This window comes from Triticum aestivum, chromosome 4D (assembly GCF_018294505.1).
Source record: "Triticum aestivum cultivar Chinese Spring chromosome 4D, IWGSC CS RefSeq v2.1, whole genome shotgun sequence".
NCBI lineage: Eukaryota > Viridiplantae > Streptophyta > Magnoliopsida > Poales > Poaceae > Triticum > Triticum aestivum.
In genome coordinates, this window is record NC_057805.1 from 249,128,285 (window position 1) to 249,200,373 (window position 72,089).

Consider the following 72,089-nt stretch of genomic DNA (forward strand, 5'->3'; position numbering starts at 1 on the left):
TAAGATCTGAATTTATCACAAGCAAACACAACTGCTAAAAATTCTTTCTCAGTAGTAGCATAATTTCTTTCGGCACTGTATAGAGTTTTACTAGCATAATGGATAACATTTTATTTCTTATCAGCTCATTGTCCTATAAAAGCACCAAGAACATAATCACTAGCATCACACATAATTTCAAAAGGCAAGTTCCAATCAGGTGGTTGAACAATAGGTGCAGAAGTTAAGGCTTTCCTAAGTGTTTCAAAGGCTTCTACACAATCATCATCAAAAACAAATGGAACATCCTTTTGTACAAGATTAGTAAGAGGCCTAGAAATTTTAGAGAAGTCTTTAATAAACCTCCTATAGAAACCAGCATGACCAAGGAAACTACGAACACCTTTAATGTCTTTAGGACATGGCATTTTCTCAATTGCATCAACTTTAGCTTTATCCACCTCAATACCTTGTTCAGAAATTTTATGCCCCAAGACAATGCCTTCATTCACCATAAAGTGGCACTTCTCCCAATTCAAGACAAGATTAGTTTGTTCACATCTCTTCAAAACTCGATCAAGGTTGCTTAAGTAGTCATCAAAATAAGTTGCGTAAAAGGATAAATCATCCATGAAAACCTCAGCAATCTTTTCACAAAAGTCAGAGAATATAGCAGTCATACATCTTTGAAAGGTAGCAGGTGCATTGCATAAACCAAAAGGCATACATCTATAAGCATAAGTTACAAAAGGGCAAGTAAAGGTGGTTTTCTCTTGATCAGGTTGTGAAATAGGTATTTGAGAGAAACTAGAATATCCATCAAGAAAACAAAAGTATGTGTGCTGTGACAATCTTTCTAACATTTGATCATTGAAAGGCAGAGGGTAATGATCTTTTCTAGTAGCTTTATTTAATTTTCTGAAATCAATTACCATTCTATAGCCAGTCACTATTCTTTGTGGGATAAGTTCATTTTTATCATTAGGAACAACAGTAACACCTCCTCTCTTAGGGACACAATGAACAAGACTTACCCATCTACTATCAGCTATGTGATAGATTATACTTGCTTCCAGAAGTTTTAGTATTTCATTTCTTACCACTTCCTTCATCTTAGGATCTAATCATCGTTGATGATCAACAAAGGGTTTAGCATTAGGTTCCATATTAATGTTGTGTTGACAAAGAGTGGGAGTAATGCCCTTTAGATCATCGAGAGTATATCCAATAGCAACACGGTCCTTCCTCGGAATTTTTAATAATCTCCCTTCTTCGTGTTCTGAAAGGGTAGCACTAATAATAATAGGATATATCTTTTTCTCATCAAGATAAGCATATTTCAGAGTGTCAGTCAATTGCTTTAATTCGAACACAGGATCACCATTAGGTGGAGGAGGACCTCCTAAAGTTTCAATAGGCAAATTGTGTTTAAGGAGAGTTTGTTGTTCAAAGAATATTTTGTCTATTTCATTTCTTTCATGAAAGTCCATATCATTTTCAGGGTCTAGCAAATATTGTTCTAGTGGATCAGTAGGAGGTACGACAATAGAAGCAAGTCCAATTATTTCATCCTTACTAGGTAATTCTTTATCATGAGATTGTCTATGAAACTTAGATAAATTAAACTCATGAGACACATCACCAAAATTGACACTGACTGTTTCTTTATGGCAATCTATCTTAGCATTGACAGTGTTCAAGAAAGGTCTACCAAAAATTATGGGACAAAAATCATCTTGTGGGGAACCAAGAACTAGAAAATCAGTAGGGTATTTTATTTTCCCACACAAGACTTCAACATCTCTAACAATCCCAAGTGGTGTGATGGTATCTCTATTGGCAGGTTTAATAGTGACATCTATGTCTTCTATTTCAGCGGGTGCTATGTCATTCATAATTTCTTGGTATAACATAAAAGGAATAGCACTCACACTAGCACCCAAATCACATAAACCATGATAGCAATGATCTCCTATTTTAACTGAGACAACAGGCATGCCAACAACATGCTTGTTCTTATCTTTAGTGTCGGGTTTGGCAATTCTAGCTGCTTCATCACAGAAGTAAATAACATGCCCATCAATATTTTCAACCAAGAGATCTTTAACCATAGCAACACTATGTTCTACTTTAATTTGTTCTGAGGGTTTAGGTGCTTTAATATTACTTTTGCGAAGCACTGATGACACCTTAGCATGTTCCTTTATCCTAACAAGGAAAGGTGGTTTTTCAATATAAGTAGTGGGTACTGCCGGATCAACATTGTAAATGATAGTTTTATCATTAACTATAATTGGTTCTTTAATTTCTTCTTTAATAGGGGGTGATATTTCAACCACTTCTCTTTAGGGAGATCAACATGAGTAGCAAATGATTCACAAAAAGAGGCTACTATCTTAGAGTCAAGTCCATATTTACCCCGCAAAAAAAAGAGTCAAGTCCATATTTAGTGCTAAACTTGTGAAAAGCTTCGGTATTCATAAAAGAGTTAACACAATCAAACTCAAGCTTAATACCTGACTCTTTACCTTCATCGAGTTCCCAATCTTCAGAGTTGCGTATAATTCTTTCTAAAAGATCCCACCTGAATTCAATAGATTTGTTCATAAAAGAACCAGCACAAGAAGTATCGAGCATGGATTAATCATTACGAGAAAGTCGAGCATAAAAATTATGAATAATAATTTCTCTCGAGAGCTCATGAAAGTCAAGCTTAACTCAATGTTATATTCATGCCCCAAGCTAGAGCGATACTTTATCCTTCACGAGGCCAAAAATTATATATATAATTCCGATCACGATGAACTAGATGCATAGGATAAAACTTTGGGTGGAATTCTAATTTCAGTCAATTCCAATTCCAAGATCTAATATCATTGCATAGCCTATACCATGTTAATCCCCCCCCCCCAAAGATAAAGGGAAAACCATCTTCTTAACTTCATCTCTGGGTAAACCTACAAGCTTAAACAATCCACAAATTTCATCCACATGTATCAAATGCATATCGGGATGCTTTGTTCTGTCTCCTGCATAAGGATTAGCTAGCAGTTGCTCTATCATACCCGAAGGAATTTCATAACTAATATTTTTAGTAGGTGTAGTAGGTTGAGGGCAACTATTTGTGTTTCTGGTCGAGGTGAAGATACCCTGAACAAACCCCTCAAAGGATTGTTTTCCATAGTAACAAGTGACAGTAAATGTAAGCATGTAGTATAAGTTTTTCCTTACCAATTCCCACTTATCAAGAGCACTTCACTCCCCGGAAATGGCGCCAGAAAAGAGTCTTGATTACCCACAAGTATAGGGGATCAATCGTAGTCCTTTCAATAAATAAGAGTGTCGAACCCAAAGAGGAGCAGAAGGAAATGACAAGTGGTTTTCAGCAAGGTAATTTCTGCAAGCACTGAAATTGTCGGTAACAAGTTGTTTGATAGCAAGATAATTTGTAACAAGTAACAATAGTAACAATAAGTGCAGCAAGGTAGCCCAATCATTTTTGTAGCAAAGGACAGGCCCGAACGGTCTCAGATAATAAGTAAAACGTTCTTGAGGACACACGGGAATTTCATCTAGTCACTTTCATCATGTTGGTTTGATTCGCGTTCGCTACTTTGATAATTTGATATGTGGGTGGACCGGTGCTTGGGTGCTGTTCTTACTTGAACAAGCTTCCCACTTATGATTAACCCCCTCGCAAGCATTCGCAACTATGAAAGAAGTATTAAGATAAAATCTAACCATAGCATTAAACATATGGATCCAAATGAGCCCCTTACGGAATAGCGCATAAACTAGGGTTTAAGCTTCTGTCACTCTAGCAACCCATCATCTAATAACTACTCCATAATGCATTCCCTTGGGCCCAAAGATGGTGAAGTGTCATCTAGTCAACGTTCACATGACACCACTAAGGGAATCACAACATACATACCATCAAAATATCGAACGAATACCAAATTCACATGATTACTTGCAACATGACTTCTCCTGTGGCCTCAAGAACAAGGGCAACTACTCACAAATAATATTCATGCTCAAGATCAGAGGAGTAATAAATATCATAATGGATCTGAACATATAATCTTTCACCAAATAAACCATCTAGCATCAACTACAAGATGTAATCAACACTACTAGTCACCCACAGGTACCAATCTGAGGTTTTGATACAAAGATTGAACACAAGAGATAAACTAGGGTTTGAGATGAGATGGTGTTGTTGATGATGTTGATGAAGATTGGCCTCTAAAAGATGAGAGGGTTGTTGGTGATGACGATGGCTTCAATTTCCCCCTCCCAGAGGGAATTTCCCCTGGCAGAATCGCTCCGCCGAAGGGCAAAGGTGCTCCTGCCCAAGTTCTACCTCGAGACGGTGGCGCTCCATTCCGAAAGTCCTCCCTCTATTTTTTTTCTAGGTCAAAATACCTTATGTACCAGAAGATGGGCACCAGAGGTGGGCCAGGGGCCCCACAAGCTACCAAGGCGCACCTAGAGGGGGTGGCACGCCCTGGTGCCTTGTGGGCTCCTAGGTACCCCCCCCCCCTCCGGTAGCTCTTTTCTCCAATATTTATTATATATTCCAAAATAATTCTCCGTGATATTTCACCTCATTTGGAGATGTGCAGAATAGGTATCTCTGACATAGCTTTTTCAGATCCAGAATTCCAACTATTGTATTCTCCCTCTTTGTATAAACTTTGCATATTATGAGAGAAAAGGCATTAGACTTACTCCACAGTGTGTTATAATACTTAAAACACTATAAATAACAGTAGGAAAACATGATGCAAAATGGATGTATCACGCACCATGGGTCTATGCTCTTCCAAGTGGAAGGATCCTGTCCATGACAAGTGAGGCAATATCCTATCAGCAAATCTTTTTTTTCTAGCTAGCCAACCTGTACCCTTTTTTATAGTAGCCTTTGCCATGCGGTGTTTTAACTGTGCCATGTTTAATTATTTCAGTTATGCAAAAATGTAATGTTCAATAGGGTTATGTGATGTTTAAGTAGGAATTGTCCACTTCAGTTTCATGAATGGCTATATTTGATTGTTTTTAGTGAGTAGATGCCTTGTTTATCTACATTTGGTTGTTAGGTTGGTTGAAGTGAGTATTTGTCCAGTTACCAATCAGATGCCTTATTTATCTGTATTTGGTTGTTAGGTTGGTTGCCGTGAGCATTTGTCCAGTTTTCAAGCAGATGCCTCGTGTTATCTATATTTGCCTGTTAGGTTGGTTGCAGTGAGCATTTGTCCAGTTTTCAAGCATATGCCTTGTTTATCTGTATTTGCTTGTTTGGTTTGTTGAAGTGTGCCTCTGTCGAATTTTCAATGGCTATATTTGGTTGTTATAGTGATCATATATGCCTTGTTTATTTCAGTTATTCACAATGTGATGTTCATTATGTGCAAGTCAAAACTATGCAGTTCGATTTCATCAATACCAGTTTGAACGGCTATATTTGGTTCCTATTATGCCTGGTGTAGTTAACACATGCCCTTTATTTTAGTTTTACACATTTATCTAGTGTGATGTTTAAGCATGAGCTACATTATATTCATTTTCAACAATACCAGTTTGAATTACAATATTTGGTGGTTCTTAAGCCTGTTGTAGTTAACATTCCCTTCCATTTTTTTCTCTATTTTAATAGCATGCTGAAACCAACACATTCAAGCTATCATTTGGAGATGATGTTGTTTACCATGGCTATATTTGTTTGATGTTGAGCTTGTTTTTACTTATCATGCCTTTCCATGTACTTATGCAAGACAACAACGGGAGTGGCCAGCATTTTCCGCCAAGGTTAGTTTCATCCCTCGGCTTGTACTCCCCCTGTAGTTCCATAATGTGGTGCATATAGATCCACACATGAACACTTTTTAGCTCCTAGTATTGACTTATTGCTTGTAGGTACGTATGTCCTAGGCAAAGATCCACGCATCGAACCTTTTTGCGTATGGGCAATGAGATATTCATGAACTAGCATCAAGCGAGGAAACTGATAAGGATTATTAGAAAAAGATACGAATGGTGGCAATTAAATTATTTGTCTACGCTCTATCCAACACAAAAGTAAGTTGTAGGATGGTAATTACAAACTCTATAGCCTTCTCTTTTTACTGCCCATAATGAGTTGTCATACAATAATGTCTGAATCTTTTTCGCTTCCAATGGTTCCCAAAGCAGTTTACTCAAGATTACCTCGCAAAGTACATGATTAGTGGACATGCAATGAAGGTTAAAGTATTTCATTGAGAAGTCCTAATGGAAACAATGAAGGATGGGCGGCCGACCATCACAAGGGGTTGGCCTAGAGTGGTGCGCGCATTACGCATGGAGGAGGGCACAATATGGGCATTCCGCTTCACCTTCTCCAGCAACCAGAATGTCTTTTGCCTCTCTCTTTACAGTCTTTAGTACAACTGTGTTTCATCATTCTTTACTTGGTGCTTCTGTAGTTCTTCGGTATATGTACCTGTGCATCTAATTATGCATTCGTCCTTGAACCTATATTTGTAATAAACATGGTTCAATATGAATAAGTGATTGCCTACTTTCAAATTCAAAATCTGTGAATTTTAAATGCACGGATTAAATTAGGGATAAATTATGCTATGTAGGCCAATACATTGCACACGGTTTGCGAAAGCAAAACATCTGTGATAAACGTCAAGATCTGACATGTTTTTCAGATCCACTACGTGTGCGATTAACAACAGCAGCACGCGCAATTCCTTCTTATTAAATGTTTGTGAAAGTCACCTCATCACACACGCTTGGCAATTATGGACTGTTTATTATGTTGTGTGCATCGTAAACGTTTGCTCATAGAAGAACACACGCGATAGGCCATCATCCGACGTGGGTACGACAGATGATTCATGTGGGATATATTCAAGCTTCGCATACAGTTTTATAGGGACAATTGTATCCACTCTTACATCAAATTGCATACAGTCAAGGAAAAGCAAATGCGTGTGATTGTCTGCTTATCATACATGTTCTATAATCGTGAACTATTTGTGATGGGGCGTGCATCAACGTAGCACCACAGAATACCGACTGCGATGGTAAAGTGAGCACAAACGAGTAGCAAGGATGGAGCATTTGGGATATTTGACATATCACAGACAGTTGCCTGAAGACTCGCATTTGCGATAGATGTCGGCATCTCATACGCTTAGTTATGCAAAATGTATGCATTGCTACTCCCTACCCTCGAGGGTTTCTGGGTTGTGTGGGAAGGATCCCCCTATCGCACACACAGGCAAAGCGACAGTTTAAAATGCGGTCGCGGAAAGGAGTTAAAAACCGTTTGCATAGCAGCTCGTTGTACTAGTGTCTTGCCTTAAGTTTGCTTGCCATATAGGTTGTGTTCACCTAGTTGATTTTCCAGTGAACCCTATTTATCTGCTTAACCTAAAAGTTGGTAACTATTCCTAAAAATTGTAGTCTCCTATCCACCCCCTCTAGTCGACCGTATCGATCCTTTCGGTATATATGTTTAACTGCAAATATGCCACTATAGGGATAGTAGGGCCTAGTGACTGCCCCGTAACACCAACACCATCCATAAGAACCCACCCTAGATCTTGTTGCATGCAAAACATTGCCTGCACAACCCTAGCATCATTGTGAGGCACCTCATTGAGGTCGGGAGGCAGCTCATTGAGATCGTGAGGCATCTCATTGAGATCAATCATGTTTCCTTCTGAAGACTTTTTTTGTTTTTTATTGCCAACCAAACCTGCATTTTGCAAGAGAGGAAGGGGGAACAAACACATCAACCACCATTTTTTGGTATTTTATTGAAACTAATTTCAAGAAAATAACCGCATAGATGCAAGAGAGGAAGAGTGAAAACAACCATTGGTTGTGAGACTAAAAAAACTAGCCAACTTTTTTTCCTATTGCAATATTTTTCCAGAAAATTGCTATATTTGTTTTTCATCTTTTTTAGTTGCACACAGGTCAATCCTCATTTGCACACATGAGTTCTTTAAGTTGCACGCATAATCATAAAATTTGCATAGCACCACCCAGTTAGGTGCAAATTTTGTTCATTTAGGTGATTATATACAATTGCACATAACAATCACACAACTTGGAACCCTCAAACAACTAACCACCTCAGCTATTTTGTTGTTGTTTGTAGTTGCATAGAGAAGTGCTGCCAGTTGCACAAATCGTAGTATGTAAGTTGCACAAATGTAGTATATAAGTTTCACGGATACAACACAGGAATAGGTGCATTTTTTCTGAAGGATTTTTTCTTGCACCATCTGCAGGTTTTATGGGTGGAGGAGCCGCTGTAGAGAAGAATGCACCTCCAAATACCATGTCAGATCTACTTATCTTGGAAAGAGCAAAGCGAAATTAGTTGACAACAATTTGTCTAGTTATTAGTTATATTCCATAATTCCTATAGCAGATTATCTCTTTCTTTTTTCTACTCTGGATATATCTACTAGAGTGTGTGAACAAAAATATTTAATATATGATTGTTTCTAATCTATGCACACGATTTCTTTTTTGTTGCACAGAGTGTGCCAAAAGTTGGTTGATGCATTTGGAGGAGTTGCATGAAAACAACAAAAATTTGCACATATTTTTAGAACCTTTTTCTCCCACAATGTCATGTGTTTCTTGCCTTTTTTCCATTTTAGCATAGGAAACAATGCTTTTTTTTAAGATTGACAAAGCCATGGGTGAACAAGTTCTGAAGGGAGGTGAAGCGAAAGTGAAAGAGGAGGAAATTCAATGGAACCTCACCTTTTTCCTACTCCTGGCGCTTCCTGGTACGTATTCCTACTCTTTTGTCTCTTCTTATTGGAAACAAAACAAGGAAAAACCACTTGAGTTCCAGTTTGCTTCAATTGCCATGGCAGGCATGGCGATGGGAAATCGTCCAGGGGGAGGGAGTTCTTTCGTGGGAAATAAGAAGATGTAGTGGGGTAGTTGGGGTGGAGCAAAGGGAGGGGCATGGGCCAGTTGTAGGGAGGAAGGCATTGGGAGGGGGAGGCACGTGATCCCCACGGCCCTCTGATCGTGCTGGGGGGTGTACAGGTGCTTGGCAGAGAGCGCGTGTCTCGTGGGGCTAGGCGGGGTGTACTTACCTTTTTGGTATGAGGGGGACCATGTGGTTGCCTTTATGGTCGGTCGCCCGAGAGCACTAGCGGGCCAATGTGTGCTCGCTGGACGCATCCATTAATAAAAGCCCAGCTAATATTCAATGCCCGGGAGAAGAGGCCGAGTCACTGAGACCGTGATAAATTGTGCATGCGAGCATATGTTCCCCAGCTTGTGCATGCTGGCATGTGTTGCATATGGCTCTATTCCTATCCAAAACCACTCGTTACTTCATTCTTCTCCCTCCTCTCCTGTTATTTCCCCAGTCTGAAACCACCAGTTAATGACGATTTTCTATTACCTTTTGCATGTGATTTCCAACCGTTTTATACAAATGCAAATTAAATGAAGATGACTTTGATGGATTCCCAACTATTCCCTTGTTAATTTACAATGATTAGTAGAAATACTTTTGTTTGCGCAAATTCCTTTGGAAGGTGGATACGCCAGGAGTACTATTTCATTTGATTTTCTCACTGCCCTACGATTTCGTTCATCGTTTGGTCTAGTCCCATGGGTCGATTCCTTGTTTAATGATCATGCTGAGGTGATTCTAGTAACTGAAAAAGATTTTGAAGTTAATTTGTTGTTGGTTAGATACAAGTCGAACATTTCATTGATAAATAGATTTCAGGAGCTTCAAGTGCTTAAAAGTATATTTCGGTTTCTACTTGACTAAACAAAATTGCAATATTTTTTCTATATTTATACCGACTATTGCAATAAAAAAAGATAGTTGTTTATGTGAAAAAAATGAAGGCTCCTCTTTGTGGTCTCACGCAAGGCCCTTAACATGACAGGCTAGCCCTGCTCGACTTGTTTGTAGCCCTAATTGGCAATGGTCACAGACAATGGTTTCAGGAAAGAAAATGCAATCCTCCCATGGCAATGAACATGAAGACAACAACATTGCCTAAAAATGACAATAACAACAAGAACATGGTCAAGCACAAGAGCATCAATGGAGGCGCACTACAAGAAATATGCTAAAGTATGACCTTCTACAATGACCCTGAAAGAAATGGTCATGAATCTATGACCATTTTGAGCCAACTGGTCGTAAGCTGTATGAGAGGGTTCAAACCCTGAACCATAACGACCATCTTTGTCAAAAAGTTCATAATTGCGTTAGACGAAATGGTCATAAAGCACCGAGGAGTGGTTGACAGCCTTATTTCTAGCTGATTACGACCAATCTAGATGGTCATGATGTAGTAAATGTGGATGAAATTATATGAGTGGACGTCCACATCATCATTCTTGCCTACGTGTCATGTCATTTTAGCATATGTGTCAATTGTACCTGTTGGATTGACAGGCGGGACGAACTAGCATAGTTCATGACATGTGGGACCCATCCCACAAACATGTCATGTGGGACATCTGACCTGTGGCCTATGCTGACAAGCAAGCCACACACTCAGATGGGCGAATTAACCAGCAAAAAAGGGCTCCTCGGAGTCGAACTCACGACCCCTAGCTATCGCCTACAGGACCAAACCATCAGCCCACAACGAAGCAGCTGACGCAAGTGTGCCTAGCCAGTATTTGAAATGGAGCGCCTAGCGGGCTTGGGCCTCCGTGGGACGAGGCCACCTCTTTTTCGTGCGCCGACTCGGCCAACTCCTGGGCCGCGACCTTGTTTTTTTCTGTTTTTGTTCTTACTTTCTTTTTTTACCTTTATGCTTCCAAATATTCTAAATAAATATATTTTAAAAAAAATCGCATAAACATTTGAAAAAAAGTTAACCAAGCATTTGGAAATGTTACATGTGTATAAAGAAAATGTTTATCATGTCAACAAAAAATATACAATGGGTGTGAAAAAAGTTGATCATGTATTTAATATTTTTAATCAAGCATTTGAAAAAAATGTCAAACAAGTATCTAAATAATGTTAAATAAGCATTTGAAAATCTTAAAATGTCTATAGAAAAAATGTAACCATGTATTAAAAATATTAATCCTGTTTTTGAAAAATGTTAATCAAACATTTGAAAAATATTTAAATTTTGTATATAAAAATGTTGACTATGTATTCAAAAAGTGTTAACCAATAGCTTGAAAATGTTCAGTGTGTATAAAGAAATGTTTCTCATGTATATGAAAAATGTATACAAATAATATACAATGTGTGTGAATAAAATTGATCATGTATTAAAAATGTTAATCAAGCATTTAAAAAATGTTAAACAAGTATTTGGAAAATGTTAAACGTGTATTAAAAATGTGCTTGACATATATGAAACATGTAAAATGAAAACGAAAAGAAAGAAAGAAAAATGTTCTCGACTTAAGCGGAAAATTTAGAATGAAAACTAGGTCACATATAATGACACAATGTGAAGGTTTCCCATTTAAAATATCTTATGCCAATTTCAAAATGTGGTCAAAATGACGTGCATGACCATTCATAGCTAGGGGTTGAATCTTGCCAAAATCAGCAGAATTTTGTCAATTTGACGAGAGGTGGATGAAAATCTTTTGACATGCAACCATTTGTCACTTTTTACATAAAATATGGCCTATTATTATTTTTAAATGGAGTGGAAAATATTTGGTAGGTTCTTCAAAAAAACTCGTTTTTGGCACTCCGAAAATAGAGAATATTTTTTGTGCAAATAAAAACAGAACTCCCTTTGACAACATTATTTGCCATTCCAAGATTCACCCTTGTGCACAATATGAGATTATTTGAACAAACTATGTCATGAATGTAGCCATAACATTGGTCGTTCGACTTGAAACCCATGAATCTTCATACATGATAGATCATTTATGAGAACACTTTTTTAAAATACTTATTGTAGTCCAAGTTTCTTAATTTTTTTCCGGAAGCTAGGTAACATGTAATGACACAATGCGAAGGTTTTAAAAAATATTCGAATTTCTTATGCCGATTTCAAAATGTTGTCAAAATGGCAAGCATGATCGTTCGTAGCTAGGGTTGGAATATTGACAAACTTTTGTTGTATCTCTGATGAAATGACTACTTATTTACCTAAAAATGATTTTGGGAAAAAATCAAGAGAAAACTATGAGACAACCACTGGTGCATGTCGGTCCTAAACAAACAGGTTTTAACCCCTTTCCGCGACGGCATCTGGAACCATCGGCAAGTGAGTGTAGGCGATAGGGGGTCCTTCCCACACGACCCAGAAACCGTCGGGGATATGCCCTCCTGGCACACACGTTTGGCAAAATGAGGTCGTGTGCGACCGGCGAGCGCGCAAATACGGAAATACGTACAGTATAGCTAAAAATACAATTATACGGCGAAATTGTTTCCGGTCGCAAGTACATCCCACACGGTCAGTCCCCGCTAAACGTTTCCGTTCGTATGTACATTCCACACGGTCGCTCCAAGGAAAACGTTTGCGCAAGGTGGCGCAACGCAAACAGTTTTTAAGAGAATGTCGTGTGTGATTGTTCATTGATCCAACACGGTTTATTCCTAGAAACTGTGTGCGTTGCCTGAGGTCATCGCCCACGGTGGTTTCTCATTAACCATTTGCAATAGGAAAACCCAATTAGCAACCTAATTGCCCTATTATTAATAATCCATTTACTAATCTAATTGACATTCATATTAAGCACATAATATATTCCATTTCCATATTAAGGAAGCGGGATTTCATAATTGAAATACATCAGAGTACAACATGATATAGCTTCAGCACTCAGCTACCCCATTACACAACTGCACCAGCAGCAAGTTTCACATGCAACATTTAGAACCTTTCGAAATTAGCATCTTAGACGGTACATAGAGAGATGCATCTCATCTGGAAAACTGCTGAAGCGGAAGGCGAATATTGAGCCTTCATTCATGTTGAAGGTCTTTGCAACTTTAGGCCAGTGCCTGTGGATGATTGACCGTCCATCCTTCGACCTCTTCAGGAACACTTCAATATTGAACCGTGGGTGTTGTATGAAAACTTTCCTCGCCTCCTGACCACAGATGTGGTTTGAGAGGTAATCATCAGTGAAGCCTGAAAACAAGGATGTGCATAAATATCTTCTCTATATTGGAAATGGGGCAAAGGAATACAAAAAGGCAAGGTCTAATAGTTAGTACCATCTTGTAAACCTCAGTGCTTCCCATTGTTTACCTGCAACACATATAAGGTAGTTAGTCATCAGGTTAAGTAAGGGTTCGCATGCTATCAGTAAAATATGTTGATGATAAATAAGCACATTGCAGATTCATCAGATTAATTCAAGCCACATGGAAAACCCATTTATCCAAACCAAGCATGATTAAGAACTAGGAAATATTAGCACTTGTATATGTTTCTCATGTATTAAGTGCAGCCAAATTCGATTTATTCCTCACATGGTATAAAATAACAGAATGCAGCCACAGCAATTGAACATCGCATTGCAGAATTGAACCAAGCAGTTAACTAAACACCACAACAAATGAACCAAACGTTAACTGAGCACCATATTGAACAATAAAACATACTCCTAATAGAAGATCGTACAGTTAACCAAACCAAGCATGCTTAACAACTTGGAAATATAGCAATTGTATTTGTTTCTCATGTATTTAGTACAGCCAAATTCGATTTATTCCTCACATGGTATACAATAACAGAATGCAGCCACAATAATTGAACATCGCATTGCAGAATTGAACCAAGCAGTTAACTAAACACCACAACAAGTGAACCAAGCCACAACAAATAAACCAAGCAGTTAAGTAAACACCAATTGAACAATATAACATACTCCTAATAGAAGATCAGACAGTTAACCAAACCAAGCATGCTTAACAACTTGGAAATATTGCACCCTGAAGAATTGAACATCACATTTGCAGAATTGAACCAAGCAGTTAATTGAACACCACATTGCACGACATATAGAACATATACACTATAACAGAAGATTGCATGGTAAAAGTAGATAGCACAGTTCACTAGAATTTGTTAAGGAAAGGCAGTAGCTAGCAAACTGAACATGGGTCCTTATAGTGAGCTAATAAGACAAGCTACTCCTCATTGTCGGAGATATCGATGACGATTGGCTCCTTGGACATGGAAGAGGGCGAGGCCTCTGCATCGTGGGTGCCCTCATTGTAGTGGTGAGTTGCCTGAGCCGCTCCGGGCACCAACCTGCTGGCTCTCGAGATGAGGTAAGCACGTGCACGCTGAGAAAACACCTCGTAGTCTTCGTCGAAGGCACCGACGGCGGCCTCAAGAAAACACCACGAACTGTCGTTTAAAGCAGCCAACCGCGTCGCGGCGTTGGCGCGCGAGGCGCCAACGGTGGCCTCGTCGGCGAGGTGCTCCTCCAAGATCTGGGGGTCGACACGAATGGCAGCCATCGCGGCCTCATCCGCGCTTGCGGCCGCGATTTGCTTCTCCGCTGTCAAATGCTCCTTGAGGTCCTGGCTATACTGCGTGCACCATGGCTTAGGCCGGCGCTTATTTGGTGGAGGGGTCGGTGATTTGGGTGGAAGGTGTCGCGCTTGCGCCGACGGTCGGGCCATGTGGGATGTGGAAGAAGGAGGAGGATGGGGGTCGGGTGTGGATTACCTGCCTGGATAGGCGAGGCCGAGCAGCGTGAAGGAGGGTCGCCGGCGAGGAGGCGGCGGCGCTATAAGCAAGGAGAGAAGGTTTCAACTTGGAAAGGAAGGTGGAAAGAGGGGAAATGTGGCTTTTGGTAAAGGGGAGGGGGCGGGAGGTAGATATTTCCGCGGTAGCCGAAAATTTAAAATCACTTCAGCCAAAAAACTGGCGCGCAAAATATCATCAGACATGGTCCCTTATTCAGACACGGTCCGAAGATATTTTATGCTGCATCTCACATGGTTGGTTATAATAAACTATGTGGGATCTACTTGAGTTTTGGTCTTGATTTGCATTACATAATGGGGTCACAGGGGCCATGGACGATGTTTGAATTGCTAGACCTTTTATCTGCAGTGATCATAAAAGAATTGGAATTATTCAGGGTTCGTTTGGACATTTTTATGCATTAAGTGAGTTTTCAATGCATTTACGTGCATAATTCAAATTTGAACTACATGCACATGCTCCAGTGCATATAAATTCGTTGAAAAATCAAATCTTTGTCGTTGGGTGCATGCTTAGGTCCCATGCAAGAAATGCGAATGAATTTCAAACACCAGGGCACCGTTGATTGCCGGCAAAACAGTGAGATGCCTGGTTTTTAAATTCTAGTAAATCCAAAACTCATCCGAAATTCATGAAACTTGGCATGCTATCATGGAGCAGCATCAACATGCCGTGGTACAAATTTTGTCCCATCTGGGGCAGGTTTGGGTATATGCTTCTCACAAACCGGAGCTTCTCACAACAAGCATGATGGTTTTCGGTAGGGAATGTCCCACCTTTGGGGACAAAACGATATCCATTGCCTCTTATTGCTTTCAAGTATTTTTCTCATGTCAACATAGAACAACAAGAGTGTTGTGTGAATGTTTGTGATTTTTCGGGGTTCGTTTGGACATTTTTATGCATTAACTGAGTTCTCAATGCATTTATGTGCATAATTCAAATTTGAACTACATGCGCATGCTCCAGTGCATATAAATTCGTTGAAAAGTCAAATATGTGTCATTGGGTGCATGCTTAGGTCCCATGCAAGAAATGGGAATGAAATTCAAACACCAGGGCACCGTTGATTGCCGGGAAAACAGTGAGATGCCTGGTTTTCAAATTCTAGCAAATTCAAAACTCGTCTGAAATTCATGAAACTTGGCATGCTATCATGGAAGGGCACCCGACATGCTGTGGTATTTTTTGTGTCCATTTTGAGAGAAGGCGCACTCGAATAATGACAGCCAACAAAGGCATTTTGAAAAAAATAGCTGCCATTTAATATCTCAAACGTTTGTATAATTCAAACTGTGTGCATTCGGTTAACCATTCACGTGACGCCATGTGTCTTGGTTTGAATGACTATAGGAGGTGCCGTGTGGATAGCTGCTTGACTGAACGGGAGGCGTGCGACCGCAATCCGGTGCGTAGGCTCACCGGAAAGCGTACAAGATGTTCAACGCAGGATCTGTACATCTCTTCAACGCAAACGGTTCAGATTACGGTATGCAAATTAAAGCCAGACTTCGGCGGTAAGCCAAGAGACACTACAATTTGTCAAAATATGCAGCTAAAAATCAGTATCACCATCTATTTTTTGCAACTAAAATTCAGTAATTAAGCATATATTTCATTCATACTAGAGATTAAGCAGTCGTTCTCACCGGGAAGCGAGACAGCCTTGGACCGCCGCCCGCCTCGCTCCCACTGGTCTATATTAATGGTGCCGCCGAGCGGCCGCACCCCCCATCCTCGCCACACACACAATTCCTCTCTCTGCGCTCGCATCCTCGACGCCGCTCTGAGTCCTCAAAGCCGTCAGTGTACGAGGATGCTGCCGAAGCGCCCCATCGGAGGGAGTGGCGACGCCGGGGCTGCTGAAGCACCGGAGCACGGCATGAATATGGAGATAGAGGTTCCCGTCCCCGCCGATGAGGTGGAGAACGAGGCTGCCAACAAGCGGAGGCGGGTCGAGAAAGAACTGCAAGCGACTCCAGCAGGCCTAGGCTTCATCAACAACCTCCCCGATGATATGTGTATAGTCATCATATCCCTCCTCCCAATCAGAAATCGGGCGAGGACAACCGCTGTTTCCCGGCGGTGGCGCACCCTATGGCTCCGCACCCCTGTCGACCTCCTCCACGCCCACAAGCTCTGCCATGGCTATCGCCAAAGCTTGGATGCGTTCTCCCAGATCCTCAGCAGTCACCATGGCCCAATCAAATGCCTTATCGTGGGCAAGTTCCTTTCCAATGGCAGGGAGCGAGGCAAGCTTGACGAGTGGTTCCGATCCCGCGCCATAGATCAGCTCGAGAAGCTAAGTTATAATGATGGGCATATGAGCTTGCTGCCAACGTCCGTGCTCCGCTTCGCGCCCACGCTGCGCCTTGCCAAGTTCATGAACTGCCATCCCCCTTAGTGACGCGCCCGCTCTTTTTCTACCACGACTTAAGCACCTCGAGCTCGTCGCCGTCCGCATCCCAAAGGATGACATGGAGCGCCTGCTCCGCGGCTGTACTGCACTCGAGTTCCTTCGTCTTCAGGTGATGAATTGGTCGAGTACCTTTCACATCACCTCCAGGACTCTCCGCACTATTTATGTGTGTTGCTGGTGCTGCAACGAGAGATCACAAAAGGTGGACCACGATATGGTCATCCAGGACACACCTTCACTTGAGAGATTATTTGTAGTTGATCGACAAGGTCCAAGAAGAATCAATGTCATTTCTGCGCCGAAATTGAAAGTGGTGGGCTACTCGTCTGTCAAATACTACAACTTTCAGGTACAATAGTCGCCTTATATACCTCTCCTTCTTGATATCAACGTTATAACTAGTTTTTAAGATGTATACTCGTATGTCATCCAGCGAAGCTTCACCCAGACTCTGGGCACAGTGAAGGTCTTGGCACTAGAATCTGTCGTCCCCAACCTGGACCAAGTTTTCAGTTGCCTGAGATGCTTTTCGTGCCTGAAGAAGCTGTATATCGAGGTGATGTTCCTTTCCTGTTAAATGTTAACCATAAGGGAGTTCAATTTTTTGCACCTTTTCCCAAGTTCACAATGACAATGTACTACTATTTCTGAAGGAATTTTGGAGGATTTTAGGACATACACCCCCACCCCATATTGGTTGCTTCATTCATATGGTTACAATCGTCCATAAGAATTTCTCCTTTGGATTCATCTGTACTAGTTTTCTTAGGGAATTTTTCATCCAATCCAACCTCTTGTGAAGAAGGCTACATGTTTCTAGATTGTAATCAAATGCCCATGTTAATCATGCCAGATCGAAGATGGCACGTTGGTGCATTTTACCAATCCTGCAAACCAAATGGGCGTGTAGCAGTGTTCAAAACTGCATGTAGGCACTAACACGTTCTCTTCTTTTGCAGTGCATATTAGGCCCGGTGGATGATGTTTATAACGACAATCACATCGAATGCCTGGATCTGCATCTCTCAAATATTACTTTGAACTCCTACCGAGGGACCCCACCGGAGATTACACTCGCCAGGTTCTTTCTTGCCAGAGCAAAGGTGCTGAGTGTACTGAGGTTGAACACGCATTTAATTAGGAAAGATCAATGGTATGATCAGCAGATCCGGCTGGTACTGTTGAATGGAAGTGCCTCCAAAAATGCCAAAGTTCATATGGGAAGAACATATGGCAAAGCAATTGGAAATCATTGTGTCAAACCCATACATGACTTGTCAGCGGCTGATCCCTTTTCAGAAATGACACAGCTTGCAATGTTTGAATTTGGGCGTTGCAATCTTTGAATTTAAACCTTGCAATATTTATGGAATTTGTTATATTGAACCGTTTATGTTCTCTTGTCTCAACGCAAACAGTTCATCCGGGTGAACCGCATGTCGTACATCGCACACACCTTGATCTGGCTGGCCGTTTCTTTTGTGTTGCCTAATCACAAATAGTTCATCCGAGTGAACTATATGCTGTACATCACACACACCTTGATCTGGCTGACCGTTTCTTTTGTGTTTCCTAATCACAAACAGTTCATCCGAGTGAACCGTATGCTGTACATCGCACACACCTTCATCTGGCTGCCTGTTTCTTTTGTTCCTACTCATGGAAAACTGTTAATTGAACTGAACCGTATGCCCTGGATCGCACACGCAACTAAAATCTGAACCGTGTTTGATGCATCCGTCATCGCAAATGTTTTGCGCCTTTTTTGACGGTTTTTTTACACCTCCGTTTGCGATTATTGCATCGCACACAGTTTCGTCGAAGGGTCTCTGATCGTAGTGTCGCGTTAGCAGCATCCTGCAGTAGTGAACTATAGTTCAAATTTGACATGGTTCTTGTTGAATCGATAGAATTTTATCAATTTGACGAGAGGTGGATTGAAAGCTTTTGAGGGGCAACCATTTGGTCAATTATACATAAAATATGGTATAATACTTTTGAAAAATGGTGCGGTACCATTTTAGAACAAATATTTGGTAGGTTCTTCACAAAAAATGTCTTTTGACACTCCAAATATAGAAATTGATATTTTGTTTTTTTGCAAAGAAAATGTAAACTCCCTTTGGCAACATTGTTTGCCATTCCATGATGATGCCACCGATGCGGGAGCCATGGTGTCAGGCTTTTGATGGTCGAGGACCCCTGTAGCGTCATGGAAGGTCATGTCCCCTTTTGTTTGACGTCTGATCATGAGGGATGTTGTGTGTGCCGCCGTCGAGAGAACGACATACAACACAAAAATTTAACGGGTTGCAACACCATGCTTCCACCAGGGATCGTCATCAAGTATCCAATCCTGACCGTGCATGCCGTCGTTTAGTGGTGAAGGACGCCGCACATGCCGTCGTCGAGAGTGATGGGGTAAGCCGGAGAGATGGCCCGTGTAATGGTTTTGCGTGGGGGGCTAGGCCCGGGCCGGGAGCGATGGGAGCGCCCCATCCATGCGCGCCCGGGAAGGGAAGTTTTTTTAGTGGTGACGGGAATTAAGTTTTTGTTCCCTTTTGATGCCTTGGGAAAAGTTGATTCTTTTTTTGTTACAAGTATAGGTTGGAATAGAAGTTTTTTAGGAAAAGAAAGAAAGAAATTATAATAAAGAAAAAAAGTGAGGTAAAGTCAGACTCACACTTTAGCGCACAGAGTTTTGGGTCAGCCCGCGAACGATTTCATTTGGTTTTCAATCTCACAGCCCGCGAATAATAAATAAAGAAGACCCATCCCGCGAACGCGAAATCCCACCCACCCACCCATCGCTCCTCTCTCGCTCGTCTCTCCCTCTCCCCCGCACCACTCCTCACCACCACCACCCACGGCGCCCGATCCCAGCGTCCTCCGGCGGCGCCAAGGACACCACCGTGCCCCCTCCCAACACTCCTTCCTCCCATCGGGCCAGATCCGGCATGCATGTCCTCCAGCGGCCAAGCGTGACCCTGCCCAACAGCTAGGGTTTGGGCCAGCACGTCGCCGACGTGGCTCCGGCGTTGCTCCAGTGACTTAGGTGAGTCCCCCCACTCCTCGTCACATTCCTCTGTCTCTTCCCTCACATCATCTCGTCTCCCTTGCAGATCTAGTGCGCCGTCGCCACTCGAGCACCGGGACGCCAAGGATGGTAAGGCTTCTTCCTCCCCTGTCCCGATGCCATGAACGACGCAGCTCCACCACTACCCCATGGAGATGGAGCTCCTTCTCCCACATCACGCATGGAGCCTCCCTCCCAGCGCCAGGAGCCCTGGAGGGTGCGAATCCCTCCTCCCACTGTCTCCTTCTACAACTTCTCTTCTTCTCCTCTTGATGCGTGTGCGTATTGTGTCAAAGAAAGGAATTCAAGGCCATCGCCGGAGAGAGAGGAGCTCCTCCTAATACGTGACATCATGGAAGGTTCACCTTTCTTGTTCTGCCTTTTAATTTTTCTGTTTCTCTTCCCGATCTAGACATGTTGAAGGCTCTGTTTTGTGCATGTGCTGCTCTGATGAGGAGAAAGGGCTATTGTGGGACGTCCTTCTCCCCTCCCCCTACCCCCACACATGGTGAGCTCCAATGCATATGTGGATAATCAGGAACTGGTGGTACAACTAATGTTTAATCGGTTACTTCATAATCCGTTCCACTCTGTGCATGAACACACACACATTTTTTCCTGCTATTTATATACATAACTATTGGACAGTGAGAAGATTTCCATTATGTGCATGAACGTACTTTTTCCGTCAATCCATCTCTTATCATGCATACATCCTATCATATATTATATGATAAGTCTTTTAGTTGCTCACTGTATATAGAGGTGCTCAAAATTTTAGATTCCATAGAACTTCTATTTGTAGTGAAAGGGGGTATCTGCAGCTTTTAGAAAATGTCTATTTAAATCAATAGGATGCCTATTGAGCATATGTGTTCATTGGTGCACCATGCCGAAATACTTTTCCGTTTAAGAAAGAAATTACTTCTGTATATTGTGATGCTTCCCATAGTAGTTTGCACCCAGGAACCAACCAAGGGCTGATGCAATATATTTTACCAAGTATATACCACCCTTACTGTTAAGAAAAACAGACATTGAGGATACCTTTTTTATTTTTTTCCTACACCCTGCTGTGGGATTCTTAATAGCCTTACCTGCATATGAACAAACTGCAAGAGACATATATAATTCCTGACCCGTGAAAGGCCGTTTCATGAGTTATCCATCTAACATGACCACCTTCTATATCTACATGTATCTATCACTTCTTTCTACTTACATGGCAGATATATCTACAAGTAAACCTACAGGTTCTTTGTAGTTCAAATGGAGTATCCTATATCATTTTTATTATTATGCAGAACTGTTTGTTGAGTCACATATGCCCTTTGCTAGAGAGAGCGAAAACGGAAAACTGTTCTGGGGCAAATTAGATGGGCGAACCAATAGATAATTATGTAGCTGTAATTGGCCGACAATGGTTCACGAGAATATTCCTTACATATATTTACTTGATAGTTGATCTTAATATACACTGGACACAATTTTCTCATGGTTGCAATGTTTTTTTCCTAAGTTCACTCCAATTGTGTTGGCATTCATGCTTTAATTCTTTTAATCGGTTTGCTAATCATATCAAGAAAATAAATATAACTACTTGAGAATAAAGGGAAAATGAGAATAAAGGATGGTTGTGGTAGTAGAATGGTATTTTGCTTAGGCGCAATCATACTTATGTAGTAAATAACCTATCATCTCATTCTTCAAGTCTGCACGTAGCATTGTTATTTTAGGAGCAGATTTCTCATCCTTAAGAAACCTAAACTTGTTTAATAGCCAATTTAGCGGTGTATTGATGTCAACTCTAATGCCTCAGTTTACATTCCTTGATGTCATTTCTGGCATGCAATCATATGACATGTCTCATGTAAATGAATATGGGCTGCTATCAATTTTTTAATCTACAATTGATCTAGTGTTTTTTAAATGGTAGATTAATACCCTCCTTCCTTTTCTAATATGCAAACTTCTAATATGTGAGGTGCATAAGTGCATGAGGTGTGGTTCGCCTTAGGGTGCTCCCGCTCGTGGGCGGTCTAGTCCAGCGTCACTTAACCGTTGTGACCTGGCTGGTTTGGTTTAGCTTCGAGCTGCCCACCGTGGAGTGGGAGGCTGACACGCTCATGAACAGGAGGCTAGATCAAGTACGCTGGTGCACCGCGGTGTGCGGCAGCCTACTTTGTTGTAGTGGTATTGTATATGGTCTCATCCAGCACTGAGTATCTATATGTTGTTGTAATCCCGATGATGATGTTGTAGCATAAAGTGGACACCGTACTCAGTTTGTCTTGATGCTTTATCTCTTGTGGTTCTTGTCTGATGCACATTGTTCTTTGCAGGGTTATGATGATATTTCCAAGGAAATATACTGACCCTGATGTGACAAATGTGCCCTCTTTCCCTTTCTTAAACATTTTTACTCTATCTTTTGTTCTTCCTGTAGTTCTAGTTTCACAATGTTGGTGTTTCATGTCATATTCATCAGATCCTGCTCACATGGATTAGTATTTCTGCCACTATCCTAGCTTAGTAAACTGTTTGTTTTTTCAGTAGCTAAAAAAGAAAGTAAATCTAATATATCCTGGTATTCTAGAATTTCAGTGTCCCACAGAAGTTACTCTGTGTCCTGCTTTAGCTTGCAAACCTGATGTCTATTGTCTGTTCTCATTTCTTAAGTTTGAAGTGTTTCAAACTTAAGAGTGCCCCATCCTCGACTACATCTGTATGCACCTTAGTAAGAAATACATTAGCCTTGTAAATATCATTGGGAAGTATATTTGCCTCCATACGTTATTGCCAGCATTAAATGTTGTTGCTGACATTCTCACTAAAGAATGTCCCTCCAGCACATTCCTTTGAAATGTTGGCCTTGAGTCATGCTCCAAGAGGAAACTCAACAGATCTGCATCTGCTTTGGATGCTCATGTACAAGATACTAAGTTATTGGTTGTGTTATTTTGGTTGGTACTATCTTATAAACATGTGGTGTAATGATACTGCTGGGACAGGTTGATGAAATGTTGTGCTGTTTGTTCATTCTGTTGTGTTAGATCCTATGGTGTAATGATACTGCTGTGTTACTTTGAGAATTATATTATTATTAAATTATATTCTCCCGTGCTTTTGGTTGACTACCAAATTGTCCAATGAAATGTTGATCTCCCTTGAATAAGGGTTGGACCGAAACTACTAAATTGTGTGAGTGGGCTGGACCATTTAGAGAAAAGGGTTGGGTCAATTAATAAATGGGTTGTACAACACCTCAGCCCAAGAACAAACATTAACGGTTCTGTTGGGCTAGGCCCATGGTTGTGGCCCAAAAGTTAATCTAAAAATGAACCGAATTAATGGGCTTCGCCCATAGTTGTGGCCCAAAAGTAAATATGAAAATGGGCTAATTATTGGGCTTGGCCCATTGAAACAACTGATTTCGACAGATCCTACATGGCGCCCATGTCATCATTTTTGCCATGTCATCACGTGTGCCAAGTGGGCATTGCCACGTTGGCTTGGCCACATCAAATCCTACATGGTCTAGGCTCATTAATAATGATCGTAATTTTGGTCAAAGATTTAATGACCAATATTTTGGTCAAAGATTTAATGACCAATATTTTGGCCAAGGGCGGCCATGACCAAAATTCCAGAAAAGGTCACATTTGTTTGTTCTTGACGGCCAAGTATTGACCTTCTGAATTTGGTAAAAAAAGGTCAATAAACGAAAGCAATGACGAATCAACGACCAAAATGGGGAGTCATAATTGAGCGTATTTCTTGTAGTGGCGGTGGCGCCGACATCTCCATACACCGTCTAGGCAAATTCTTTTTGTCTTTTCATTATGATAGCTCTAGGAATATACAGTTCGCTGATATAGCATGGGAAAATATAGTATATGGCCGTATTAATCTAGCTTCTTCTTGTTTTTCCTCAAGTTAATTAAGGACACGTTTGGTAGGCTACATGCAGCCCAACCAGGTCTGGGCGGGATGAAAATGGGCCATTTGGTTACGTGCAAGCAGGTCTGTCTCGCATCAGCATGAAACTTAAAGCACCCCAGAGCTTGGCTCGCTGGGAACGCTCGAATCGGCCATTTCCAGCGAGCCAGGCTGAGTCGATCACAAAAGGAAGACGCGACATAGGGCGCGGTGCAGGGGGGTCCGGTCGGAGATGGCGAGAGGGGGAAATCGACGGAGCCGGGATGGCGCGAAATATACCCTCACCCTGGATCTAGGACGAGTCCTCCTCTGTTATTGGCACCGGCGGCGCCGACGACTCAAATCTGCGGTTGCGACAACGGCGGCGGCGGCGTTGGTGGCTGGAGCAGCGCTCCCCGGCAGCGGCAGCTGCTTCTCCCCTTCTTCTCTGACTATGTCCGGACATCCTCGTCCCGGCCATGCCTCCCCCGACCCAAAAGCTGGTAAGCTACCCCCTCCCTCTCCTTTGTTAGGTCGTTTGGTAGGAGTGTTTGGGGTCGATCGCGCCATTGTTGACTGCATCATGGATGTCGCTTAGGTTGTGGATGAACGGATGAAGATTCTAGTTCAAGCAGCAACGCTGATAGCTATGGTTCAAGCCTGGATCCTGTTGGTCCATAAGAGAGTTGTTCGTCAGAATGACAAACCGCTCATTTCGTATGGTCTGATGTTAATCCGGGATCAAGATAGGATGGCGAATCTGAACTACATCTACAACTACAACGACATAAAGGCTTTATGGATGTTTCGAAAGTGAAGAGCACGTTTCGCCATGCTTGTGCAGACGTTCAGGAGCAGGAGGCTGCTAGAAGATAGCATCCACATCACCGTGGAAGAGCGAGTAGCCATCTTCCTCCATGTTGTTGGTCATAACCAAAGATTCAGGATTGTACAAAACACCTTCAGGAGATCAATGGAGACCATCTCTAGGTACTTCAAGCAAGTGTTGTATGATGTTGGAGAGCTCATAGGAGAGATGATCAGGTCACCACCCAGCCAGACTCCTACCAAAATTCGCACTAGCCCAAGATGGTATCCATGCTTCAAGGTGAGTACTGATAGTATGTAGTTCATGCCTTGATATGTTGTTATTGTTATGCTGTAGCCATTCCAGCATCTTGTAATGCCATTCCAGGATTGCATTGGAGCAATAGATGTTACTCATGTCACTGCCAGAGTGCCGAGGTCACAAGCTGCGACATATAGAGGGAGGAAGCACTACACACGTCAGAATGTGCCTGTTGCTGTTAACTTCAATCTGAAGTCCACATATGTGCTATCTTGCTGGGAAGGATCAGCACATGATGCTAACATTCTCAGTGACAGATGAGTCGTCATGATGGCATCAACATCCCCGATGGCAAGTTCTACCTAGGAGATGCTGGCTATGCATGTTGGCCAGGTGTTCTTCCACCCTTCAAAAAAACCAGGCCATCTGAACGATTTCTCTGGTAGGAATTATTTTAGGACTCCTCATAAACTGTTCGATCTCAGACACTCCAGCCTTAGAGTAACAGCCGAGAGGGCATTTGGAGCTATGAAGAATATGTTTAAGATCTTGGATCAGAAGCCATTCCACCCTTATCCTACCCAGATCAAACTTGTTCATGCATGTTGCATCATTCACGACTGGATTCTACAGTGGGGAATTGATGAACTTGTGCCGGAGGAGGAAGATGTGACTCCTGATGTGGTGATCAGCTCTGGCCATGGTGTGGAGGCGTTCGACAACGAACCGTGGAAGAACAACAGGTTGGAGTAAGCTCGGGCAATGTGGTATAACAAAGGTCAGACAAGGATCTGAAGCAGAAAAACAAGAATAAGAAGAAGAAGAGGCAGCAGCAGAAGAGAATAAGAAGCAGCATAGTAGCAGCAGAAGAAGAGGAAGAGGATGAACTTCCACCTAGTTAGCATCGTTGAACTTTCTCCTATTCAGCCATGTTGGCTTTTAATAATTTGTACTATCGTTTACTAGTAGGTAGGATAAGCTGTCATTTGTTTCCTAGGTAGGACAAGACAATGTTCAGTGTGTGATAATGTCACCACTAATGAGAAGTGATGATCACATCTTTAGTCATTGCAACCAAACAACGTGTTGTTTGTCTAACAGCAGCGACGCAGACAACCAAACAACGTGCTAACTAATTGCCCCCTCATACATGGAGCCTAATGCAGGCAACCAAACTATATGCAAATGTTGATTTTTACTTTGCATTGACCCAACCAGGACAAGTATGCAAAATGCCCTAAAATATAGATGTGAACCAAACACATCCTAAGTATATCAGCCTAGTCTCTTATCATGCCTCCTTTGGTTCGTAAGAATATTGTAGGAATTGCAAATGATAGGAACTTTGTAGGAAAAATTTCTTTGGAGTCCTTTGGTTTGCAATGGATTCCTATTCCTATGTAGGATAGGGATCAATCCTTCACATTTCAAAGAAAAAAAAACATTGGCCTAGACTCAGTGAAAAAATTCTTATTCTATGTATCAAATGACATCTGTTTATCTATAAGATTTGCCTAAAATTAAAAAGTGCATATGCACTATTTGGAGACAACGAGCGGTCGGGCTTCCTAGCCATACATGAGTTGTTTTTTTTCTGCTAGTGCATGTCGTTATTAGTATTTAATGTGTTCATATTGGTTAGTCCGACTTAAAAGAAACAGCTTCACATACAACTATTTTGGTTTTCAAATTTTTAAAAAGCCAAATCTTTCAAACTGCGCGTCGGAATTCAGATCCGTCTTCACTATTAAATTCTTTGCGACGAGATCTTTGAAACTAGATCCCCATGGGTATGTTTTGACGAATTTTTTTTGATGCCAATTTTGGCGCTATATTGTGCAACTTCAGTACTGCTTTGTGCAACTTTAGTACTGCATGGTGCAATTTTTTCAAACCCAGTTTTGGAGCTGCATCCGTTGCACACATAGTAGTCCTAGTTGGCACATGCATGGCCACAGAGTTGCACAATCTGGTCCGCTAAGTCGCATATGAATTGTCATAGCCTGTAATGTAGTCTAGTTGCACACACATTGATGTTTAGTCGGCTTGTAATATAGTCTAGTTGCACACACATTGATGTTTAGTTGGCAGGAAGACTAGTTGCACACACATATGCTTAGTTGGCTTATAATATAGTCTAGTTACACACACATTAATGTTTAGTTGGCAGGACACTAGATGCACACACAAATGCAATTGACGCGACAATGTAGTCTAGTTGCACACACATTGATATTTAGTTGGCAGGACTATTGGCACACACATGCTCAGTTGGCGCGGCAATGTAGTCTAGTTGCACACACATTGATGTTTAGTTGGCACGACTATTGGCACACACATATACTCAGTTCGCGCGGCAATGTAGTCTAGTTGCACAGACATTGATATTTAGTTGGCAAGAAAACTAGTTCGTCGAAACATCCCCATGCGGAATCTACTTTTAAAGAGCACGTCGCGAGGGTTCCAACAGTGAAAACAGATCTTAATTTCGATGCGCGGTTTGAAAGTTATGATTTAAAAAAAAACTGAAAACACGAATTAAGTGCGTTCACGTTCATTCACATATATGATTTGCAATTATTTATCCTCTTGACATATGCCACCTGTTTACTTTTTCTAATATAAGCCAGAGAGACAAAAACTTACCTTTTTCGACCGGCCACCACAGAGGGCTAGTGGGTAGCTGGCCGCCGGTTAGACACGTCCTAAGATTTAGGATGCATGCCATCTCATTTCATATTTTTTTTATTCCTATACCATTGCTATCCTATGAACCAAAGGAGACCTTCATGTTTTATCAAGAATACTTTTTGTAGTAGTCAGGAAAATAGTTATAATAAAACTTCAAGAACAAATAATCAATTTCCTCCGCGAACTCATCGCATCCTAAGCGACCAAACACACCCCCGACCACGTGACGGAGAAGCCGAGGATAATGACGTCGTCGTCGGCGGCGAGGAACCAGCACCTGGATGAGCTCCGCGCGCTCATGGCGTCGCACTCGCCGCCGATCCACGCGCTCCTCATCCCCTCCGAGGATGCCCACCAGGTTGTTGCTCCTGCCGCCCGCGCCGATCGGAACTGATCAGGGTAGATCAGATCCTGTCGGGCTCGACTGCGCCGAGTTTAGGGTTTTGTGATCTCTTCTGCTTTACTGGTTCGTTCCTCTGCTCGATGGTTGAGAATTGGTTTGCTCATCTGGTTCGTGTTCGTGCAGAGCGAGTACGTGTCGGAGCGGGACAAGCGGCGGCAATTCATCTCCGGGTTCACTGGGAGCGCTGGCAAGTGTTAATCCATCCGTCTTCTTAGCTCTTAGTCGATCGCTCCTTTGCCAATTGCAACGAGTTCAGGTCGACAGCACCGCCTATTAGTTGGCAATACTAGGTTTGTGTTGTTGTAGGCTTGTAGCAACTTGTTTTGCCACTTGTGTGCTACATCAATTGCAAGCGGCAGCAGGGAGGTTTTCAAAGTAGCTAAGATAGCATGTCATCATGGTGAACAATTGATCGAATCCAGTATCAGCTTCGTGCTTTGTTGAGGCTTGGTCAGGTTTTATTATGCGATTAGTTGAGTTCCCGTTCGTTGCCATGGAACGACATATATTTTTTCCTCTAAGCGCACTGAGCCACTTCTCCTTTCTGCAGCTGTGATGAATCCGTCATCACGTCCTCCAGTTGTGCACTGGCCCCTTCCCCCTTGCATACTATCTACACTTGCTGTCTTCTCCCTTGAATCCTATAGCGGATGCCCTTTCCATCATGTCGATCTCTCTCACATCATCTCCTCCTGTCACCGTCGTTTACCACCAATCCCATTATTGTCTCCTCGGATAGCTGGTTGGGGCTGTGGAGCCTCCACCTGTATGAGGTGAACACCAGATGGCATGGCACATCGACGCTCGCCCCCATCAATTCTGTCATAAAGAGTATGGGTAGGGCTAGCTATATATCTGTGTGTTGCCATGGATTAAAATTTTGGATTTTCTCGACATGTTTCATCAGAAAGGACTTCATTGATTTGAATTATTATGTTGGTATGGATATCTGAAAGTGTGGGTGTTGCAACATGCCGAGCCTGATGTTCATTATTTCCTTTTACTTAGTTGTCACGCGTCTTATTTGGTTCGTATCCTCAATTCCTATACAGGGTTGGCCCTTATCACTACAAAGGAGGCGTTATTATGGACGGATGGACGATACTTCTTGCAGGCCACGAATCAACTTAGCGATCGGTGGAGACTCATGCGCATGGGAGAAGACCCACCAGTCGAAGTCTGGATAGCTGATGTAAGTATTGACCACCTTCCCTTGCACATTTGGTTCAATTTTCTAATCTACCACACAGAACTTGTACAAATGATGAGGAACCTACGATGCTGTCCGTTTTGAGTTCTGCCACAATTTCAGTGATGTGAATCTGCAAATGTGGTTTTCTTGTTCACCATAGTAAGGTTATCTCCTCAGAGTTCTGTCTAAATAGATATAAGCGTTCAGCTTCAGCATTTAAGGAAACACACCAATCAATCTGTAATTGAAACTGCTTGTTATTTCTTCAAGAGTTGTGGAATATGTCAAAATTGTGAACGCCTTAACTTCATTGCCATCTCACCATCTGTTAATTGAATACTCGTCTCTAATTTAACTTGTGAAAACTAAATCCGCTGTTGTGTTCTCAGAATCTCTCGGCTGAAGCGGTTATTGGAATTGATTCATGGTGCATCTCTGTGGATTCTGCTCAGAGATATGAGCAAGCATTTTTAAAGAATAATCAGACGTTGTTTCAGCTTTCCTCTGACCTCGTCGATGAAGTTTGGAAAGATCGTCCTCCGAATGATGCTACACCTGTAATTGTGCACCCTGTAGAATTTGCTGGGCGTAGTGTAGCACAAAAGATGAAGGAGTTAAGAGAAAAGTTACAACATGAAAAGGCTAGTGGCATTATAATTACTGCCCTTGATGAGGTACAGTTAATTGATTTGCATCTTAGTTTCACTCATTCCGTACGGTCTATTAAATTGAATCTGTTCTATTTTCTCAAATTTTATAGGATTTATGAGCATCTTAATTTCCTCTTTATATAAATCCCCATTTTAGGTTGCTTGGTTGTACAATGTTCGGGGAAATGATGTGCATTACAGCCCAGTGGTTCATTCTTATGCTATTGTAACCCTGCATGGTGCCTTCTTTTATGTGGATAAGAGAAAAGTAACAACTGAGGTCAGTGAGTAAACTGAATGTTTTAAATTTGCAATCTTCCCATTGTGGTGTTAATGGTGATCTGGTGCAGGTTAAGAATTACATGTCTGAAAGTGGTATTGATATCAGAGAGTATGATATGGTTCAGCTGGATGTGAGCTTGCTTGCATCTGGACAGCTGAAAGGCTCTGCAGTTAATGGTAGCTTGCACATGGAAAAGGATATCAACGTGGCGGAACAGTCCAAAATCTGGATTGATTCAAATTCGTGTTGCCTTGCACTCTACTCAAAGCTTAGACCAGATCAAGCTTTGATGCTGCAATCGCCCATTACTCTACCAAAGGCTGTCAAGGTTTTTTCTTTTCTTTTCTTTTCTATGCATGTGTGTTTAATAGAAATTCGTGTGCATGCAATCACCTTTAGCCTTTCCAGTAGACTGCAATCACCTTTAGCTTTTCCAATGGATTATGACATACATACCATTTTTTTTAAACTCCCCTAAATCTAGTACTGTTAAGAAAATTTATGCTTCATTATCAAGCATGGGAACTTGATATTTGCATGTGCCTAAATTGCGCTGGATAAATGAGCCCAGTAATTTCTAGGAGCACCAAGAGGACGCATTGAAAGAAAGAGAAGTGTTAACATTGAGTCACTCAAATGAGTTAATTTGGTATCAGCTATCAAGTATAATGAAGTGTTAAAAACAGGTTTTGCCATAATTGTGTGTACTGATCATATCCCTTTTGATTGTGAACATATATTATCACATTAAACAAATGTTTCATGTTAGAAGTACATCCTGTAAGGCTGTAACTATTATGCAGAATACAGATATAATAGTTTGCACGCTAAAAGTGTATCTTGTTCAAGCAATTTTTTTTTTCTTATTTCACTTTGTATTTTTGCATAAGCTAAAAGTGTGCATTTCAGTTAGTACGTACGGGTATGTAAGATAAGCTATATGTCCTTGCAAGTTCAATCATTTAGTATTTTTTTGCCTAAACATTTTAAATTTGTTGTAATGATGATATAGAATCCCATGGAGCTGACTGGTTTGAGGAAGGCACACATTCGAGATGGCGCAGCTGTTGTGCAATACCTGGCTTGGCTGGATAATCAGGTCAGTTAATTAGACTTTTTACTTGTAAATGCTCTGTGACTTAAAACATGGCATAACCCTACCGCTTCCTAGGATCTGACCTCTAGGGTCTTAAGCCGCCTCCCTTGCCGCCATGCATGGGAACTCCAGCAAGAGATCCTAGTGATGTGGTTGCCCCGCTTCACGCCCCCCCCCCCCCCCCCCCCCCCCAATCTGCAGTTTCAACCATTTTCACAGCCCAAATCCTCTTCTCACCGGGCTAAACGGCTGCGGCTGCTACCCTCCATGCCCTTTCTGACACCACAGGCCGTCGCATCACCTCCTTGGGCTGAGTGGCCTCGACAATGTGGCTGCACATAACCCGACCTGGTCAATCTCATCCTTGCCCTTGAGGACCATGCACTTGCTGGTTTCCGTGGTTATCGTCCGAGCCTACTAGCCCAGTTCTCTGCTCTGGCGTGCTCTCGAGTTTGTTCACGTTGTAAGAGAGGTGCTGTTCGTGAAGCTGCTCTTGAGGATGGGAGGAGGTGATTTACACATCAAAAGGTGGTAGCAGTGGCGGACCCAGGAATAGTTGACGCCCCAGGCGAGCAACTAATGGCTAAAAACCAATTTCAAGGCATACAAGAATCAATCTATGTTTTGCATAACTAATAAGAAACCAAACGTGATATTCAATGGCAGCATTTGTTCCATGATGGGTCAACTAATAAAGCAAGACAAATCAAAAGACAATATGTGGCATAGATAAATGATACAGAAGATTGATACCAAATCAAATGATTGGTTGATCTGAGCCTCCCATGACTACATCTTCAATAGCAGACATCGCTAAACCTTCAATCATCAATTTTGAAATGCGAATCAATGCATAATATAGCAGGCAAAACTAATTAACAATAGATGCAAAATGTGAAAACTTACGTGTAGGACGAGGCAAAACACCTTTACGTGTGCGATAACCTTGAAATCGCTCAATGATCTTGGATTCTTCGATACTAACAAATACATCTCTCTCAATGTAACATACCATTCTATGATTCATCCAATCATCACCCATTTTGTTCCTCAATCCGGTCTTGATAATGCTCATTGCTGAGAATGCCCTTTCCACGGTTGCGGTTGCAACAGGTAAAATCAATGCTAACTCAACCAGACGGTAAACTAAGGGAAAAGTTGTGTGCATATCACTTTTAACCATATTCATGGCAAGATGACCAAGATCATTGCAATTCATCAAATGTGGATCACCTCTTGCTTCCCGAATGAATGAGTCTAGTTGGTTTCTAAGGACAAAAGTAACTTCATATGTAGAGAAGTCAGCAGCATACATATTAGCAAGATCTACTAGCTTGTCTTCATTATAATTGGCAAATGAATTCTTGGGATCAAGACAAGCAATGCATCTCAACAATTGAGTAGACCTTTCAGCAAAGCGGTTGTTCAACTCCACAATAAGTTGATCATGCAACACATTGAATATTTCAATTTTGACATGATGGTTGTAAGTTACCAATTGCCCACCCCAAGACCTTGAACGGCCATTAGCAGTTCTTGTATCTTCCATATTTGGCACTACAATGTTGTATTTGACACAGAAGTCTGTTACCTCTTTGAAGAGCTCATCCCAACCATTCTGCCTTATCTCTTGAATATCCTCCAATGTGGTTTTAATCAATCCCACAGCACGTACAATATTTTGATTTTTCAATTGCAAGCATTGTGACAGATTGTTAGTCTTGCCCAATAATCTAATCATAAGATGCAATATGAGAACAAATTCAAAAGACTCCATGTGCTTATCAACCCCGCGGCTGTAGTTCTTTGGGCAACATTATCTGCATCATTGTGTAAATTTCTAATACCTTTAGAACTGGTTTCCACATCTCAACAAGACGACACAATGTTTTATGATGCGATCCCCACCGTGTATCACCAGGTCTTGCAAGGTTAGTTAATTGGTTTTTCCCTTTTCCCTCAAGAAGTTCCTCGGCCTCTATTTGGCGTACTATTTCATCATGTTGCTCTTGGGCTAACTGATCATGTCTTTTACAAGAAGCGTTAACAATGTTAACAACCATGCTTGTGTACTAAAAAAAATCCCTTACTGATGAACAACACTTGGCAACAGCAACAACCGCTAATTGTAACTGGTGGGCAAAACAATGTATATAATGAGCATAAGGATTTTCCGCCAAGATCAATCTTTGCAATCCACGAAATTCCCCTCTCATGTTTGAAGCCCCATCATAACCCTGCCCTCTCAAATTAGACATAGATAAGCCAAGATTACCAAACATACCATCCAAAGCTACCTTCAGTGAAGTTGCTTTAGTGTCAGGAACATGCTCAACTGCCATGAATCTCTCAATCACCTCCCCTCGTTTGCCGAGATACCTACATAAGACAAAGGAGCATGATTAATATATAAGAACTTTAAGAAAATACACCTATAAGGCTACAATAACACACACACAAGCAAATGTACTGACCTCAAACACATAGCCATTTGCTCCTTCATAGATGCATCTCTGGACTCATCAACAAGTAATGCAAATTTACTATCTCCAATCTCCTCAAGAACGGCACTGGTGGTCTCTTTTGCACAAGCCTTGCATAAATCCTTTTATCTTATGTGATGTCAGCTTATGGTTATCTCCCGCATCCCCAAATAATTTTGCCACCTTTGGGTCTTTCTTTATGAACAAGTCCAACAACTCTTTAAAGTTACCCTTATTCATTGAGCTAGTAGACTCATCATGACCACGAAAAGCGAGAGCTTGTAGTATCAAAAATTTGACAATACCCAATATAATCAAGAGACGGGCTTTGTATTCTTCTTCTTGCTTCTGAGAACCCCTATCAAAGACATGTGGCAGATTTTGTCTTTGATTTTTGAAATCCTCATAATGTTGCCTAGATTTATTATGAGCACTATCATGCTTGCCAACATGCTGATTAAAAACTTTAGGTCCATCCTTCCAAGATTTGAATCCATTTCTCGTGAATGCTTCAATACCATAGTTTTCAGCTCTTGGTTGCTTAAACAGAAAACAATAAAAGCAAAAGGCTGATTTTTTTTCAATGCTATATTCCAACCAGCCGCGATGATCATTGAACCAATAGTCATGAAAGCTCCTACCATTTATCTTTTCATATGTATGATTAGTTGGTTGGCAAGGACCCATACTAATGTACTCCCTTCTAGCAAGATCTCTAATGTCTGGATCTAACACCTCAATTGGTATTCTCTTACCGGGGTCAAATTCAACATCACCGGGTTTGAGTTCAGCTCTAACATTAGGGGCAGATTCAACATCAGTTGTTTGAGCTGAAGGACCCGTTTCTGCAGCTTCGGTGGTTCGAACTTGAAAAAAAGAATTCAATGTCTTGTTTCTTTTGCTCATCTTGCGCTCCTGTAAAATTTTAGAGAAACAAAAATTTCTCAATGTCAAAATTGGTTTCTACATGACAACATCTAACAAACAGACAAACAGTGACATCTAGCAACTAAAATCATCATCATCCAATCAAATACTGACAAGACAATGGCATCTATAAACAAAAACAGGGCATCAAGTCATCAAAATTGTACTGAGAAAGTGAGGACTACCTCACTGGACACCGGGCCGGGCAGCCTGCAGGCTGCAGCCTCGCGCGGTCGCGCCCTCGGCGCCTCGCCGGACGCCGGACACGGCGAACAGGACAGCAGCCGCAACCCGCAGCGGCAGCGGCACAACCGGGGGGGGGGGGGCGCTGAAAAGGGGGGATCGGGGTACTGCCGGACGGAGGCAAGAAGCTGACCGGCGACGACGGGTGTGACCGGCGACCGGCGACGGCTTAGGGTTAGTCAGGTCCAGTCCAGACTGAGTCGGGGGCAGAGCGTCTGGCTGTTGCGAGTTCGTGCGGCCGTGCGGGTGAGTTGGCCTGGGCGGCCTGCCGTCTGGGCCTGGGCTTGGACCTGGGCTGCGCCCCAGGCCAAAGTTTTTTTATTTTAAATATAGGCCTATGATTTTTTCCATGCCCCAGGCAATGGCCTGGGCTGCCTGGGGCCCAAATCTGCCCATGGGTGGTAGAGCTTTGCCAGCACTAGGGGAGACATATGCCTTGATGGCTCCTGTGCTTCCCCAAGGAGCAGGAGGCTAAGGCTGTGTTTGGTTGAGCTGCAGATTCTGAAAAAGCTGCTGTGAGCTGTGACCTGTGAGAAAGCTGCTGTGAGCTTTCAGCTGTGAAAAAGCTGGAAGCTGTTTGGTTGAAACAACTGTTAAACTGTAGATTTGACTGAGTTGTCTGCAATGCCCCTGAGATTGTTTATATGCTAATTGACGGTAAAACACCGATATGCAAGTTAATTGACACATAAATTACTACTTCGGGAAGAAAAAAAAATTCATTTTTTAAATGTTGCACTATATATGTATATACAAACATGAGAGCACTATACATCTTTGATTGCACAAGACATGCATAAACAGGAGAGCACTATACATCTTTGATTTCATAGGACATGCATAAACAGGAGAGCAATTTATTTTCATACACGCATGATATACAATGTAGCTCTGGATCCAATTGAGCCATGAGTTGTTATAAGAAATCTGACCATAATCAGCTCAACTACTAATAAACACTAAAATTGTTGGTGATCTCCTAGCTTTCTTCAATCGCTCATGTAGCACCTGAGCTCATATCAGCAAGCCAACAATCATGCTGAATTAACAATCTTGAAGGCAAACTTTACTTGCAATGATGTCTTCAAGAAAATACTTTATGGGCAATGCTTCACAAACTCTTGTGTTGTCTGTCACACAGATCGCCAGATTTTACCTGCAATCTTTGAGCACAAGGGGTCAAGAGTCGTGTGTGTTCCATCTCAAACAAACAAGAAACTATACCGACGACAACATGAAACAACAACACTATGAGCATGTTTCTCTCCTGCTCTCGTGCGAAATATGGCATCGATGTACAATTTAACAATCAATCACATGCCAATAACCATTCTGTACACACATCTCCCTCGTACTGACACAACATTTCAGAACAAACACTATTCTTCCTACAGGCATTCTCACAAACACCTTGCAAGCATACTCCATACCATGTACTAAACAAACAGAAGATGATGGAGGGAGGGAGGGGATGAGGGAAGATGGTGGCAGACGCGGGAGGTGGCGTCGGCGTAGCTCTCGGGGCGTTGCTGTTGGGCGGGAGGGCGGCTTCAGGGAGCGACGACGCTGCTGGGATGGGGGCGGTTGCTCCAAGGGAGGCGTCGAGGCGGGGCAGAGGAGGGTCCAGCGTGGCGGCGGACGCAGGAGGCGGCGCCGACGGCGGAGGGTAGGCGGCGGCGCTTGCGGCGGCTAGGAACCCTAGCTGCCCGCACTCTGGACGAGTGGAAAGAGACGGGGACGAGGCGCTCTCGTGTCGTCGTGGTGGGCTTACGTTCGGGGGGAGAGAATAGATCAAAAGGTTTTCCACTTACCAGTGCCAAAGGGGGGTAAATACCACACAACTATCAGGGGACAGCTAAAAATGCCAAGCTGAAGTTGAGGGTACACCGGTTGCGACAATTGCACTACGAGGAAGCTACAACTTTTACAACTTTTGCTTCTCATTCTCACCCTTTGGCCACCTTATAGCTTTGAAAAGCCAGAAGTTGGCTACAAAAGGCCAACCAAACACAACCTAAGTTGGGGGTTGAGAGTGAAGAGGAGACCAAGGATGTGTTTGCTTGGGATAGTCAAGGATGGGTTAGGGCCATCCCTATTTTTGGATGGGATAGTCAAGGATGGGTTAGGGCCATCCCTATTTTTGGATGGGATAATCCAGTTTGGGTGTTTGTTTGGTTCAAGGGATAGAGATGGTTGGGATGAGTCGGTTGGAGTGTTGGTGGTGGATGAACATGACCAAGTGGGTTTGAGATGACCCTCTCATCTATGTGGTAAGATTACCCCTATATTTTGCTTGAACAAGGTTTTAAATCGTTTTGTGGCATCATTATAGCTATGCCAGCTATCGTGGAAACTATTTACAATAGTGTTTCTAAAGTAAAAGTAGAAAATTAAGTGTCTAACAAAAACACTGGCCAAGTAAGGACAAAGGAGAATCATCATTTAATAACTAATTAATGTATGGATAGATGGCTTACTTTCTTTCTTGGTTGTCACATCGTGAGTGCCGGTGGGAGTCGCTTGGAAGAAGTCGCCAACCGGCCGAAGCTCCAACATCAAACAACCTCCCAAGAAAGATTGGATGCTTCATTGTTAGGGTTTCTATTGTTTCATGTTATTTAGTTACATACATGGTCGTTTTGGATTAAGTTTGCGTGTACAAATGATTACAGGCTATTTTTGTCCCATGCACACGTACAAGATAATACTTTAGCTATAGCTGATAGTGAGCTATACCAAATCACATGCTATAGAGGTCGTCGTTAGGATAGTGGTACAAAGTGCCATAGCTTGGCTTTTGAACTCTCAAAAGGCTGTAGCTACCAATTTAAATCCTTGTGTATGAAGTCTAATCCTACAAGAAATATTGTCACAAACATATAAATTATCACAAAAATTGCATTTCGAAGAAATATCATACATGCGTAAACTATTAACAACAACAACAACAAAGCCTTTAGTCCCAAACAAGTTGGGGGTAGGCTAGAGTTGAAACCCATAAGATCTCGCAACTAAGTCATGGTTCTGGCACATGGATAGCTAGCTTCCACGCACCCTTCTCCATGGCTAGTTCTTTGGTGATATTCCAGTCCTTCAGATCTCTCTTCGTGGACTCCTCCCATGTCAGATTTGGTCTATCCCGACCTCTCTTGACATTATCAGCACGCTTTAGCCATCCGCTATGTACTAGAGCTTTCGGAGGCCTGCGTTGAATATGCCCAAACCATCTCAGACGATGTTGGACAAGCTTCTCTTCAATCGGTGCTACCCCAACTCTATCCCGTATATCATCATTCCAGACCTGATCCTTCCTTGTGTGGTCAAACATCCATCTCAACATGCACATCTTTGCTACACTAACTGCCGAACATGTTGCATTTTAGTCGGCAAACACTCAGCGCCATACAACATTGCGAGTCGAATCGCTGTCCTGTAGAACCTGCCTTTTAGCTTTTGTGGCACTTTCCTGTCACAAAGAATGCCAGAAGGTCGACGCCACTTCATCCATCCAACTTTGATTCGATGGCTCACATCTTCATTGATATCACCATCCTTCTATAGCATTGACCCCAAATATCAAAAGGTGTCATTGTGAGGTACCATCTGCCCATCAAGGCTAACCTCCTCCTCGTGCCTAGTAGTACTCCGCACCTCATGTACTCAGTTTTAGTTCTACTATAAGCCTTAAACCTTTTGATTCCAAGGTTTGTCTCCATAGCTCTTTAACTTTCTATTAACCCTCGCCCGACTATCATCAACTAGCACCACATCATCCTCAAAGAGCATACAACATGGGATATCTCCTTTTATATCCCTTGTGACCTCATCCATCACCAAAGCAAAAATATAAGGGCTCAAAGCTGAACCTTGGTGTAGTCCTATTTTAATCGCGAAGTCATCAGTGCCGCCATCACTTGTTCAAACACCACATTATCGTACATGTCCTTAATGATGGTAATGTACTTTGTCGGGACTTCGTGTTTCTCCAAGGCCCACCACATGACATTCCACAGTATCTTATCGTAGGCCTTCTCCAAGTCAATGAACACCATATGCAGGTCCTTCTTTTGCTCCCTATATCTCCATAAGTTGTCGTACCAAGAAAATGGCTTCCATGGTCGACCTCCCAGGTCCTTCTTTTGCTCCCTATCTCTCCATAAGTTGTCGTACCAAGAAAATGGCTTCCATGGTCGACCTCCCAGGCATGAAACCAAACTGATTTTTGGTCATGCTTGTCATTCTTCTTAAGCGGTGCCGTGACTCTCTCCCATAGCTTTGTTGTATGGCTCATCTGCTTAATTCCACGATAATTAGTACAATTTTGCCTTGTTCTTGAAGATTGGTACTAATATACTCCGCCTCCATTCTCCTGGCATCCTGTTTGCCTGAAAAATGAGGTTGAAAAGCTTAGTTAGCCATATGTCGCTCTCTCCGAGGCCTCTCTGCACCTCAATGAGGATACAATCAGGGCCCATCGCCTTGCCTCATTTCATCCTTTTTAAAGCCTCCCTGACCTCAAACTCCTGGATTAGGCGCACAAGACGTTGTACATGTCCTTAAAAGGATGTCATTGGAGACAACGACTATCTTATCAACCATTACATGCAAGTCTTAAGTACATGAAACAATGAATTTTGATTCACAGAAGGTAATGAAAGCATATGTACACAATTTACGTGCTTTCCTGCTTAGAGCATCTCCAGCAGCTTCCAAAAAAGCCTTCCCTATAAGTGTGTATTGGGGCTCTCCCCATAAATTTATTGGGTTTCACAGGTGTGCTTCTGTAGCAGATCCCCAATACAACTTTCCCTATACTTAGTATGACATATGTGCCACACCTGTCAGTGGCTTATCTCTCTTTCTCTCGTGTGCACGGAAGACACCGGCACGGAAGACACTGGCGGAGCTTCGGCGATCAGCGGCATGGTGGGGTGGGGGCCTGGTGCGGTAGGCAGCGGAGCTAGTGGCTTACGATGGTGGTCCGGCGGCGGTCCTGCGAGCATTGACGGTGGTCCAACGGTAATTGGCGGCGGCGCGCTGATGTGTCTTGTATTGGGAAAAATATAGGGGAAGATGCATCTCCTCTATATAGGGGAAGTTGGGGTGTTTTTGGGTGAGATCCTAAAAATTATTGTGTTTAGGGAAACTGGTGGAGCGCGTTTTCTCTGTCAACTTCCCCTATACGTGATTTTTTTTTGGGAATAGGGGAGCTGCTGGAGATGCTCTTATAACTTACTTTTAACTTGGACGCTCACAAGCCCATGACTGCTACATGTTTTCCTGCTTAAAAAAAATAGAAACATATTATTTAACTTTTAAGAGATGTATATTATGAATTGTTTGTGCTGCAATTACTAACAAAATGGTAATGAAAATTCAAAAAAGTATGTTGCTTAATATCCAAAGAGATATGTTTTTTGAGAATATATGTGTATTCGAGTGAGGTAATTTAATCTCACCATTCTTATGCAAGAGGTGAGCTGATCATACTTATTCCATTCTATCTCTCCAACCAAACGCTATAATGGAACCATTCTGCTCCATCTGTACGGAACCAGTCCCATTCCAGATTCCGCTGGAATGGAACCATGACATTACACTCCACTTGGTTCTCCAACCAAACACACCCTTAATTTGCATCTGATATGGAGCTCATGTACTTTGATGATGTGGCATGCTTATCCATGATCCTGTTCAACATGTTTAGTTGGTATTTGCTATTTGCTTTGATGTTAGTTTATTTTGTTTTCCTCTAATCACAGATGCAAGAGAACTATGGGGCCTCTGGTTACTTCAGTGAGGCCAATGGATCACAGAAAAAAGAGCATTTGTGAGTTTACCCTTTTATTTTTGCAGTTTGTTTTTTGAGCATCCTGTGAGCTGTCTTTAGTCTAAGATAGAGCCAAGCATTACTACACAACGAAAACTATTATATGTTCCTAGAGTAGTCTGCTAGACATTTTACGTGGTTTTCTGGAGTGGGGATTTGCATTAGAAGTGCATATGTCTTATAAGACTAAGTGGCTTTATGATAAATGAACTTATGATTCATCATTGACCAATCTTTTGTAACGGAACACCTAATTATGTCATCATGATTATGATACATAATTAGGCAGTCTTTGGAGCAAAGAGACTTAACTGGTTCATGATGATTATGGGGAGTGCTAGTGTCATTTTTTTTCAGTAGTGGTACTGATAAAAATTGTGGTTCCTTCAAATATCTCACTCCGGCGTCTGAGTGTTTTAACTGACCATGAGATCTGTTTCTACTGCAGTATTACTAGTGTGCACTTCTATTGTTGGCTTATTGTTACAACAATAACATATCGTTAGTTCTACAGGCGCATTCCTTGTAGTTCCAAGTTTCAACTATCAGACCGAATTTTCTATTTGCATCTTATTTTTCAGTACATGAAAAAGGATCTTGCATCCATGCTACGTCACCTATTGAATGATTTATTTGCCCTACGCTCTGCATCCTATGATAAACACATGCATATGTTTTACTGTTGTTTATTAGAGGGTCAGAGACCAGGGATTTGGTTATGTTAATCTGCTCTTTTTGTACTTCAGGGAAATAAAACTTACTGAGGTTTCTGTCAGTGATAAACTCGAAGCCTTCCGTGCGGAGAAAGAGGTATTCTGCAGTATTTATGGAATTTACCATCCCAGCAAGTCACTTGATAGTATACACGGAATCTGCTTAAACATAAACCACTTTTCATGATCCTATCAGCCAGTTTTACCGACTTCTTGTGTGTCCCATTATAAGTTTGTCACAACCGTAAACTGAGGCTTAAGATAAGGCCCCTAGGTGCCTTTTAGTTTTATTTGCAATTCCAATGTGGGTGTTTTTTTTGCAGTAAATTAGTAGAGCATAAATATGCAGTTACAATGTCAAGGCATAGTAGCCTGGTTCGCAGGTCAAGGGTGCGATCCCTGTCCTGGGGTCAATCGACCCCGATCAGGGCCGGGGACGACGTCGGGTCGAGCTAGATCGATTGCTGGATTGCGACCTTGATCGATGGACGCTGACCTAGATCGATTCCCGATCGATTCATGGGGAATTGATGCTTACCATGCAATCGCACTCCAATAATCTGAACTCTTCCGGCCTGCCGGAGTCCGCCCTTCCACGATCCGCTGCTAAGCTGACGTCCATTTGTGCTGTCCGCTGCCATATGCGGCGTCTCCTGTCCTGCTCCCACCATTAATACGCCGTACGCGAGCGGTGAGCCACTAGAGATTTCGACGCCGATTGGGGAAGCACGAGGCAAAAAGAATGGCGGGAAAGGCAAACAGGAGAACGTGGAGTCTGATGGGGGGAGGCTTGGAGCTTGATCCATGCCAGACTGGAGCTTTGAAGATGAACCGACGAAGAGGGATTTGGTCATAGTTGTGCAACCAATGCTTCGTAGGAAAGTAATAATCACGCCATGGGCTGACTTGTGGCCCCATTTTATAATCAATTTTTATTTTTATTGTGTGAAATTTCAGGCCGGATCTTTTCCCTTCCTGCAATATTGGGAAGTATATCGGTGCAGGTCGTAAAGTTCTTTCTTTCCCTCCATGCAAAAATTGGGATTGCGTACCACAACCCGATGTATCGTACCGGGGTCATCGACCCGAAAACCTTTGGATCGCGATCCACACCAATTAGCGTCCTGAAGAAGTATACCCCTCATTGAACCTCGTTCCGGTGGGGTGTCCACCCGCTACCCTCGACCTCGTTCCTCGACCAGGGCGACCCAGATTCCCTGCAACTATGTGTCGCGGTGACATTGGTACTAATATGTAGTGTTGTGGTGTTTCTTGAAATATGTGTGTTTTTGGAACATTGTTTCTTAAAATACGTATTTTTTTGGAACATCTTTTCTTAGCATGTTTTATTCGAACTTATATTTAATACCCATTCCTCGTGGGCATTTTGTATTCAATCTCTTGATACATATCAGCTTTGACCAGTCATTATATGTTGCTGCAGCATTTTAAAGGTTTAAGTTTTCCTACGATATCATCTGTGGGGCCAAATGCAGCAATAATTCACTATTCTCCTGAGGCAAATACATGTGCGGAACTTGATGCTGATAAAATATATCTCTGTGACTCTGGGGCACAGGTTGAGTACATATCTGTATTGAACTGCAATTTTCTGTTTGCGGATTCCATAGAATCTAATGAATTTAGTGATGGTATACTTGCAGTACCTGGATGGCACTACAGACATTACAAGAACTGTACATTTTGGTAAACCCTCAGAGCATCAGAAATCGTGCTACACAGCTGTAAGTTATATTTTTGATTACTTGTTCTTAATATATACTATAATTTATTATGAGATATGGAGTCAGGTTGTATATTTTTTGGAATATTATTTCTTCAAGCGTGGCATCAATCACGGTGTTTTCATGTGTTCTCACCTTATGAACTCTCCATTTATGGAGTTAAAGAATTCCTTGAGCTTACAGCTTAACCTTGTTACTCAATTAGTAGTTTGATCAATGATTGTCACACAATATCCAAACACCTCACCTGTTAGCTCAGCTACTATTACTATCGGTGCTTTGTGATTGCCTGTCCCATTATTCTGCTGTTAGAACACATGTTTATATTTCAACTAAAGGCAGTTTGATATTTGAAGTAGGCATGCTATTTTATTTACCTTATTATATTAAGTAAAATAACTCTGATCTTAAATACTTGACTTACGTTTGATCCATTGCCAATATATGCTGTGATAACTCACACCTAGTATAATTTCCACATTAATTTTTATTTTTGGACTACTTATGTTTGACCTCATGCTGATACCAAAGTGGTGTTGAATATCGAAAATAGGTCTTGAAAGGCCACATTGCCCTAGATGCTGCTGTGTTTCCTAATGGGACCACAGGTGAGTCGTTTTTTCAGTGTTCTTATGACGTGAACTCTTGTGCCTTCTCAAGAAATCTATGCATATGCATAGCACTGTGCAGGCAAAGCTTTTGTAGAGAAAATTATCAAAATATTGCAAAAGTTTGACATGTGATCAGCCATGCTTACCATTTTCGAGCTTGAACTAAACAAATATTGCTTTGGTTGAAAAGATTGCCTTCAGTTGAATTCATTTCCCTCTCAAATATGTTGATTTTGGTTATACTTTGATTGGATTAACCTTGTGAGGCATGCATCATGTGTGACAACAAATATGTCCGTGTAAGGCCAGGTCTGAAGTAGGAGTAGGTCATATTTGGAGGACACTATCAAAAGTCCAAACAAAGCCTTGCTATCTGCATAGCATAGTTATTACAATGAAAGAATTGGGAACATGATGAAATATGTTCCACAACCTTTGTCGGCGAGTCCGGTCCAAGGGCTGCGGAGCGGGAGGCATAGTTGTAGTTTTCGATTACGCAGAAGCACACAAAAGTACAGAAGGTAAATTGACAGAGGAAATATGGGAAGAGCTCTTTACTAGTGATTCTCATCTACTGTGCGTAGTATGGGTGCTCTCCTCTTTGTATACCAAATGTGAACGGCTACCGATGCATGCTGGAGGGGGTGGGATTTGAGGGGGGAGTGTTTGCAGGTTCTCATTCGCAATTCTCAGCGAGGAAGGAGCTATAGTAATAACGAAACATCGTTCAATTGCCAAAGGTTTAGCTAACATAGAGCTTACAACCCAACCGAAATGAGTGTACTAGTTTAACCTAAGGTACCATATAAACAAACGGGAAACCAGGCGGAGTGAACAAGGGAGCCAATTACTCCAGCCTAGATAGCAAGCCGGCTAAGCATCTCCTCATAGGAGAACTTCTGCTAGGGTAGCATCAACATCGAGTTAGGGTGGAGGGGTGAACGCCAATGCCTCTACCATGGGCACCTCTAAGGCGCCATCATAGGAGTAGATTGTGCTCCTCTGGACAATGGAGATACCCTGCTCCAAAGTGGTTGCGCAACTAGGTTCTACTCCGTCATCTCATGGAGGCAAACTATGTGCTCCAGCCTCTTGAATTGCTTTTCGAGAGAGATCCAAAAGGGCTAGGGCATTGTGTTCTGCCATGTACTCATTTTGCAGGGTCCCGTGGAGATGGGAGTTCAAGAAAATGCATTGCCTAGGCATTCCCCTATGAGTGGTGAGGACCATCTGGGTCCCCAAGCCTATCGTCCTCTAAATTCACTTGGATTCAAGGATGATCTCCAGGTCGAATGCTTCTTGGGGTAATCTAGCCCATTATGGCCAAGCCGTTGTTCTCTTGGTTTATTGATTTTGGCCATCAGCAATTAATGCGAGCTTTGGGGAATTACATTGGGTAATCCATAGCATAAAGGCGATGATGGTTCACATTTATTTATCAAAATGGCATTCTAGTATATTTTAAAACACGCTAAAATATGCAATACTTGACGATTAGAAATAATGAACGATTAATCCATGACACTAAAAGCATATAATAAAATCGTGTACATTAAGGTAGCATGTTAAGCGCGTCAAAACCTGAAATTAATACAAAAACCGCACCCGAGAGGCTTAAGCCTAAATATGTGCAACAACAACAACAACAACAACAACAAAGCCTTTAGTCCCAAACAAGTTGGGGTAGGCTAGAGGTGAAACCCATAAGATCTCGCAACCAACTCATGGCTCTGGCACATGGATAGCAAGCTTCCACGCACCCCTGTCCATAGCTAGCTCTTTGGTGATCTGTTGAACATGTCGCCTTTTAGTCGGCCAACACTCAGCGCCATACAACATTGCGTGTCGAACCGCCGTCCTGTAGAACTTGCCTTTTAGCTTTTGTGTCACTCTCTTGTCACAGAGAATGCCAGAAGCTTGGCGCCACTTCATCCATCCGGCTTTGATTCGATGGTTCGCATCTTCATCAATACCCCCATCCTCTTGCAGCATTGACCCCAAATACCGAAAGGTGTCCTTCTGAGGTACCACCTGGCCATCAAAGCTAACCTCCTCCTCCTCAGATCTAGTAGTACCGAAACCGCACATCATGTACTCGGTTTTAGTTCTACTAAGCCTAAACCCTTTCGATTCCAAGGTTTGTCTCCATAAAACTTCCTATTTACCCCCGTCCAACCATCGTCAACTAGCACCACATCATCCGCAAAGAGCATACACCATGGGATATCTCCTTGTGACCTCATCCATCACCAATGTAAAAAGTTAAGGGCTCAAAGCTGACCCCTGATGCAGTCCTATCTTAATCGGGAAGTCATCAGTGTTGACATCACTTGTTCGAACACTTGTCACAACATTATCGTACATGTCCTTGATGAGGGTAATGTACTTTGCTGGGACTTTGTGTTTCTCCAAGGCCCACCACACGACATTCCGCGATATCTTATATAGGCCTTCTCCAAGTCAATGAACACCATATGCAAGTCCTTCTTTTGCTTCCTATATCTTTCTATAAGTTGTCGTACCAAGAAAATGGCTTCCATGGTCGACCTCCCAGGCATGAAACCAAACTGATTTTTTGTCACGCTTGAAATTCTTCTTAAGCGGTGCTCAATGACTCTCTCCCATAGCTTCATTGTATGGCTCATCAGCTTAACTCCACGGTAATTAGTACAACTCTGAACATCCCCCTTGTTCTTGAAGATTGATACTAATATACTCCGTCTTCATTCTTCTGGCATCTTGTTTGCATGAAAAATGAGGTTGAAAAGCTTGGTTAGCCATACTATCGCTATGTCCCCGAGACCTTTCCACACCTCAATGGGGATACAATCAGGGCCCATCGCCTTGCCTTCTTTCATCCTTTTTGAAGCCTCCTTGACCTCAGACTCCTGGATTCGCCGCACAAAACGCATGCTAGTCTCATCAAAGGAGTCGTCCAGTTCAATGGTAGAACTCTCATTCTCCTCATTGAACAGCTTGTCGAAGTACTCCCGCCATCTATGCTTAATCTCCTCGTCCTTCACCAAGAGTTGGCCTGCTCCATCCTTGATGCATTTGACTTGGCCAATATCCCTCGTCTTCCTCTCTCGGATCTTGGCCATCTTATAGATGTCCCTTTCGCCTTCCTTTGTGCCTAACCGTTGGTAGAGGTCCTCATATGCCCGACCCCTTGCTTCACCAACAGCTCGCTTTGCGGCCTTCTTCGCCATCTTGTACTTCTCTAAGTTGTCTGCACTCATATTCAGGTATAGGCGCCTGAAGCAATCTTTCTTCTCTTTAATCGCCTTCTGGACATCATCATTCCACCACCAGGTATCCTTATCTTCGCTTCTCCTTCCCCTGGACACTCCAAACTCCTCCGAGGCCACCTTGCGAATGCAAGTCGCCATCTTCATCCACACATTGTCCGCATCCCCTCCTTCCTCTCAAGGGCCCTCCTTAATGACCCTCTCCTTGAACGCCTGAGCTACCTCCCCCTTGAGCTTCCACCACTTCGTTCTAGCGACTTTGGCACGCTTATCCCTCTGGACACGAATCCAAAAGCGAAAGTCAGCAACCACCAGCTTATGCTGGGGTACAACACTCTCTCCAGGTATCACCTTACAGTCTAGGCACGCACGCCTATCTTCTCTTCTCGAGAGGATGAAATCAATCTGGCTAGAGTGTTGGCCACTACTAAAAGTCACCAGATGTGGTTCTCTCTTTCTAAAGAGGGTGTTAGCTACAATCATGTTGTAGGCTAGAGCAAAGCTTAAGACATCTTCTCCTTCTTGATTCTTGATGCCATAGCCAAAGCCCCCATGCACCCCTTCAAAACCTGTGTTAGATGTACCCACGTGGCCATTGAGGTCTCCTCCTATGAAGAGCTTCTCACCAATCGGTACACTCCTAACCATGTCTTCCAGGCCTTCCCAGAACTCCCTCTTGGTGTTCTCATTGTGGCCTACTTGCGGGGCATACACGCTGATAACATTGAGAACCAAGTCCTCAACTACCAGCTTGACCAGGATAATCTGGTCCCCACGTCTCTTGACGTCTACCACTCCATACTTGAGGCTCTTGTTGATCAAGATGCCTACACCATTTCTGTTTGCAGCCGTCCCCGTGTACCACCGCTTGAAGCCGGTATCCTCCACCTCCTTCGCCTTTTGTCCTCTCCATTTGGTTTCTTGGACGCAAAGGATATCAACACCTCTCCTCACCGCTGCATCAACTAGCTTCCGAAGCTTCCCTGTCAGAGACCCTACGTTCCAGCTACCTAAGCGAATCCTCCTAGGCTAAATATGTGCATTTAAAAAAAATAGATAGTTTGGGGGGCTTATGCGTAAAATAATTAACCATGAATGTTAATCACATAACTACATAGAAACTATAGGGGCTAAACTACAAATATCCGTGTCGAATTGAAAGACAGTGAGCCAATATGCACCGAATGCAACCAATCTATTTATTTTGAATCAGGCAATATGCCACACAACCCTTAGCGGCCCAAAACCATGGCAACTCGTTACCGGGGTGCAGCGACTTGGGTTTCCACTACTTGGCAGTGGTGGACACTATGGTTGGGGCTGAAAGCAGCAGTCCACGGTGCAGGGCGGGGTGGGGTGCTCGGGAGCCAGAAGCAAACGACGTGGTAATGCTCGTGGCGTGTGAACTGACCCGCAAGGCAGTGCATGACTAACACTCGACGGCTTGGAGCAGAGTTGGCGCCGCAGGGGTGGAGCCAGCCAGCGCGCTAGTGACGACTACAGATCGGGCACGCTAAGAGCTCGCGATGGCAGCTTGGCCTTGCGACGAGGTATAGCTCAGCGGTGGCACGTGGCTCAGCGTGCACCAGACGACGGTGCGTGGCCAGTGTTCGGCGGCTTGAGGTGTTGTCGAGGCCAGCAGGGGCCTGACGGCGAGCTCGGCTCGAACAAAGTTTGCGGCATGTGCACGTGTCGTGGCCTATGGGCGGTTCGTGAGCATTGCCAAAGCGCGACAATGGCACGAATGCGATTGGGCACGATAGCTGCACGGGCATGCCAGCGCATGGTGTCCAGCATGGCTGACAGCTTGGGCAGCTAGTGCACATCTGGCGTGGTAGGGCACGTAGGAGCTCGCGCATGGCATGTCGACGCTCTCAAGTAGTCGGCAACAGGATTTTGTGGCGGCCATCGAGGCCAATGCATGATGGAAGTGGTGCAACCCAGCCATAGTAGTCGGCAGTTCGGTGTGCGTCGTGCTCAATGACGTGTCAGTCGCTGACACGCACACTATGAGCTTCAGGAAGACTTGTCTTGTTTGTCTGCCTTCTGGCACCATCTACCTCCGGTGTAGTCAACAAACTCATTTATGCAAATAAAGAATCAACATTGGTGAGTGACATCAAGTTTGCTCGGTCTCGCTAGGTGCAAAATATTCCGTAAACTATGGGAATTGCAAAAACATAATCAAAATTAGATGAGGAATCCATTTTTGAAACAATATTTCGGATCAATACCTCTGTGACGATCAACAAGAGCCCGCTCGATGGAGGCTCAGGGTAGAGTTGGGGGAGCAGACGTGGTAGAGTTGGGGGAGCAGACGTGCTGATAACGTGTTCCGCAACTTTTAAAGGCGAGTCCAGTCCAAGGGTTACGAAGCGGGAGGTGTAGACGAAGTTGTCGATCATGGATGTCAAAATGAGAACCCCATTGGCCACTGAAGTTGTGTAGTTATTTATGAACAACTAGTGGCTGATATGCGCCTTGGCGCGCCCCACCACGGCATATTATATGGAATAGGGGACATAAATGCATGTGAACACATCTAAAACAAACACCGAAAGAAAACATACTTGGGTTGTTCAAAGAGATACAAATGGCGTTTGTAAATTCATATTATTTGATTGCTTCAAAGAAGTACTTTTCAGCACTAAACTTGTATGTCTTACAGTAAGATGCAAAATTTAAATTTGCACGCACAAATCTTCCATAGTAACAACATAGTGCTAGGTAATTAGCTGAGATTTACAACTTTGATTGGCACCTTCAACATATCACGTGTTAAGTCTGCTGGGGGACACAACCATGTATTCTGCACGCAGCTTGTCAGTCTGCGCTGGTCCGTGTGCCCCTGTGCGTGGCAGCATGCATCCTTTGGGCGGTGGTGGCTGTGCTGCCAAATGCCATGTTGCATGTGCCTCCATGTGCTGCCTTGCCTTTTCTTTTTAAACTTGATGCCAGATTGCTTGGCTTTGCTAGTATAAGCTGGTAAGCGTTGTCTGCTGACAGCTGAACGCACCAAGTGAGCAAGAAGAGAGCGCGCTCATTCACATTCAAGTTTTGCACATTGCCACACTCGGTGAGCGCTCGAGCTCCAGCGGCCACCACCGTCAAGGTCACCGCGCGCTCGAGCTGCCCCCGGCTCTAGCCCCCGCAGGCGCAATCGCCGCTGCCATCTCACTTGCACGCTGACATCGGTGTTGAGCTGGCCATCATCCGCGCTCGGTTGTGGTGAGCGGCCCCGACGGTTTTCGTGTTGCCGAAGGACCGAGGTAGCTTGCTCGCCTTGCCTCCACAGACAAACAGCCGCCGCGTACAACTCAGTCAAGCTGTTGTGGTTGCCGATGTCGTTCTCTGCAGCCTGGATCTGACGGCGCCTGAGGAAACGAACGCAGCTGTGTGAAGAGGACGAGGTGGGTTGCAACAGAGCAGGAGCACAAGACGGTGGCAACGCACCTCGCTCAAAGAGGCCATTGACGAGCACGAGATAGTAGCGGCGGCGCACCTCCCTGGCCTGGGAGGACTCGTTTCGCTTGATTCGTTCCGTCGCACCCGCACTATTCCTAATTTTTTTTTGTTTCTATTTTGAAAAAAAGGGGCGTGCGCAAGAGGGGGGAAGAGACTAGGGAGCGAGGCTGACAGCGGTGGCTGAATCTAGGGAAGGGAGAGAGATGCGTAGCGATACAAGAGAGAGGGAGAGACGGTGGTTGTGAGATGGGATGGCAGGAGAACGGGCTCGGGGCCTAGAAGGGGGTGTGCCTGTTAGAATAAACCCGAGGCGCGTAGTCGATCATCCGAGGACCAAGCAATCACACAAGCACGACACCGAGATTTGTTAACGAGGTTCACCGATATGGCTACATCCCCGGGGCCTGACTATGGGCGCTCCTCCCTACGACACCCTCACAATACCGCACCCCGGCCGCTCGGGCGCCGGCACACGCCGCCGGCTCCCCCTGCGCGCCTGTTCTATTATGTTGGCATAGGTTACATCGTGTGTCTACCTTCGCTATATATGAGAGGCCTAGGATACAAGTGTCCTACTAGAACACGACTCCATATCCTATCTAAACACAATACTACCCAGAGTCCAACTGTAACCTACCTTGTACACTATATTCGACACAACTCTTAACAAACTCCACCTTGGCGAATATTCTCCACCATCTTGAATTCGTCAATGCGTCAAACTTTCATGTACATTGGACTTGAGCTTATCCCATGAGTACCACTGCTACTCCATATGACTCCACCTGCAACTTGTAGTCCCTTCTTTTCTTGACCAGTCAACACTCGAGCAAAATTAAGTTCATTGTTACTCTAATTTGTGCTCCCAACTTCCAGAGTATCCGTCCAACGCCATCACACACTGATCACTGACCTGCGTGAAGGTGAACAACTCACATATTGGGTGTCACACATAAGAGTTACCTGAACTCAACATCACCGTTCATCACCGCTCCTTTCTTGACCGCCTGTCTGAAACTTGAAAGAATTTCACCATTGCTTGTAGTCATCCCGAGTCAAATTCGCAGTTGTCTCACCACATGTATGACCACCAGAGCCCTGGCCCGTCTCCATGGCCCGTGCATAGCACACGCCTTGCCGCTATTACCACGGCGAGCCTCTGCTGTCCCGGTCGAGTCTCAAGGGTCGCAAACCCACACCACTCAACCCCCACTACATAGTACCACCGATCATCACCGACCGATGACGAGTTTTACGCTTCCATCAGACCATTGGGCTCCAGTCCGAATTACGTGTCCCTTATTTTTCCCCGCTGAAATAGGCTTCGACTCTCTGGATCCTTACACCGTAGCCCCTCAATCCAGCTCCACCTTCAACATGACTCCATGGTAGATGATCAGTCCACCCTCGCGCCCCGTCGATTTCAAGCTCTGTGTGCGCGCCACCTTGAATCAACCTCGTGCCATAGTCTTGTCGAAGCCACACAAGCCCTCAGGGCCTGCGCCACGTGTTTCCACGCCCAGAAGTCGGTCACCATCAACATCACGCTCCTATGTCGCTGTCGCCGATCTCATCACCGTCTTCTATTCCAATCGACTCACGTCGATCGGACTACCTAGTCCGACCCAGCCGAACCTGTTCGACTGCACGACACACTCGAGGCTCCCAAATCATCTTCCGCGAATTCTAATCCATCACATGATAATTCCATCTTAGCTGACATGACTACCTGCAACGCCTTCAAGCATCCATGTTGTGCCAACAAATTTTTCATCCTTGTCTGCCATAACCCAAGGTTTTCAATCCCGTCGAACTTCTCCACCACAAATCAAGTACCCGTTGGCGCCATGATTCTTCATATGACTGACCCATGAACAATTAACCAAGCTGCTACCAGACACAATGCCTTGCAGTCCGTGTACGTCTAGCAGCCCAAAGTCTCTAACACCCTTCTCATGTACTAGTAGCAAAATACTAGACTGAAACTTGATTGAACTTGCTACTCACGAAACTTTGCTCCTTGATGCTTAGCCAGATCCTTTGTACTGCTACGTCACTGTTCTGTCTACTGCCAAACACATGACCCGATGCAAACTTTGCTAAAGCCTTCCGCTAATTCCGATGTTGTATCGCTGATGGATTTTCCTCGTTCGCTCGAATCAATCTGCCTGTGCATCGTGTACGAGGACTCGGTCCTCCTTTTTTTCCGAACAAATCTCGCGTATTGCCTTGGTACAGCACAACGCAACACATCTCGCCCTAGCAGCTTCCTTGCGCGATGCACGCGGCACGCCTGCACGTGGGCCACATGCTTCCACGTTGGCCTGGCTCGGCCAACCCTCGAGGACGCCCTTGCGAACCCTTGCGCTTCTGCTCTGCCGCCGCCACACATCTGCTGCCATCGACCGCCTCCTCCGTGCCGCCGCTTGCACGTGTTGCACTGTGTACGCTTGCCCGATCGATCCGATCGATCGCCGCACGTCCCGTCTGCTGCCTGTACACATCTCGCTCTGATTTGCTTTTGCCGATATCGCAGAGGACCACACCGTAGTCGACTGCATCTCAACTCAATCCTTTCTCTAAATCGACGACCTGCATCCTCAAATCGAACCTTGCTCATGATACCACTTGTTAGAATAAACCCGAGGCGCGTAGTCGATTATCCGAGGACCAAGCAATCACTCAAGCACGACACCGAGATTTGTTAACGAGGTTCACCGATATGGCTACATCCCAGGGGCTTGACTACGGGCGCTCCTCCCCGTGACACCGTCACAATACCGCACCCCGTCCGCCCGGGCGCCGGCACACGCCGTCGGCTCCCCTGCGCGCCTGTTCTATTATGTTGGCATAGGTTACATCGTGTGTCTACCCTCGCTATATATGAGAGGCCTAGGATACATGTGTCCTACTAGAACACGACTCCATATCCTATCTGAACACAATACTACCCAGAGTCCAACTGTAACCTACCTTGTACACTATATTCGACACAACTCTATCAGTGCCGAGCTGAAACCGAGTTTTTCAGGGCTATATTGTGACTTTGGAGGGCTGCCGTGGGATGATCGATCCGCCATCGATTTGCGGCCAAGATCAGGGAATCATGGATGAAAAAAAGGGTACGACGTGGATAGTGTGGCTGCGCACCCACTCGCGCAGAGTTTCTCTTGGCGAATTGGACAATTAAGACTAATCCTTGTATTTTCTTAGCGAAGCTAACTATTTATACGTGTACCTGCATTTGCATTTACATACAAGGAGATGGCATTATCTTTTATTTTTGCCGTTAATGGAATGTTCTGTGTAACTATTCAACATTGCTTGTAGGTCATGCTCTTGACATACTGGCAAGAACCCCACTGTGGAAAAGTGGTCTTGACTATCGGCATGGCACAGGCCATGGAATCGGATCTTATTTGAATGTCCATGAAGGTCAGATGGGTGACTCATCCTCTTTATTTTCTCTTAGTTCATCTGAATGAATAGCCATCATGGAATGATGTGACCATCTTTTTCTTTGTAACCAGGCCCTCATCTAATTAGCTTCAGACCTTCTGCTCGCAATGTACCACTGCAAGCATCAATGACTGTAACAGATGGTCAGTGAATATCTGAGCTCACACTGCTGTTAACAGTTCAAAATGGAATTACTTATACTCCAGTTTCAGTCCTGTTGTCTCAAATCCCAGGGAATGTAAGTTGCATAATCTCTTGTTGCAGAGCCTGGTTACTACGAAGATGGAAACTTTGGTATAAGGTTGGAGAATGTTCTTATAGTCAAAGAGGCTGATACTAAATTTAATTTTGGGGAGAAGGGTTATTTGTCATTTGAACATATAACATGGGTAAGTATTGTTTGTTCATTGTCCACCGCAATAGCTGTTATTGATGTTCTTTGTTTTCACTTTGAACTAGCGCTTCCAAGTTAGTAGCTGATGAAGTTAAGACATTCATGGAAAATAGCTGCTTTTCTAGGTTCAGCTCTCTGAGGAGGGTCTTCGATTTCACAATGTTATGAGCCCTGGAATTTCTATTCAATAAATAATACATTCTCTTAGCTTTTGCTGCTGTTTTTCTTATCCAAGTCAATATATTTCTTGTCTTATAAGTTGTTTTAAGTATCCTGAGTCCATACTGCTACCTCTGTGCCAAATTATAAGACGTTTTTGTAGGCTAAACTAACCTACAGAAACGTCTTATATTTTGATACCGAGGGAGTACTATACTAGGATCTGATGTATGATGATTGCTATGTTTAAGTAATGTATAATCTGTCCTGGCAAGGAATCCCAATCGTGCCTCCAAAATAAGGGAAGTAGCATCTCTTTAAATCCTGCAGGGAGGTCTTTCAGGCGAAGCCTTCAATATTTATCACTGATTCACATTTAATATAAGAAAACTTTGCAGGCTCACCGGCATTTCCATAACCTACTGTTCTTTTCACCTGTTCACTTGAGCATGTGTTTCTTGTCATGTACCACTCCTTCCTCGTATGCTGATGAATTTCTTACGTCGTGCAGGCTCCATACCAGACTAAACTTATAAATACTGCCTTGTTGACCCCTGCGGAGATCGAATGGGTAAACTTGTACCACTCCGACTGCCAGAAAATCTTGGAGTCTTACCTAAATGTTCAGGAGAAGGAATGGCTGAGGAAGGCCACCGAACCTATAACTGCGAGCAGTTAAGCCAGCCACTTCATGGTTACTGCTGTTGTGAGCCAAACGTAGATAGATGGCTGCCCGAATATTTAATCAACTTTAATAAGTGTGAATTGCGCCAAGTGAGCACCCGTATTCTTTATGTATTTCGTGCCGCCTAGCGTGAGGCCGGAAATAAGAATACAGATACTGAATGAATACTGAATTGTTACTTCGCTTGAAGACGAGTTGACCGGTTCTTGTTAGAGGTGGATGCTATTTTTGCAAGGGCGATGCTAGGCGCCGGCGCACCGGCCGAACGCTTCGGCTAGTCCAACCCTAGCCGTCTGATCGGCCCGTCCCGATCCGTTGGATCTTTATCCAATCAGGTCGTCCCCTTCCTCTCGCGAGCGCGGCCCGTCTCACCGGCCGCACGCGTTTCCCCCTCGTCGCCGCCCCCCTCGCCTGCCCTCCCCGTCTTTGATCGCCGCCCGTCTTCGCCGGCCGCCCTGGTTGCCGGTCCTAGCCCTCAGCGGCCGTTCTCGTCGCCGGCCGCCCTGGTCGCCCATGCAACAGCCCACCCATGCGGTTGTAGCTTCGATGGCGACGACCGGAGCTCACCGGTGTGCTTGACGGCGCTCATCCCCCGCTTTGCAAACAAAAAAAATCGAGCGCCCAGGGAGATGCCCAGTGCTGCAACCTACGACGAAAAAAGCTACAACTAGCGATAGGAAAAGCCTCAACCGGCTACGAAAAAAGCTTCAACCAGTATACCACTAGGGCTATGGATGACCAAGAAAAGTTACAACCGGTGACAGCATCCGACTAAAAAAAGTTTCAACCGTGGAAACAAAGCCATGGACAAAAAACAAAAAAGTTGCAACCGGTAGTTATAAAAGTTACAACCGCATTGAAAAAAGTTTCAAACTTCTTATCTCAGCTGTGACCCCCGCGATGACGATGACGCCGTTTTGCTGCAACCGTAGTAGATTTTTGCTACCACCGGGGATTGAATTCGCTACAACCGGTTCCAGCAAAAATTCACCGTGGGAGGGTAGTCTGCCATGGCTGGTTGCAGCTCCGGCGTGGCCGGGTCCGGCGAGGTAGGCAGAGCTCCGATGCATGCGAGGGAGGCGTCGCCGTGGTAGCACCCCGTAGCACCGGTTGCAGCATCTCCCGTTGTCACCGCCCCTCGGTCGCCGGCGAGATGGGATGGTCACCGCGCAGAGCCATGGCGAGCTTCGAGCGGGGAGGGGAGCGCGTGGCGCTGCGACCGGAGGGCGGGGGGGGGGGGGGGGGGGGGAAGGGGGGGGGAAGGGGTGGGGAGGAGGGGGCAGAAGAAGAGGGCGGCGCGCACCCCGGCGAGCTGCGCGAGATGTGGGGGAGCTGCGCGAGACGCGAGGAAGAGGGAGACCGGCCCAATGTTTCCGCCGGTGCCCCGGCCCCAAACGTTTCCCTTTTTGCAACGACATCGACTCCCCAGCCATATTAAACCACAAGATCACTTCACTTTGACTAAAAAAAGCTAGTTCCATTCCTTCAGCAAGCACGACAAATTAAGATTGGGCATGGCAAAGATATCAACTTGTCACGCCTAATATGTGATCCTATCTGAGAGGAACTCGAAGGTCCCATCAAGAATATAGCCGCATATTGAAATGCTTTGCAAGGTGGATATCATTACATCGTATCATTACATAATAGTTGAGGATACATACAAAGACATACATACGCCACATTAGTACATCAAACATCATACATGAGAACAACATCCGTCTACGGATGAAACATAAACAGAAAATTAAATGACATCCACCCTGCTAGCCTAGGCTGTCGACCAGGAATCTATCCCAAGATCGACGAAGAAGCAAAAGAACTCCAAAACAAGTAAATATTGCTCTCACGTCATATCATCGCATTACCTGTACCTGCAACTGTTGTTGTAGTAATCTGTGAGCCATGAGGACTCAGCAATCCCATTACCATGGGTATCAAGACTAGCAAAGCTTAATGGGTATGATAAGGATAAGTGATGAGGTTGCAGCAAGCGACTAAGCATTGTATGGTGGCTAACTTACGAGTACAAGAGTAAGATGAGAAACTACCAAACGGTCGCAAACTAGTAATGATCAATAAGTGATCCTGAACCACTTACGTTCAAACATAACCCCATCGTGTTCTCTTCTCGACTCACTCGAAAAGAGACCGTCACGGTTACGCACGCGGTTGGTGTATTTTAAATTAAGTTTAGTTCAAGTCCACTACAACCGGATATTAAAAATTCCCATCTGCCACATAACCGCGGGCACGACTCTCGAAAGTTTAAACGCTGCAGGGGTGTCCCAACTTAGGCCATGACAAGCTCACGATCCACGGAGACAATCCTCCATCGCGGGACCCTCCGATCAGACTCGAAATCCCGGTGCACAAGACATTTCGACAATGATAAAACTAATCCAGCAAGACCTCCTGGCGTGCCGACATCCTGATAGTAGCCGCGCGTATCTCGTCTCAAGCCATGTCCGGATGAGCAGTACGTACGGCATCCGAAAACCCCAGGTGAAGGGGTGGCACTGCAAGTGGCTCTGTTTGGGACCAACACCATCAGCGCTGCCCCCCTGTATTATGTTGAGTTACTCCTCGGGTAGCGCTAACTCCCTATGCGTCAAATTTAATATCATGTTTAGTTATTATGTTGGGCAAATGGTAAAACCAATGTTGGGCCTTGTTGGAAGCGTTTTATTCAAAGCGAACTGTCAAGAGGGGCCCATAAACCCTCACCGTGTTAGGGACGCAAAATCAAGGAACATAACACGTGTTTGACGGAAACTAAGGCGGCAAGAGTGGAACAAAACACCAGGCAAAAGGCCGAGCTTTCCACCCTTTATCAAGTATATATATGCATTAATTAAATAAGATATATTGTGATATCCGAGGATATCCATGATATCCATGTCCCAACATGGAACAACCTGCAACTGCACCTGCAACTAGCAACGCTATAAGAGGGGCTGAGCAAAGCAGTAACATAGCCAAACAACGGTTTGCTGGGATGGTGGAAAAAGGTTAGAGGCTGACATGGCAATTTGGGAGGCTTGATAAACAAGTGGTAGGTAGCGCGACATAGCGATAGCATCGAGACAACTAGCATAGCAAAGATAGTAGTGAGATCCAAGGTGACGGTCATCTTGCCTGAAATCCTGCTAGGAAGAAGATCGAGTCCATGAAGAAGCAAACCAACGTAGTCGAACGGATCCCCACAATCAGATCATTATCGGAACTATCAAGGAGAAGCACAACCGGAAAGAAGCAAACAACATGGTAATCAACCATCACATAAACATGACATGATGCACAATCAAGTATGATGCATGTCCGGTTTAATAAAGCATAGCATGGCAAAGTACAACAAACAATACTACGGAACTTCACAACAATTATTTAGTTATCTCCCGTTTAAGCTACTCATCAATATTAAATGCTGGTTAACATGGCAAGAGGTGATGCATACAAGAATATCACATCAAAGCAAGTTTAAATGAGGCTGGAAACAACATACAACAATTCCGGAAAATCCCCATATACAATTTTTGAATTTGGTACTGTTCTGACTAAAACACCATTTTAATGTTGTTAAACAGGGAAATAAAGTGCACCATGTTCATCTATGCATTTTTCTAGACAAGTTACATATATAGTTTATTTAAATCGGAGCTACGGTTTTTTAGTTATTAACCATTTTAGCATGTCATTTGTGTAAAACAATGCAAACAACCATTTAAACATTTTTAACAGGGATGAAAGTTGCATATTATGAAAGTAGATGAAATTCTAAGCATTTTACATATATGACATGTTTCATTTGGATGCATGGATATAAGGTTATTGACAATGTAAAACAATGGCATTTCTGTAATACAATAAATGCAGAATCGCATGGAACAGAGAAAAAACATACGCGGGCCGGATTCAACGCATTGTGCAAGCAAAGAGAAGCGTGGTGTGCGTGCAAGAGCGTGTGCGGAAGGAGGCATGTGTGGATGCATAGGTGGGGTGGCTGGGCGTGCGTTGAGGCCAAGCCTCACTGCACATGGGTCACATGGCTACGACCATGGCTGCCGACTGGAACAGAGACGACATGCATGGATGCGTGCAGCGCGGAGCGAGCGCGGAGGCTATGTGTGTGGGATCAGCGAGCAGAAGCAGCGACACAAGCACGAGCTCAAACTCAAGATCGCCCATGGCGGGCGAACTCAGGGCGCAAGGATCGGCGACTACGATGACAGAATCAAAGCGGAAGAGGGGCTGGGAGGAGCGGCTGCTCACCAGGGGCTCGAGGGATACGACGAGGAGGCCGGGAGATGAAGGAGAGGGCGACGACGAGCTACTGGTCGGGGCGACGTCCTCGGGTTTGAGAAGCAGAGGAAGCAGGGGAAGAAGGCGTCAATGGACTTGGCGTCTCCGGCCTTGGAACGCAGCGGGAACGGGGTCATGGAAGAAGACGAAGACGGCTACGACGAGGATCAAGCCAGAGAAAAGCTTGAGCTCTCCTCGGCCATGGCGCGGGCATTGGCTATGGTGGCGTGGGCGTGGACGTGGGTTGGATCTCACCTTGGCGGCGGCGACAGGGAGAGGAGGAGGGCGAGGGAAACCCTAGGGGAGCTGCAGGGGGTTTTATAGGAGGGCTTGGAGGCGTGAAGGAGTCGTGGTGAAGCCACGGTGGCCATGTGCTTCCCCTGGTTTTCACCGTGAGAGACAGAGAGGGAGCAAGAAGAAAAGGAGGGAGTCGGGTCGCTGGCAGGTGGGGTCGACGGGGTGATCAGCTGGCGATGGGGGGATTTTTACCAGGGAGGTGATCGCTGGGCTGCGACTGGAGCAAGGAAGGCCCAAGTGGGCTGGATTCTCTCCCCTTCCTTCTCTTATCTTTTGTTTTCCTTTATAATCAACAGATTTCAGAACAGGAAAAGAAGGGGGAGCTAGGAAAAGAATTTGGAAGATATAATGATATCCTCAGGCTCCTGGTGACATGTACTATTTGAATAAATTGGTTTGGGCATTTTTTAGAGGTAGAAAAATAATTCAAGTTTGAATTAAATTCAAACTTGAGCCATTTTTGAACCCAACCAAAACAACTCCAAATGGGATCAGATTGGCAGAGAGGTTGAGGACATGGTCTAAAATAGATAGGAAAAGATTGAACATTTATGGAGGAGGGAAAAAGGTCACTTGCCAAAATGAAAGAAAGAAGAAGGAAGGAGGAGGTGCTGATGCATGATCATACGTGGAGCAATCAACAAACATAATGTAGGGGCAAAGCACATGACGGACTTGGAAACAACATGGATGCCACAATGCTATAATATGATGCATCAGGCAAAGGATGGCATAATGCAAAATGACAAGAGGCTCAATGCAACAAAATGAAATGGCACAATGCAATATAATAAAAGATGAACATGATGCAATAAACAAAATATGGCAATGGCATTCATCATGATCATGGCAACAAACAAATAGGAATGAAATATGCAAAACAATTATGATAATGCAACAAACATAATAAACACACGTCAACAACTAAAATAAATGGAAGGCATCTGAAGCTTCGGTCTCGGGGCGTTACAACTCTCCTCCACTAACAGAAGATCTCGTCCCGAGATCTTAAGAACGAGACGGAAGAGAAAGAGGACAAGGTGAAATAAGAGCACAAGAGAGAAGATGAACAAAGTCGAGAGCAATCGGGTAGAAAAGAGGAACGACGATTATGACAAGAATCGAAAGTTCAAGGAATTAGATGAACTCCGAAACCACTCTGGTTAGAACAAGATAGAAAAGGAATAAGAACGAAGGAATTGGGTTAGCATCCCGGTTGAACATGGAATGTAATAGAACATGAACTTGACAAGATGGAACGATACTTGACGAGAGGAACAACACAATGCCTCCAGAAGAATTGAAAGAGTTGAATGAAAAGAACGAAGAAGAAAAATGACATCTTCTACCACAATTGAGTTTGAAAAGCATCTTTGCAAGGAAGGATTGAACGGAGTTGTTGGAAATTCAACAACGAAAAGAATAAGCTTGTATTGGACTTATTGAAAACATCTCCAAAATTTGAGGTGAAATCTTGCCACAAACAAAAGCTTGAATAGCTAAGAAGAACGAAGAAATGCAAAACTCCACATCAAAAGTATGCAGAGAATTAATTGCACTTCGAGACGCAAGAGGAAAAGATACTTGAGCTCCAACAAGAATCTTGACGGACTTGAAGAATGAATTAAATCCTTACGAACCACCGCGAAGAACTCTGGTAACAAAAGGATGACGAGATAGAATTGAAGGATGAAAATAATAAGATTAAAGACTTGTAGTGATTTAGATGGAGGTTCCGACGAGATGGCCGAGGAAATTTTGAACTCTGGAAAAGAAAAGATGAACAACTTAGAACCGAGAAATTGATATCGCGAACAAACTCCGGAAGAAGGAATTAGATCATTTGGATGAAACAATAATAAGCATTATGTTATGCGTATCCTTCACCAATTTAAATTGATGACAAGTAAATTTGCATACTACTTATTCGCGTTGGAAAGATTAAGGGGATATATAGCGCAAAAACTTAGGAAGGTCTTCTTGAACCACCGGTAGGATTGGAAAGAACGAATGAATTGATACGATAACAACAGAAAAGGAATCTTGAATGATCCACCGTGAGAATTGAAATGGATGATGAAAAGAGAATGAATCGCCGGAAAGAGCTATAACACGAACAAAGATACTTGAGGGAATATCGAAACACCGGAAAAATTTAAGAACGCGAAAAGAATGTCGTGAATGAATAATTCTTCTGAAGTGACGACCTTCGGTGAAACGAAACGGAAAATAACTCCTAAAATAGTCCGGATGGGTAAGAAAAGAATCGCACGATTGGAAACAATTTGAGAAGATAACATCGAGCTAGCACCGCGAATCTCCGAGAGAACGGACAAGATTTAGAGGAAAACTCTTCTTCGGTCTTCAAGGCTGATTATGACGATGAGAAATACTGTGAATAATTAGAGAGATGCTCCGGAACAATGAATACTAGAAATGTTGAGCCGAAGTTGAAAAGAATTTGAAAGCGATCTCAGAGACGGCAATTGATTGATGAAAATTCATTCTTACATCAAACTTGGAAATAATTAGAGAATAACTCCGGAAAAGAAGTTAGAAGAGTCACGTAAGATCTTGGGAAAGACCTGTGGGTTATGGGCCCACTCAAAATAAACACCGTTGAGAAGGATTGAAGAAGAGATGATGCACCGGAACAAATCAAAGACTTATGAGGTGACAACCTCGAATAGAACGAATGAGTCTTGAGCGAAAACACGAATCTCATGAGATTTCTTCAGAGCTCCGGAACAATTGAGTTGCGAGAGGCGAACGAGCAAGGGGAAACATTTGAGTAAAGGAAAAGGAACATGATTGACCCGAAAACTTGAGTTAATCCTCCGGAGAAGAAAATGAGAGAGAATGACGAACTAGACGAGAAATCACCGGTTGAAGCAATTAAGGAAAGAATGAAGAGGCTTCACACGAACAAAAGGATACTCGATTAGATTCTTCAACTCTGGGAAGAAAAGGGCGGGTGGGTGGGAAAAACAAAGTAACTTGGAACGGGGAACCGACGAATAACTTGAAGAGAAAAACATTGGTTGAAATAAGTGAGGAAAGAATGCAAGGGCTTCGCATGAGTAGGATGGATACTCGATTACGGGTTCCGGTTCCAAGAAGAAAAGAGCGGGCGGGTGGGAAAACAAAACTGCTCGGGACGGTGAAACGATGGAATAACTTGAACCTGGCTTTGATACCAACTTGTAGCGCCCAAGATGCGATTCTATCCCAGTCACGTGATGAATTCATGATTGGGGCACAATCGCATTTCGAGCGCATAGCAAGGTGGATATCATTACAACATACCATGTACTGAATAGATGAGAATACAATATAAAGGCTTACACTCGCCACAAGCTACAACATCAATACAACAGTTCATCAATACATAGCAATCATCATACAGAAGAGCAGAATCTGACTACGGATGAAATCAAACGCAAAAAGAAGAACGACATCCACCCTGCTAGTCCCAGGCTCCCCGACACGGAACCTATCCCTACTCGCGACAACATAATTTGCCATAAAAACGATGCTAGAAAACATTCCAACATTCGATTTGGGGTAACATCCATGCTTTAATATTTTTGCAGAAGAAAGGTGAATCCTCACTTTGTATCTAGCTACACTAACGAGCAAGTGAGTACTTGCAAGTTAACCCGAAATAACGTATATCACCGAGTAAAGCAATACGAGGCTTGAAATCATAGCAGTTCTAAAGCAATACATGGCTTGAAAGCATAGCAGTTCTAACTTATCAAACATAACCTTGACTATGGATCAACATGTGGTTGGATGGTTAGAATGACAGTGCTATCCTCAACTTATCAGAATTCAAGTCCCAGACTTGACATTGATGCTCGTATTTTCCTGAATTTATTTTCAGGCCTTTCGATGATGTGTATTCAGTGGAAGAAGATGTTCCCGTCAACTACGAAGGCGTCTATGGCGACTTTGTAAATCTCGAGATGATATGTCCGCTCAGTCTCTCGAAGGTGCTCATAATGTTAGAGTCTGCGTGCCTACGCTCATAGGGCTGAGTGTATGTTTGTGTATGTGAGCGACTTCGATTGTACCGTGTTAAAAAGAATACAACTTTAACTAACAGTAAAGCAATACAACATAAAGGAACGATATCTTCAAGGTTTTCTTACATCTGCCTCAGATCATAACCAGACTCATTGTGGCCTCCCATGCCAGCATTTCTCCATCTTATCTAACTTTGTGTATTGGTACACATAAATGATATTTTGACTGTCATCATGGTGCATCGTGCACAATTTTCAACATTCCTAGAATATATCCATTTCACCTTGGTTTTGTTAAATTTGATTTGTTCATCCAAGTTGACAATGACCGAATAGTGTGAATTGTATAGAATCCATCCAAACCGTGGACATGGCTACCGATGAGTCCAAAATTACATCACATTTTTCTTTTAAGTTGTGCAATAGTAGCAGGATTTATAGGACTTTACCGAGTTCGCACAACCTTTTGTTTGATTTCACCAAGATCTTAACTGAGGAGGACATCTGTAGCATAAAGGAGAAAACAAGTATACATGTCAAAATCACGTTAATTGGTGTGACGGGAACCTACCATAAGAAGCGGCGATCAAACGAAGCAAATTCCAGCCACAACAATGCTTCCAAGAGAAAGTCAATGCCTAGTATGAGCGTGCCCACTCGTCCAGCTGGCGACCCCTCCCCCTAGTTGAATATTTTACCCCGGTGGCTTCGAATCACAAATGAGAGCAACATAGAGATTAGAAACTTCCCTGGAACCAAGAACCCTAGCCTCCGGGAGGGATCCATGCCGAGGATTGATAGAAGGGCTCCGCTACGCCGTCAACCCGATCAAGGAGACTCCCGTATCAACCATCGTCATCACCATCTCCCTATTCATGTCTTTGTAATACCAAATTCTAGGTGGATTCCTATGTGTATTACTTTGACCGTTCATCCATGATTACCACGATTATCCTTTTGATGTTTGTTGTCTCCGTGTACGAGTAAAACCCCTGGTTCTTAGGGATATGGAGGAACCCTAGTATGTTTAGGGGCTAAACGCCAAAAGTACATATAATCCTCCTTTGCATGTTTACGTTAATGTTCTTCATTAGTGTTGTGTAAGGTCGACCACTGTAACATCCTAAAATTCTAAACTTTGGAATGTTATATTAAATAGATAGTTTGTTTGATTGCTGTGTGATTGATTGACTGAAAGTGAGTGAAGTTTGAAACTTTTTGAAAGTTAAATGAGAGGGAATAAAAGGACTTTCCCAAACTTTCATTCTCTTTTATGATCTCCGTGAATTCAAATTCTTTTCAAATACAAAACCCTGGAGATAAGATGACATGACTTCTTCCATTAAATTAAATGAAAAGGGTATTTGAAAATATTTGAATTTCATTTGGAACTATTTTCAAATTCAGAAACTTTAAGCAACTCAATGATTTTCACGAGAGAAGATAAAATGACCTCTTCAAATCATATGAAATATGAGTTGGAAGTTTCAAAGAATCAAATTTAAAATCCCATTGGAATTATTTTCAATTTGGTGTTATTTGGTTTTTATTCAAATTACTTTCTCCAAAAATAAAATATACGAAAAAGGGTAAAATGATTCCCTACAATAGAAAATTGGAGAGAAATAAATTTGAATTTATTTTGGTATTTTTAAAATAATTTTTATTGGGTTTTATTATAGAAGTAGCACTTTTGCTTTATTTTAAATTTGTGTGGATTTTATTTGACTTTAGAAAAATGTTCATGTCGTAGAAAATCTTTTTCTGAAATTTTTGATATATTATATGCCTATAGTATATATTTTTTATTTTATATCGTTTTATTATTTCATTCGTCTGCAAAATGATAAAAAAACAAAATCCCCACGGACCGAACTGGGCAGAAGGCCCAGCCGGCCCACGACGCCGCCGCCTACCTCGCGTACGCGCGCCGGACGCCGTCGCCGTCCCCGACGCGGACTCCACCCGCCGCCGCCTCTCCTTTTTCCCCTCCTCCAAGGCCGCCTGCTCCCGTCCCCTTCTATAAAGTCTCCGCCGCCCCCCTCTTTTCCCCGTAGTCGCCACCGCTGCCGCGCAGGCCGTCTCGCCGCCGCCGCACATCTCGCCGTCGCCGCTGCCGCGCCGCACTTCACGCGGCCGCGCAGACGCGCCCGCGCCGCGCCCCTCCGCCGCCTCGCCGCGCGCTCGCCTCCGCGCCGCACCGCTCGCCCGCCGGAGCTGCTTCGCCGCCGCAGCCCGCTGTCGCCGGAGTTCATCCTCGCTGCCGCCGGTTTTCTCACGAAAACCGCCAAACCGCCGCGAACCGGTATAACCGCCGCCCGATCCAGTTTTCGTCGGTTTTTCCTTTTAAATTTGGTTTTCTTTTTAGTTAGTTTTTATTTGCGAACGTTCACTAGTTAGGTCTACACAACGAACGATTTTCGTTCGTTAGCGTTCTGTAACGAACGTTCGTTCTTTAGGTTTTTCCTTTTTATTTTTATTTCCTTTTTAGGGACCTATTTATAGTTTTTCTTTTACAGTCTAGCCCCTAGGTTTCAAACGACCACATCTTTTTACCCGTTATTCCAAATCCAACGAAACCAATGCCCACTTCTTCGTTATGACCCCCTCTACCAGTAAAACAACTTAAACATGTTTTTGAGAGTTTTAAAATTTGAATGCAAACATATTTGTATTTGAATTTAGTTTGATCATAACTTAAGTTTTATAACCCCGATTTAGTTGATTCTTTTTGCAAATCGAAGCTCTTGACCTAAACTTTCGAAGGCCAAATTCACCTAATTTTGGTACTGTTAGAAATTGTTTTATGTTGCAAGAGTTATTTGCTTGGTTTTGATGTTTTCCGAATTGTCCTCTTCGTTCTTCCCGATCTTTTGAGTGATTTCTTATGTGTGGTTACTATTGCTTGCTTACGATAGATTGACCGGAGCGTGACGAGTAGAACTATCAGGAGTTATGAGTGCGAATAATCTTCATCAACAGTACGGGGCAAGTTCACACTTTGATCATATCCCTTTATTACCCAGTTTTTATGCATTAGTTTCAACCCTCAAACATTGCATGAGTAGGATTGATAACATGTGGGTATTGGAAAGTAGTTGCTGAGGTAGAACCTATTGTTCTTTATATCAAACCCTTGGGAGTTACTTCTACGTTATGCTTATACCACTATGCTATGCTCATAGACGTGGATTGGTTTGAGAGAATTCATGAAAGATGTGAGAGTTATTGTTAACTAAGGTTTAACTTAAGGTGGCTACTTAAATACACATCTGGGTGGATTGGTTGAGGCACCCTGGAGCACCCAGTGGTTGTCTGGGCACCTGGAGAACCCAGTGCTTGCCCAATGGGATCCCGGAGTACCCGTGTGATCACCCTATGGAATGCCACCCAGGCTTAAAGGGATCATAAGATTATTCATGCTAGAAACTTCCGTGTGCAGCGACAAGCTATTATGGGCTCTAGCATAGTTGAGTATGTTGCAGGATTCTTACGACGAGTAAGTGATACGTTAGGGTTACGATTTCTACACTCAACTTTGCCGTTGGTGATGATGGGAATCCACAACCTTGTTGTTACTTCTGCTATATGGATTGAGGTAATAGTATTTACGTTACTTTATACATGTGATTTTCCTCTGTTATAAATCCTCGAGTACTATGTGTGTCAGCATACCGATCCCGGGATGACACTTAAGCACAGAGACTTGATCGTCTGAGGTCGGGTCGCTAAAAGATGGTATCAGAGCATATGTTGACTGTAGGACGCGACCCCTAGAAACTGGCAAGCCCATAGGAAAGATTTTCTCTCAAATCTTATTTTCAAAAAGATCTTTTACCTCTCTTCTTTTCCGTGCTTTATCAAAATATCCCCTTTTAGTTAGACCATACTCCTTTCCCCTTTGACCACACTAAGATTCAGCTGATGAGACCACTCCGAGAAGGACAAGATATCGGATAACTAAGACCATTTCAGAATGAAGGAGATTTTACCGTGCATTATAATAATGGAAACTACAATGGTTGAAGACTCCGAAGACTAGGAGAATTTGAAGGCTCTATAGAATGTCCAGATTGGTATGACCTAGGAAAGCTACCCTTATTGAACTTGTCAGACTATTGAAGCTGTCAATACCCGAGATCAAGGTGTGTTGGAGAAAGACCGGAACATGGAGCATTAAAACTCGAAGTTTTTGTCAAGAAAACCCTAAGGTAGGAGATACCAATTATGGAATGATAGCTCATGGCAATGACAAGGGCAGAAACACGGTTATCCGTGATGTCATCGCCCGCTGATGCTATGGTCACCATACTGAGTTAAACATGCATTTCTTCGGAATGATTGGATGGTAGAAGGCTGATGGAGCATCTGTCAGCAAAGGATGCAGTTTTAACCTTAGCTGGTGTATTGCCAGGATCTGGAGTATTACATCAAGAATTTTAAGATGGACATGCAAGAAGCCGTATTTGACGAGAAAGCATTCCGTGAAGAACTTAGGACCCAGAAGCTGAAGTAGCCAAACTGGAGGAACAAAACCTCGAGATACCGGAGATTCGTCAGGAACTGAAGGACAGTAGGACCATGGTTCATGCCAAGGATGTCGAAACCAGAAGTTTGTAATGCAACTCCACTATATTAAAGAACGTCACGAGAGACTTCGCATCAACAGAGATGGCCTGGCAGAAGAATTTGAGAAGGACAAGCACGATCAGAAGAAGCCATAGGAGACATGAAAAATATTTGAAGAGTTTGACGACCTTGAAGATTTATTGACCCTTAGAAGACCAAACCCCGTTATATACCTGTGTTAGATGCGACGATTGTGAGCTGTCATTTTTTTTGATGTTTTTCCGACAGCCACAAAATAAAATCTGTCTTTTCAAAACTATTGTTTGCATTGTGTGTATTCCTCTCTATCTCTCTCATCTCACCCCAAAACCCTTGGACCCAATAGAGGATGAATGGAGATGAGCTTGTATTTTCTGGACCGATGAGTCAATTGGAGACAGACCGATGGATTCAGAACATGGAGGATCACATGGAGAATAACACTATAGCTGGAAAGAATATGGCCCCGCATGCTCTGCAGTGTTTTGAAAGAGGTGCTGCTACTTGGCGGAGGATGTACCAAACCATCAATGGATGGCAAAGAGTAACCACTTGGGAAGAATTTAAGTTGACTCTGCTAAAGTCTCGGTTTGTGTCCCAGAAATTGAAGCCTTATGGAAAAGATATGAAGAAACCTTGTGCATGCAAGCTTTGTAGAGAAATAGGACACAACCATAAAGAACGCAAGGATGAATGCCCTCATTGTGAAGAAGCCACCCAGCTGTAGAATGCCCAACTAGGCAGATTACTTGTGTCTTGTGTGAAGGGACTACCCACTACCCTGCTCAGTGTCGCATTTACCCCATGGTACAACAAACCATCCAGCAGAAGAAAGAAGCAATGAAAGGAGCCCTCATGGAAATCTTAGAAGAACCTGTGATGAAGGAAGAGGTGGAGGACACACCCGAAGGAAACATAATTAAAGCCTGCACCAGGTCTTGCTATTCATGTGGAGAAGAAGGACACATCTCCCAAAATTGTTTGAAAAGGGATCTAGTAGAATTCCCGATAGTGGAAGTAGAGTATGACCCACAGGAAATAGAAGCCCTGATTGGCACGGAAAAGTCCAGGAAGAGAAATAGATTGGATTCCAGGAAGGACCTGAGTCATATCACCTGTCTCAGGTGCAAGGAGTCAGGGCACTACTTCAGCGGTTGCCCAAAAAGGGAACCTCGAGACTTGTCAGAAGTAACATGTTTTCGTTGTAATGAAGCAGGGCACTTTGCCAGAGAATGCCCCAAGGAGAAGGAGACTTGTGATAAATAGTTGAGTTGCAACGAGAAATACAGTAGTAGTAGTGGAGACATTTTATTAGTGAGGTGTTAAGTTGAGGCATGTGATGGAAATGCAGGAGATTGTAATAATTGAGAATCAATAATGATAGCATCGTGGTACTAAATTGGATTTGATGAGTAGTGACTCTATGAAGGAAGATTTTGGACCATTTTTGAGGATATGAGAAATATGGTCTATGGATAAATTTGTGCATTTCAAGGGTGGTAGTACCCTATGGGGACACTTGACCTCTAGAAAAGATAGTGATATTCCACGGAGTGGACTTCGGACAGAATGAGTACGAGTTTTGTCTCGATATTAGGGGTATCCCAAGAATATGAAGGGATGAAGTACTATTGGATATAAAGGAGGTATAATGTTGGTAATATGGAGCAATTGTAACTCCATGATGAGTCTGAGTAATCACGTCTTAGCTTGGTACCCGTAGAAGGAAGGGAGACAATACAATTGGATGGATTTAAGAATGCTAGGAAGCAGGATGTTGGAATAATGATCAGTTGCCCCGAGGATGAGATCAAGGTTTACAAGTGATGAGATGGGCCATAACCCACAGGCCCTAGGACCTGCCAAGAAGCAAGCACACTCTTGCTGAAGGAAAAACCCTGGAAGTAGTTATGATGTTATCAATAGACGATCTTATAGGAGCAACGCCAAAACCCAAGAGTTGTGAAGGAACGATAGATGTTTGTTGGTTTGCAGAATCAATGGATTTATCCAAACTTGGTTCGTCGACAAGAGAAATTATGCAATGCTTGTGAGGATGACCGAGTGTTAGACTGCGAGATTCGCTAAACCATATACAAGGTAATGATTTGGGTGCGGGATGGATTGATCACCATACCGACTTACTCTTATTATTCACCTTGCTATATGGGATGGTAAATCTGAGTGACTTGCCTATAGTGGAGAGACGACGATGTTAAACCTTAGAATGGTATGACAATTTTTTCCCCTTGTACAAGGCAGTTGTTGCCAACCGTAGGTTATACGGTGAGGATCAACCCAGACCCATTTCCTGCAGGAGAAACCATAAATGGATGACCGCCATGAGATATCGATAGTTGTTTAGTATTGGCGCCAGACCTGTCAGCTAAGAGGACCCGGTCACGGAAGAACCGTACCAAGATGAAAGGACACATGAATTGAGGAAAAGGTTATGCCACTACCGGAAGAGCCCAGAGAAGGAATTATCCTGAAGATCTGAGAAGATGGACACTGTCAACGATAAGGATGGACTATATGAGTATTGATGGGACCGTAACGATGTTTCTAAGGGTGGTAACACCCCAGACCCCAGAAACAATCGATGGATTTTGAGAAGACCCCGAACTTAACCTATTTCTTGCTAGCCTCTCCGAATCTCGAGGACGAGATTCATTTTAAGGGTGGTAGGTTTATAACGTCCCAAAATTCTAAACTTTGGAATGTTATGTTAAATAGATAGTTTGTTTGATTGTTGTGTGATTGATTGACTGAAAGTGAGTGAAGTTTGAAACTTTTTGAAAGTTAAATGAGAGGGAATAAAAGGACTTTCCCAAACTTTCATTCTCTTTTATGATCTTCGTGAATTCAAATTCTTTTCAAATACAAAACCCTAGAGAGAAGCTGACATGACTTCTTCCATTAAATTAAATGAAAAGGGTATTTGAAAATATTTGAATTTCATTTGGAACTATTTTCAAATTTAGAAACTTTAGGCAACTCAATGATTTTCATGAGAGAAGATAAAATGACCTCTTCAAATCATATGAAATATGAGTTGGAAGTTTCAAAGAATCAAATTTAAAATCCCATTGGAATTATTTGGTTTTTATTCAAATTATTTTCTCCAAAAATAAAATATATGAAATATAGGGTAAAATGATTCCCTACAATAGAAAATTGGAGAGAAATAAACTTGAATTTATTTTGGTATTTTTAAAATGATTTTTATTGGGTTTTATTATAGCAGTAGCACTTTTGCTTTATTTTAAATTTGTGTGGATTTTATTTGACTTTAGAAAAATGTTCATGTCGTAGAAAATCTTTTTCTGAAATTTTTCATATCTTATATGCCTATAGTATATTTTTTTATTTTACATCGTTTTATTATTTCTT

At 43.3% G+C, this 72,089-nt stretch overlaps 1 protein-coding gene across 3 annotated transcripts; it reads left to right on the plus strand.

Moving 5' to 3' along the window:
* Positions 1-27,933: 27,933 nt before the first annotated feature.
* LOC123097396 (aminopeptidase P1) lies at positions 27,934-55,650 on the plus strand. Of its 3 annotated transcripts, none has more exons than XM_044519108.1 (16): positions 27,934-28,233; positions 28,402-28,465; positions 29,331-29,470; positions 29,860-30,144; positions 30,278-30,400; positions 30,471-30,731; positions 31,416-31,502; positions 40,915-40,982; positions 41,729-41,792; positions 43,140-43,274; positions 43,360-43,440; positions 43,994-44,048; positions 54,095-54,199; positions 54,295-54,366; positions 54,488-54,612; positions 55,288-55,650. In XM_044519108.1, the coding sequence occupies exons 1-16, from the start codon at positions 28,120-28,122 to the stop codon at positions 55,453-55,455; spliced, it is 1,947 nt and encodes a 648-aa protein (XP_044375043.1). In that variant the 5' UTR covers positions 27,934-28,119; the 3' UTR covers positions 55,456-55,650. The 3 variants fall into 3 exon arrangements, 2 of the variants coding, with proteins under 2 accessions (XP_044375043.1, XP_044375042.1); XR_006447159.1 differs by having other exon boundaries at positions 28,057-28,315; positions 54,457-54,612; XM_044519107.1 differs by having other exon boundaries at positions 28,057-28,315.
* The last annotated feature ends 16,439 nt before the right edge of the window (positions 55,651-72,089 follow it).

Coding starts and splice junctions, on each gene's coding strand:
- LOC123097396 (XM_044519107.1), top strand. CDS start 28,157: ATGAGCTCCGCGCGCTCATGGCGTCGCACTCGCCGCCGATCCACGCGC. Junction 30,145..30,277: donor TAATTACTGCCCTTGATGAG/GTACAGTTAATT, acceptor TCCCCATTTTAG/GTTGCTTGGTTGTACAATGT. Junction 54,613..55,287: donor CATTTGAACATATAACATGG/GTAAGTATTGTT, acceptor TACGTCGTGCAG/GCTCCATACCAGACTAAACT.